Raw genomic sequence first — 72,089 nt, forward strand, 5'->3', positions numbered from 1 at the left:
AAATGAGCTCTGCCCTCTTGTATCCTGACTCATGCCTCATTTTCTACTTCAGGATTTAGGAAAGCAAATGTCTATTTCTGTGTCCATCACCAGAGCGACATCACAGCAAGTGAATTAGAGCACATGACAGAGACGCGCTATTTTTGCCTTCAAATAAAGATCTTTCTGTTGCATATGAACATTTGTCTTTCTGAGCTTGTGAGAGAAACTTCTTAGCTACAAGGAAAGGATCCCCTCTCCCAAAGGTGTATGAAAATTATGCTTTTTCTACAGCTTGCAAGCTTCCACATTAGAGTTGCCAACCATGTTGTATTAAAGAGGATACAGTCAGACTTGACTGATCAAGCTTAATTTAGCCTGATGTTTGTGTTTCTGAAACATGGTAAACAATTTTTTAGCATGTACATGCTTACTGACTTGCAAACAAGAGACATTTTTCCTTATCTGAATAAAAATGAAATCTACAAACTCATGACCTGTGTTTTATTATGATTTTTATATTCCAAAGTGTATTGCTTCATGGAGGGGCCTAAACACCACTATATATTTATATGCCCTGATAAAGAATATTTGAAGCGTTTATCGCAGATAAACACGACTGAAGCTAAAAGCCGTATTTCCCCCTCGGTTTGGTGTCCGTGTCATCATGTGGAAACAGCAATTTGTATTATGTGGGGACTGCTCTCAGCTGCAGCATCCAAGGTGCACCCACCTGAAATGTTTGTTTCCCAGAGTCTGACACTATGTGTCTAAAGCTGGATGCCCAAATCCATATTTAACAACCTGAAACCTGTAACATTATTCAAAAGCAGATGATGACATCAGTCATAGTTCTTCACTATACAAGCTCCTCTTCCACTGACCTTTATTTACCTCTCCCTCCATCTTCAGAAAGGATGGCCAACAGCACCTGAGAAAACAGATCTTCCCCCATGTTAATAAAACACCTTGGTCCATTAGGGAATTCACAGCAAACAAATAATCATCAGTAACTTATAAAAGGGAGTTGTGCATAAGCAGACACAGGTCAGGCAGCTTGTTAATTTTTCTATGGAGCTAACAGCCCACATTACTCCATCAGGTAGCATCCAGAAGGACTCAGCTCTAGCTTTTATCCTGCTGCTTTTCTTACAGCCAAGCAGGAGTACTCAAAAGAAGCCTTGAATTGTGGCTCCATTGTTGGAGTCTTGAAGTCTTAGAGACCCCAAACCAGCAATGAACACAAGCGAAGGCACATGTTTCTCTGGCCAGTGATCCAAAAACGTCCAAAAAGCCCTTTCCAACTGGAAGACCACATTAAATAAACAGTAGGGTCAGAGGTACAGTGTATGGAGAAATGCTGTTATAGTGCATGACCAGATGAGGAGGAAAACCAGAGCCATTATGATGGTTTTATGGACTTTCTGAATATATTCCTAAGTGTCACACAATTTTAACATTGCTCTGACAGGTTAATATGTGCAACTTGCCTCCAGGGGCTAAGATTAAGTAGCAACAAAGTTGAAGGGAAAAGCTTTGGCAATAAATGGTGAGAAATTTTTTGTAAGCACTCTTTCTCTATGGGAATACTTTATTTAAGTAAAAGGGAAAAAAAATGCAACATGTACCTGATTAAAATCAGACTCACAACAGGCAAACTTTAATTATTATTTTAACAATGTTACATACATTACCAATAATTTTCTGTTTTCTTTCCAAACACAACATTATTTGAACAAAACTCCAGCACCTGTGCACTCCATCTCCATGTAGCCACAACCCAACCCGTGAAGCATGTCCTACACCACTTGCAGGGGTAGTGCAGGTCAACGAGGCACGGTCATGGTCAGGAGAAGAGATATTCAGGGAGCAGGGGCTTCAGGGAGATGACATAACCAGTGAAAAGCACAAGGCATGGGTGGTCTCTGAGCTCTCCTAATGGCAGAAGGTCCATTTGCTCCAATCCCTCCAAGCTGGGCAGTGCCGGGGCTGTTCCTGAGGGATGGAGCAATGGAAAGGATGACAGGCAAGAAATGGGCAATGCCAGAGCTGGTACAGAGTAGTAGTGATGGCAAGGATGCTATGAGCAAGGACCAGGACTGAAAGGCAGGATGAGGAACACCAACAGCCCACCGTGAGAATGAGGGACAGAGTCATGCCCACTATCACCCAAGGACCACTGGAGGTGGCAGTACAGGAGCCATCCAAGAAACCGAATCCTTTAGAAAGCCATCATCATTGCTGTTGAATGCATCCACCTTTTCTGAAATATTAATGCCCAGGATAAGCCGCTTTCATCAAATGAGGAGGCATATTTTCCAGGTTCTCCCAGTCGAGCCACCTCATCTTTATTTCACTCTTTGATGTAAGGGCAGTGTGTTTTTAAGAGACATTTCTCAAAGAGGGAAAAGCAGTCATTCGGCACATGAAAGAGAGCGATGCCATGAGAATAAGGGACTGCAGAGCACAACGTGTAGCAAGAACAGAGGGAACACAAAGGCAGCAAAAATAGAATGCACCTCGGAGTGGAGAAAACAATAAAGAGCAGAAATCCATAGACAAGGACCCCGAGAAGGGGCCAGGAGACACAACAGGGGCAGCAGAGGAAGTAATAGAGAAGGACAAGAGCACTGTGAGTTACTCGTCAGCCACGGGATGATCACGCTGGCTGGGAAAAAAGCACAGCACTGCCAAAAAGAAAGCTGCCAAGCAGCTGTTGGGTTGGGGAGGGAAAGGTGGGCTCACGGGCAGTGAGGGCTTCACCCCCATGCAAAGCGCAGGGCAGCCCTTGCCCTTCACCTCAGCCCCAGGCTCGGGTGGTGGACGACGAATCTGAGCTGAAGTGCTGCCGGGAGTGTGTTTGTAATGTTGAATTGAGATGGGAAAGTAATGAAAAGCATGAGGAAAACATTTTAGTACCATTAATTAATTGGTTTCTATATTATATTTAAAGTTCTTGGATGTTTTTTTCAAAGTCAATTAACTCAGCTTTATGTTTCTAGTAAATAAAAATCTCCATTTTGAAGCAGCCCTTTTTAAGCCGAGTGGAAGAGGAAATCAGACCCCCAATTCTGACCCCTACTCTGCAAATCACCGATTTTTTTCCACAGCAAGATTAAATGCACCGTTGTTGTTCTGCCAGCCCTTAACACAAATTAATGACTTAAATTACCTTTCATCTCACCTTATAAATTCTACCTTGAAGCAGCAGAAAGCCCAAGGGCTCTCGCATAACCAGATGAAGACAAGTTCACTGCCTCGAATCCTTCCCATCTTGCTCCACTTTACATCAATTCTTTATAAGAAGAGGTCTCCAGGGCTAACAAAGAAGCTGGCCACGCAGCAGAAGGTGCCATGGGACTTTCGGAGGTAAAAGCCCATCTTGCGGTGACTCAGTACACTCCATTAGTCCTAGGAAGCGCGGGGCACATCGAACGCGGCAGATGTGCCCTCACTTGCCAGGCTTCAGACAAATGCAATCAAATCTATTTTAATCATCTATGAAATGCAAATGCGTTCCACTTGCGCACCCGCAAGATCCATTGTCTTCCTCACTGAAGCATACGATAATGCCAATTAAATGTCGTCGCTAACTTAATAGGTGTTCTGATTGCCTATGGGAAATTATCTTTACTTTTTGTATTATTAGTAGTATTATTATTTCACGTCACAAAGATTTAAAATGTTTTAGTAATTGTGTTAGGGTTTGTTTGCGTTCTCCCTTTTTTCAGCTCTGTGGTCAACACCCATCCAGACTGAGCCGTGAAACCCGTGTTTACGCTCAGAGGGACAACACTGCGTAATTCCGAGTATTAAAAATACCCTTCCCAACTTCTTCTAAATGGGCCCTACGCAGATGTGGCAGTTGCATTAATCTGCTGGCAATCTCGCTCACACACGCAGGCTCCCATACATGCACACAGCCCCTTTGTTATTCTGCTAGGAATGGCCAGGCAGCTGTAAAGACGTTTATTCTCAGACCCACATGAAAAATGTTTGCAGTATGTATGTAGCCTACAAAGTCAAGAATGATAAGCATTTAAATCAGACTGGCCATGCAAAGTCAATATTTCGATATCAGAGGAATTGATTCTTGATCTAGTGCCAGCACTGTGTACTCAATGTACTGCAGAAAAATCCTCGCCCAGCCTTCCTGCCAGCACACTGTTAGGGATGACAAGCATGCAGTTATCTGATAGAGCAGATATTTGTTCCAAAAGACGATTTTCATTTCAAAGACAAAACATGAAAAGAACTTACTTGTGGGGAAACCAAATACTGTATTCTCCTCTTGATAAATCAAGCTTTAGAGAAATAAAGCCAAAGAGAGCAGGATTCTGAAAAGAACTTCTGTAGCTCTTTTCATGCTTTTTCAGCTACTCAGCTGGCTTAACTCTGCCAACTAATAATCTTGTGTTTTCCTAAGATGTGTTGAGAAAGAGTTTATTTGCAAATAATTATTTAGTGATAAGGATGCATGTCTGTTTGCTTTTAAACAGACCCTACAAAGCTAATTAGGGGATTTATGGCAGAACACAGGGTTCTATATGGTTTATACCTTAAGCTGCTAATTATGGGATTTTCAACAGCATCTCTTTCTTTCCTTTGCAGAGGACTAAGACAGTATTACTTGACAATAAAAGCTCTGTTTCAGTGAAAAAGGTGAAATTTCTTTATGTCACAGTCTTGTCAGCTCTCCTCATCACTGGATTTACATAAAAGTAACCAAGTATGAGTAATAACAGGCAGGAGAGGGAAACATCTTCATACCCTTCGAGACCCGAGGACTAACACAATAGTCCTTTTATACTCTGCAAAGACATCTTTGCTATTTGGACGCAGACCTCCAGATACACTGTCTAATTGCAGTTAGCAAGCAGCATGCCCTTGACACAAAACAGAATAAATATAACCTGCCCTTTCAAGTGTGTCACTGTGCTCAACGCTTACTTTATGCCTTCACACTACTAACCAGACCTTATACAAAGAAACTTAACTACGCATGTACCCACAAAATTAAATAGTATCACATTTAATGCTACTTTATTTTAGGACGATGTCAAGAGCGATTGATACCCTCTGCTAGCATCCAACTACATTAACTAAGGGCCTACCTCGCTCACTGCTCTTCCTCGGGGCATAATAAATAATTACCTGCATGCTTTATTTCACTGCCAGTCTTTTATGCAAGTGCAAACATGGAGCGTCTGTCCAGGTTCTAAGAGGAGAAGTAAAGGGTAGACTGTAGAGAAAATTAATCAGAAGCATATCAGGACCTTACTGGGATGCAGCCCAATTAAATTCAATACATACATCCACCATGGAGGCCATTAATAAGCTGCTAACAATTTCTGTACGTCCCTGCTGGGCTTTATACAAAATTTTGCCCCTATAATGAACTCTGTAAGCTTTACAGGTGGGATTATTCAGAAGTGTTCAACACTGACCCAGATCTGCTCTCCTTGAAGTCAGCAGGAATTTTAACCACCAGCTTTAGGGGGGAGGTAGGGAAAGGTCAGCCTCGAATGCTTTTCAGAATCCCACCCCACCAATCTGCTTAAGCCCCGCGCAACTCTGCGGGGAGAGAAGTTTTGTTGCGTTTATCGCACAGAGTAAGGTGTCTTTGTACATGATGAACATCAGATTATGTGCTGCAGAAGCACAGAATATTTTTGCATTGTTTATCTGTCAAAAGAACCAACTTTCAAAACAATACATAAGCCTACACGAACAAACAAATCATTCCTACCCAGGGAGGGTAACTTTGTTTGCACTCACTTGGATAGCCTAGAGACCCAAAATACAGCTGTTGATCAGAACAGATCAACACAGAAAAACTTAACAGATCTTAAACAGAAAAACTATCAAAAAACAGAGTTGTATGCAAGACTAATCTGCTGAAAAAAATGCAAACTGAATTGGAAAAGGCCCTGAAATTTTGAAACCTGCTTGTGAGACTCAAACTCTCTGCCAGACTGTGGGAAGACAGAGCAAGTAACAGCAGCTCTACTAGTAGGCTGTTGATTCAGGCTTCAAATTAATTATAAATTCATAATTAATTATGAAGTGCTACCCCTTGCTCTGCTTTCCCGTGGCCTGAGGAAGAGACGGATTCTCAAAAGCTCAGAGCCAATTTCCGTTTTATTTTTAGCCAGTCAATCTCACAAAAGGTCTTACCTACAACTTGGGGACTTGCTCTTTTATATTCCATCCATGTATAGGCTAATCAGCTGGTGCAGTGATCTGTGACACTTAAATAGGAAAGATGCATATAAAAAGCAAAGGCAGAGCAGAAGGGACCCAAATACTCTGCCAGGGCCACAGCAAGGGCAAAGCAAGAAGGGTGTCCACTCTCAGCATCCCACGAACCAAGGTGCCAAAGAGGGACGAAGGACCGGTGAGCACCGGCAGCTCCCGCTGCTGTCGTGCCCCCAGGAGCGGGAGAGGTCCATGCCCGTGGACGGAGGGGGACGCGGCAGGGGTCTGTGGGGTGGGAAGCACCTGGACGCCAGGGTGTCCCGCAGGGGTGGGTGCTCGTGACCTCCTCCTTTCCCCCAGCAGCATCCACCTTGCAGCTGGGAAGTGGAGGACTCTTTTCCTGCACGGTGCAAATCTGGCGCCGGGTCCAGGACCAACAACGGGCCGGGTCCTCACACCGCAGCCCAGGCAGCACATCCCCTCGCACGCATCTGCTCCGGCCCGGCTCGACAGGGACTCGGGTACTGGCTCTGGCGGGGTCAAGACAAGGGAAGGGGAAGCAGGAGGCACAGAGGTCAGCCAGGAGAAGGCTTCAGTTGTGGCCACCTCTGGTGTGGTCCAGCTGCACAGGGTGAGCAGGTGGGGGGCAGAGGGGCGACCTGCCCCTGCCAGTCTCTGCAAAGCAGCAGTCCTCGGGCTGGCAATCCCCGCACGAGGCAGGGATCTTGGGGGTTTGGCTGCGGCTTCTCCACAGGGAGGGAAAGAGACCTCAACGGCCCATGCCGTGGTGTGTTTTTCCGCCTGAATTTACCAGCCCTGCAGCAAGACCTGGTAGCCTCTGCAGAGCTGTCATCTCCTAAAACCAAAGCCAGCCAAACTACAGGGGCTGCTCCCAAATTCTCCCAGCTGCACTGTTCGCACTGCAGTCCCAACGTCAGGGCTCAGGCCTCAGAGCCAAACTGTCACGGGTTGCTCATGGCTCTCCCAGCCTCGCACAGCCACCACACTAGCAATGGCAAAGTTCCTTTTTTTCCTCTCTGCTGAGTCTCTAGCTCTATGAGTTTAAGAGGGATCCGTATCGGTCTGCTTTTTGTATGTTTATTTATTTGTTTTTATTTATATTATAAATATATGTATTTATATTTACTTATGTTTATTTAGTCTTTCCACTAATGTACATCTCGCTAAGAAGCAGTATCTAGGAGGAAAAAGGGTGGTATATGCAGCTCAGCAGATAGAAATGATCTTTTGTTTCAGTCATTATTGAAGGATACACAGCAGAGTTTTTGCTTACAATTACAAAATCAACATACAGTATTGTAATTAACCTTAAAAACTTTCAGTGTCCAGTAAACATCGATCTCTAATCCATTATGTTTGCTCATTTCAGGACTGAGAAGCCTTAAATAAAATACCGTTCTGTGAATCAGCAGCCTTCTGGTAGATGGCAGGAAACAAAAAGTATCCAACCATGTGGTATTCCCAGCTCACCTAGCATAGATTAGGAGTAATTCTGAAGAATTACAAGGGCTTGAATAAAGTGGTTCGGGGAAGTAACACAGGGCTGAGTCTAAAGAAAGGGGCATTCATTTGCTAGGTCTGCCACCACTTTCCTGTGTAATCTCAGGCAAATCACTTGTTCTAATTTTCTAGTTAAAAAGGAATATATGGAACCTCCCATGCTTGCCTGGTCTTCAGAGTAGAAATTGTCTCTAAACATATGTATGTACGGCACTAGCCACAACACAGTCCTGGTCCTGCTTGGAGCCGGTAGCTGTTATCATAATAAAAATCAGTAAATAAATCGTGATGTGTAAGAAAGCCATTTGGCCTGAACCCAACGGCACGTGACCAGAAGATGGCAATATTCAAAACAGAGGACTGATACAAGCGTACTTATGGGTCATACATGTTGCAGTTCCCCCAGGTTACCCCCACCTCCTTCTGTCAGCGATATGAAACCTCCACAACCGGCTGAAATCACCTTCTGAGCCAGGAGTAGGAGTAGGTAATTTAGTTTCCATGGTAATGCAGTTCTGGACCATTCTTAAGCAGAAGCTGCCAAGTATGACAAATGGTAGGTGCTGATTTTTTTATGTGAACAGCTATTCACTATGAATTGAAATGAGATTGCCAAATTCACTTTCCTTGGGACTGGAGCTAGGGTCAAAAGCTATTGTTACATTCAAGCCATAGTCCAAAACTAGCACTTTAGCCACCCATCTCCAGCTGCAATATAGAATTTTTTAAGTCATAGAATAAAAACGAATGACTCAATATCAGAGTTGTCAAATAGATGAGACAGATTTACATCAAGCAATTCTAAAATGCTCTGTAGCCATGAATTAAAGGAAACATATGACAAATGACTCTTATTCATTCCCTCGTGGGGAAGAAATTCTGTTTTAAACATTGCTGACTCTTGTGCAGTTCCTATTTTATATATATATATATTTATATAAATACATATGAAACCTGCATTGGGATAAATACATGAAATGGTAAGGGCTTGAATTCAGCTGCTTTTCTTCCATGAGCCATCACTGTATAATAAACCATGGTAGGTTTTGCACTCTGCTAATCTCCCCAAACAGTATGTAATTGGTCTTGGAAAATGCTGTAATACAGCAATTAGTAACACGACAAATAAAAAAGGCCCTTTTATTTTAGCCTTGTTTTGCTTCAGAATGAAGCAGTAGGAAGACAGGTTGCCAGATCAACTGATATTTAACACCATCTCTGCCATAAAAGCAGCCCAAAAAGCAACTCAGTTTTGCCCAGGCTGGGGAAACGGGGAGGGGAGAAGGGTCCTGCCAGCCCCCCCAGCTGGAGGGAGATTAGAGGGGTGCTGCTGGGCTGCCTGCAGCGGCTGCATGGCAGCTGCCAGTGGGGGCTGGATGGGCACCCCAAAACCGTCCCAGGGACCCCAGCAGCCAGATGGCTTTGAAGAGCCATGGGGATTTAGGCGCTGGTCCATCAAGAGCTACCTGTGGCCTATTTGTGAACCAGCAGAGTCTGCATGGCAAACCCATGGAAGAAGTGGCTCCCAGAAAGGGATGGTCGTCTTCATATTGGCAGCTCTTTCCATTTGCAATGTCGTTACCTTTGACAAATACAAAGAAGGGAACAGAACATTGTAATGTTGCGGGGAAAAAAAGAGAGAAATTCCCAACTCATTCAGATCCGGAAAGAGAAGAAACACAGCTGAGAAGCATCATGACAAAACAACATTTTCTGCCTTTATAGCACCCTTCTTCACCCTGGTACTCAAAGCCTTTTATTAAAGGTTCATTAAACTACCCCGCATTTCCGTGCATTAAAAGAGTAGTTCTCCCTGACATACCCTATTCTCTGTTTCTTCTCTGTGAAATGCCCGGAATAAAGGGCACTTACCCACTGTTTGGATTTTTAGGCATTTACATGACACAGTTGACAGCAGCTGGAATTGAGCCATGGGCAGGAGAATGGACGTGTTTGGGGTGACACCACGAGTGGCTTACAGAGGCAGGAGCAGAAACCCTGGGTGCAAAAGGGGCACAGCGGCTCCTCCGACCCACCCCAGAGCAGGCGTGGGCTCAGCGCATCCAACCTGAGCCTGCCAAACCCCCTCCAGCAGTGCCTGGTCCCCCCACCACGGTCCCTCCAGCCCGCCCGGACCTTCGCAGGCTGCTGCCCGTGCCCTGCCAGCAGCTGCCCAGGCACTGGAGCGGGATGCCGAAGCAGCGCGAGCAGCGGCAGAGACACTTCAGCCCTCATTTCCGACTCTCAGAAAGCAACAGCAGGTCTCACGGGGGACCCGCATCCTAACGCGGTGGAGTGGAGACATCTGTTATGAGCTTTAATTAGTACTGATTCCCCAAAAGCGGGCTGTCACTCTCAGCCACCAGATAGCTCGCACTGAAAGGGGGGTTGCTTCGTCCTTGGAGTGCTGAGGGGATGGGTGGTGGCTTTGGGACCGCTGCAAAACCCAGGCAACTTCCTTAGGGATCGCCCTGACCAGGGGATTGCCAAAGTTTAAGGGGGATATTAATTCAGAGCAGGTTGCTACTGTTATTTAGCAATGAATCTCTGCAAAGAATGGCAAGGTTTTGGCTAGCCAGCTCAGCACCAGACACCTGCGAGGGCTGTGGAAATGGACATCTGGGAGGCAAGAAATAGTGTGGGTTACACCACTGGCAGGGAGTTTAACTAACAGATATTAAGACACGGGGCTTCCCAAATTGCACTGGGGCCACTGCTGGTCCTCATGTCTCCTGCAAAGGGTGCCTGGACCTGTTACTCACTGGCATACCGCGTAATTACTAGGCAAGCCTTCGCCCCCAGATAACTCGTAGTGATGCAGCGGGCTGTAAGATCTGTGGTTTATCTTTTTTCAAAAGTGATGACTCTGTTTTGGTTCTAATGTTATGGTTAAAAGCAGGATGTCTGTGCCCCTGCACGCCCCACTTTCAGTAGTGCAGAACAGGTAACTGGAGAAAGCACTTACAGCCCACCATGTAATCCCTTCCCTGTACACAAAGAAGGAGTATTTGGCCCCTGCTGACACATAGCACTTCAGAAAGTCAGGAGAATTTGTAAAATGGTGAGTAGACACTGGAAATCTGCTTTGCCCAGGAACCTTATTGACTATCATGAGTTTCTTCTCTATGAAAAGCTCTTACAACTTCATCCACTGTATCTCCCCTGCCTCACCCAGACAGTTCTGCAAGAAAGAGCAAGCAGTAGGAAGCTGCGTGCTGTTTTTCTTAGAGGACTTTTTCATTTAACTTAGCCACTGGGCTTTATAACACAGCCTGCCTGGGACAATGCATTAATAGTCTCATTCTACCAGTGTGACAGAATGACGAAGAGCCCAGTATGTGCTGAAATATGCACTCCCCTTGCTAAGCCTGTAATCCCAGCTTTGATTTTTTTTTTTTTTTGTTTAAGTAATCAGCACAAACCTAGTGAGAATGAATCAGAAATTGCACACTTAATTTCGTCTTCTGCTTGGCTTCCATCTTTGATCAGAGACTGAAGAAGATGGGCTGAGGGAAGCGCATGGCTTCCTCCCTCAGATGACGTTAAAAGCCAGTTTGTCATACACAGTAGCCTCCGTGGTAATTATTTTCTTGGTCATAACCACAAATTCCCTCCTGCCTTCCCTGTAATTTCATCCAGAAGGACACCAAAAGCACAGACGCACTTCTTTAATATGGGCTGCTGCTGCCATTCTACTGAAGAGCTGCTCTGTCACCTGCTGTCACCCTTCCTCCAGCTGCAAAAAGATCCTCCAGTTACGGCCCCAAAATGGGTGGCCCAGCAGTGACACCTGTAGCAGAGGGGTGTCAGCACCCTTGCCACAGCAGCATGACCACCAGCGATCTCCCCTGCCACCATCCTCCAACCTAGGAGTCAGCGTGCCCTTGCTCATTCTCCAGCCACTCACCTTGGGGATGCCGCCACCGCCGCGGCTGTAAGCACCCAGTCAAGCTCTCCCGTCCCTTTGGCAGAGCTTCAAAGAGTTGCCAGACTACAGCTGCCATTTCCCATTCTTTGATTTTTAGAAGCTGTTTGCTAACTTTTTAATGAGATTGTGATGCTGATCACACAGTCCCCACCTCCTCTGACTCTGCAGGATGCCAGCAGACGGGGGGGGGTCATAGCCCCCGTGGTGGTTAATCGGCACCTTTGTGAGACCCTGCGGCCAGCTCACAGCACCCTGATTGAGTGTGCTGGGGCTGAGGTGAACCAATTACTGTAAAAATGGGAGAGATCATGTGGAAAGAAGGGTTAAAGGCCGAACAGTGCACAGCTTTAGTGCAGAGGGGAGCAGAAAGGGTGGAAAAGGCAGACGCAGAGGACTGAGGGGTTGTAAAATCTGATCACTCTTCTGCTTCAGGGACGTTCACGTTCACGTTGCAAGGTAAGGAACTGCAACCAACACCAATCCGGGTAAGCAAGCTTGCCTTCAAAGTGCATATAAGCTTATCTCCCTGTTAAGGTCAACAGAAAATTCCCATTGATCTCATGAGGGCTTGGATTTTCAATTAATGCAAGGCTGCTAGACTTTATGTGCAATTATGCAGCATTTGTAATTATTAATTTATCTCTTCTCTGACTTCCAGTTGACTTCTGAAAGGAGATAATATATTATATCACTGCTTAAGACTGAATGTATACTTGTACTTATTTTAAAGCACCATTCTCGGTGATAAAAGCCCATGAACTGACATACCATACACTTCTGGGCCAGTTTAAGAAGCAGCATGAAAATAATGTTATTGGTTGCTTTTAAAAATGAACCGTGAGTCTGCATGCCTGAACTTAGTTACTGTACCATTTTACTTATTGTCGACTTAAAACCTTTTTCTTGTGTTAATATGTAACCATAACATGCTTTCCAAAGACAAGATGCTGAGAGTTGTTTTTTCCATTCTTCTAAAAATTTTGTTTTACAAGCAAGATTCAAATAGTCTGCACCTGCTGTTTCAAGAACCCTGAGAAGTTGCGAAACTCCCTGGTGTGTCTCAACAAGTTGCTTTTACAGCGCTGTTGAGTATTCAGAAATTAGCTGTTCATCTCTTCGTCCCATTCTCTTTTAAACCCATACTTGGAAAGTCTATTAAACTCAACTGAGTCAACATTTGTGCTTATGCATTCAGAATTACAGAAGTCACTGGGTGTTACAATGAAGTACAAACTGTTCTGACATGGAAAGCTGCATACGGAGGTACAAGTGAAGAACAGTTTTCTTCCACTCTGCAATACATTACTTGATGCCAGCTACAGAAACAATGGAGGTACAGAGGCTCCCTGGAAATCAGTGTGGCTCCAAAAGCAGGATTACTAGAAGTTTACTGGAATATGTAATATTTTCAAAGTTGAAGCATGAATATTGTCAAAGGCCGAAGAGATACTTGAGCAAGTAGCTAAGCACAAAAGCATTCCTCCCCGCAGTGGACCGGCCATGGAGGCTGGAGGTAGCCAGGAAGGGAGGTGCAGGCTTGGGACAGGAGGCAGAGGCAGAGGGAAAGGCAAGTGCTGGTGATAAGCCAAGCGATAAGCCACACCGGCAGCACATTTGGCACTGCTGATAAGTTGAGCCAAGGAGAGATGGAGATCAGAAAACAGCGTGCCAGGAGGCTGGGAGGCGATGTTCAGATACAAGACTGAGTCAGAGCAGTGTCACGGGGTGAACGCGGACAAGGTTTTGGCAGCAATGTTTTGGATCACTTCAAGGAAAAAACTGTGAGAAATGGGAAAGGCCAGGTAAAGAGTAGTCTGCAGTAGTCAAGATGAGGAGTAGGAGCATCAGCCAGGTCTTGGTCACAAGCAAGAGAAGAGGGACCACTCTCTGAGACCACTTGGAGAAAGCCCCATCAGCCTTGAGCAGTCGCCCAAGTGTACAGGGGAAGACAAGAGGGTGATAGAGCATGAAAAACTGAAAAGGAGATGGTCATTTATTCAATTCAAAACCTGGTTTCTCTGCAGCATTCCTCACACAGGTATTAAGCACTACAGAAACATGAACCACTACCTCTTTTTTATAGATGGGACCTTTGTGCATAGAAAGATGAAACAATTTCCCCAAAGTTACCCAGCAGGTCAGTGGCAGAGCTGACAAATGAACTCAAGGATCCCAAATTCCAGTCCAGTCCATGATTTGAGCCTTGTTCTCCATTTGCGATCAGTTTAATAGTGGAAAAAACTCTGCAAGTTTCTTGTAATTGTCCAAAAATCATTCATACAATCATCTTTAACTGATGAGCTTTTTTCCTATCCTTTGTCTATGCTTGTTATTTGCTAGTGATCATTTGTGTTGTGAGGAGTCAATACTACAGCATTATTCTTCTTGATATCCTGATTGGGTATCAAGTTTCTTGAAAAGCTAGTAGCTAAAACGTACGTTCCCTGAATACATCTGAATGAAATCTGTATTCTGCACAGGTGCTTTTGACCAGTAATCAGAAAGCACATATAGTTGTGAGCCTAACACTCAAAATCCAACAATTATTTGAGATGCCTATTTTGCTATGTTTAGACTATTAGGCTGAAAGATGAAGACAAAGGAAGAGGCTGTTCATGTAATGTAATGGGGAAAATGGAAAGTGGCTGGCAATCACTCTAAAATACACAGAACTTTTTCTCGTATCGTGCTGGAGTATGTAGGCTCTTGAGCAATGGCCCTACACTGTAAATAGCCTCTTTAAAAGGATGTATCTTAAAACTAATGCATTACCTATGCTGTGCAAGAAAGCAGTTATTTAGGGAAAAAAAAAAAAAACTTATCAGAACATCACACCATAAGTGAAAGAGTAGACAGGGAACTCCATTCTGCCACCTAAACACAGCTACCTCGTGCCATGTGAAATGCCCTACAGTATCCTCCATGGCACCCCAGATGCCCCTCCATGAATGCATAGCTCCTCTCATGGGTTCTTTGCTTTCCACGTGTACGATGCCTTGCCTCACATCTGGCACTTTAAGTGTCTGATCCAAAGCCCATTGATTTCATCCCAATGTCCCAAATTAGGGCCAGAATGAGCACACTCATACATTCCTTCTTTGCTTCACACTGAATTTCATGCGTACTCTGCACTCCAGCCAGCCTACAAATTACAAACTGCTGCTTGTAACATTAATATTTTGTCCACAGAATGAATGTGATCCATCTTCATTGTGTCCCCAGAAAAACTTTTGATACTTCCATTTCTTCTACAAACAAAATCAACATATAATTTATGTTTGTGAGAAAAGTGATTTTATGGTATTTCTCTTTGTTGACAGAATGATTGGAATAAAATTACATTCTGTTGACAAAAAATGTGATGAAATGTCATTTGTGAACATTATGAACAAAAGAGTTTGACAAAACGCAGTTTGCCAATGGGATGTAGTAAAGGTTTTAACAAAATGAATTCTGTCTGTCTGCTATTTGTCCTAGGAATGACATGTGAAGTTTTTCGAAATCAACCATGTCAAAATAAAAAGTAAAAATTTCACCTGTAAAAGGAGTAAACACTGCCTTTACAGAAGCCATTCCTTCTAGTGTTTTAAGCCATATTGCTCTAGGTCACCTCTGTTTTTCCAGAATTCTGTAATTTCTAATAGTTTTGGTACATATCCATCCTACACAGCACCATTAATTAACAGTCCTAGGCTTTCACAGTTTTCTGGATTTTTGGTAATTTGATCAATGAGGTAGAATTTTGTGATTTTCAGGCATACTAGATATGTTTAAAGATAACAGTGTTTGTTCTTGGAAGGCATCAAGCCTCTGACAGCAGCAAGAGTACTCAAATAATTTAATTCCTTCAGAGCCTAAGCAACAGTCTGACAGCATCTGGAAAACGTGTGCCAAGCTATTTTCTCTTTGAACTTTGATGTCTGACATCTTTACATGGACATGAGCTCATATGAGGATGGACAGAAAGGGAGGGGAATCTCTCTTTGGTGGGCTCAAGTGAATGAGCTTAGACAAGGCTGATTTACCCTCGGTGGCAGAGGGCCTTTAGGTTAAAAGAAATTTGATGGCTCTACGGGGAGTGGGATATAAAAGCACAAGGCCCAGAACAAAGGGAATAGAGTTAATTATAGGAAGAAGTCACCATCATGAAATGGTTGAGCACAAAGCAAAAAAAGAGCTGCTAAGAAAGGTTAAAGTGCAAAAGAACAAAAGCAAAGGTCAAACAAAATTATGTAAGCATCAACACATTAACAACAAATAGAAGAAAAAATTAAAATTGCAGCACAAACTGATCTGACTGCACTGCTTCCTTCCCTTCTTGCTGATCTGTCATTAGGCCCAAAGTCTATAAGCCAGACCAGCACAAGTAACTGCTCCTGGGCAGGGTGATGGTGAAGAGGACAAGCTTCGGTGTAGGGGACTGGCTGGAGGGACAGACTGGGCCAGGTTGGTCCCTGGACTCTGCCCGTGAGGCTGCCAGTGCTCTCAAGGCTCCAGCAGGTTGTGAGAGAAGTTGTCTTTCCCTCCAGACAGATGAAAATGAAAGAAAAACAGTATAAGCCCACAAACACTGAAGGAATTCAGTCTGATCTTCCACTGCACTATGAGGGATGCCGTTCCCCAGCAAAAGCACTGGTGGGATTTTGGCAGTACCCCGCAGCACATCAGCTAGCCAGGGCATGAAGCACCCTTACATCCATTAAATCCCCCTGTGGCTAAGTGCGGAGGTACAGCTACTATACAGAAAGCGTCTGGTTAGTTCCTACAATGAAGACACCCTTTCAAGCATTCACAAGTTCGAGCTTTTCAAGTCACTGGAGCTGTACACAGTCAGGACTGCAGACCTGAGTCCTGAACTTTAATGTCAGTGGGCTAAAATATCTGTGAGCTTGGGGCCACCAAAGATCTTGTCAGACTTGCTTCTGGCACTCCAAGGCTGCGTAAATGATGTTTAGCTCAACTCTGTATGGATTAAAGGTCTAGAGGAGACACATCTCTGTATGTATTGGCCAGTCCGTGTACAAATATTAACAGAAAAGCAGTGATATAAATTTACATTCATCCGTAAATGCCTCTCTCTTACAGCTAAAAATACAATTAATTGCGCTGCTTGCACTAAGGTTTTTGTTCTTTTCTCCCCTCCCTCTTCCTCCCCGCCGGTGAGGGAGAAGAAGGGAGCTGATGTGGTAAATGGTTTTTCCCCTGATTTTTCCCTTACAAAAGAATAAATGAGATGAAAAGGTAAGAAATGTTCAAATGTAATCAACACACACATACATTCTAAAGAAAATAGCAAATTAAATGCAAAGCCTATGCTAATGCATCATCCAGGTTGAGATTTTAATTGCAAAAAGTCAGGAAATGTAAAGTTATGGTTCTCGCAGTAATCATCACTCAGCCCCTTGAACACAGTTAGGATTTGTATTCCAGGCAGTGTGCAGCGTTAACTTGAACACCAGCGTATATATGTGTTCTCTGCCTTCATTACAGTTGCTGGGGGAACCATAATTTTGCATTTGCTGCTTTTGCTCAATTAATTTTTTTTTCTTATTGCTGTGCTATGAGGTTCTTGCATTTAATTTCCTGTAATATAAAAAAAAAACCAACAACCAAAACACGTAAAACAATGAAAAGAATCTGGAACTTTCCATCGCATGTTAAAATTAGGAGATAATCCATTCTGTCTGGGCATCCTAGGGCTCGTGTAGGACCCTGCAATTATTTTAGAGCACAGGTACATGAATAGTAATAGTAATAGTAGTAATAACTATTAATAATATAAATAATAATAATTATATCAACAATAAATGTTTATACCTGGAGCTTCACCTCATTGTGGAGTGCAAAAAGATGAGGGAATTGGCACGCTGTGGACAAGGGCTTATTTCAACCTAATATGATAACTGTACTTATATTACACTTCTTTGCAGTGAAGGCAATGCTGAGGTCCCAAACTGGGGGAAAGTAGTGAGTTTGTTCCCACCAAGACTGTGACAGAAGTGTTTTGCCACAGAAGCAAATTTTCTGTCCCTACAACCTGCTCGGCACTTCATTACCTCTGAGAATAATTTTGTCTGCAATCCTCCAACAACATGTCTGCGGTGGGATATACCTTCCTGGAGCTCTGCCTTGCTGACCTGCAGGAGCAGCCATAAAAGTAATTAATTCTGTGGCCTGAGAAATGAGTTGGAAAACAATGCTTAGAGTAGGTATTCTCCTACTCTGAAACAAAGGAGTTATCAGTCTCAGCTTCACCGCTGACGTGTATTTGAAGGCACACCTGCAGACAGACACTAAGTAAGCCTCACTAGCATTAATGACATGGCCATCTCCATGCTAGCAGAGCCCCGCACCATTGCGACCTGCCCTTACCCACCTCTCGTCCTCCTCTGGATGAGAGGATGGCTCCTGCAATGTGCCCGCAAGAATGCACTGGATGCTTCAAGGTCTGTTTTCCAAAGTGGCTGAAGGACATGAAGATGAATACAAGCCCACTCAGAGCCTAAATAACTGAGCAGTTGGGCAAATCCCACTAATCCCACCTTTCTGTTATAGCTCATATGCATATAAAATCTACTCCTAGGAGAAGCCATGCCCTAGAAGTCACCATTCTCATGCAAACTGTCAGGCGAATAGTTCCCTTTTTCTTAAAGCAGTGGGTGTGCAGGTCAGGCAAATCCATTAACCCCAGCTAGAACAGCCCTCAACCAGAAGCTGCATACATATAAGTCTCCTGAGACGAGAAGTTATCAGTATTGTCTCTCACTGATAAATCTTGGCATTTTCTTTATAAAATTATTCCATATTTTACAGCTTTATGTTAGCTAAAGTGCAAATGGGAAACTCAGGTGCATCCTGCCCTCTGTAAAGTCTCTTATAAATTCTCCTCTCACCATGGAAAGGGTGTTATTTGTGCCATTAGATCAGCACAGCCACAGGTGAGCCCTGGCCTCTAATTTAAAAAGAGCTATCAGACCTACATGGTCTGATCACGTGCTGTTTGTTGCAGATAAATATCTTTTTTTACCGTGCAAATACATTAAATATTTCCTAAACATAGCTTTCAATAGGACTTGATAAAAAAAGAGGGAGTCACAAATTTCTCACTGAAAAATTGCATCTCTCAAAAATGTAAGTAAATCTTTGCAGAAATTTTATATACTTTTTCCAATATCCATCCCGTCCCCTCAAAAATAACAGTTAAAACCCACCACGTTTTGCTATTCAGATCTTTCTTCCTTTCTCTTTTACCTTTTTCTATTGCAAAGAGAAGGGAAATAGAATTGCTAAGAAGGGAGAGAAAGAGTTATGGAGAAAAAATTCCAACTGATTTTTTTAAATCCAAGTTTGTTTTTTTTACTCCTTCCCTGAAATATGTTTATTTGGTTGAACTGTAAGCCCGTAAGTCAGCCTGTTCTTTGGACTTTGAATGCAAAGAGCACATCCAGCCAGAGGTAAGCAACCAAGGTACCTGGCAGAAAACAGCATCAGACAGAACAGATGGCAGCTCCTGACCATGCCAGAGAGAAGAAATGGTGTTGCCAAAAGTGCAGAGAGTTCATTCAGGTCTATCTAATGCTTTGTGCCAATTTTTCCAAAACGTAGTCAGAAGAGTGCTAATTCTCTGCAAAGTCATGTCAAGTGGCCTACAGCTGCTCCACAGCATTGTACCACTCTTTCTACTCATTTCAATTAAAAGCATGACAGTCATATACTGAAAAAAATTGACAGAGGTCCACTGATCTAAAAGATGTACAAATCGTTGCTTTTAGGGGTATGAAACATGTAAATAAGACAGTGAGCCATGGAAATAGGTCTAACATAGGTCATAAAGAGAAACACTGTTAAGCAGTCATGTAGACTTTAGACATAGTGCTACAAAGAGCTCATTTCAGTGGTAAGGAACCAGCTACAGAGGACCCAGGGCATTTCCATCACAGAAAGGAAGAAGAGCCACCTTCCAGCTCTCCATACTGAAGAAAGGGGCTGAATTAGCTGAAGCATGCCACCAAGTAGAAAATCTAGGTCATAAGTGGAGATGAGCAGGCAGAATTTTGGTATCTCCTACAGGAATCAGCTCTTATAAATACCCATGGTCATTAGACAGGACCACTAACAGCCTCAGGACTATTAAAGAGGAGATTATGGAAATCAATATTAGGTGCTACCTGGATGGAGTATGGTGTTTGCTTAGTGCTTTGTAGCTCAAAAGAAGGAGGCAGAAAAAAGAAATTAAGAGCCCAGAGGTGCGAGATGGGTGAGGAGAGGAGGCTGTATGCAGGGTGGTCACTCAGGCTGGGTGGACCCAGGTGGAGGCAAACGCCAGGGGACATGAGGCCTGTGCAACAAATGGATGGGTGAGGGCATCGACCAAGTTCTGTCTTCTCAGGACAGCAGATTTTCACCAGAAGCAACTGTCCCTCTAACAGTGACACCATGGACAACTTACCACAAGTGGTCCATAGGAAGGTTCCTGAAAAGATGAGATATATGCGTAATACAGATTTACTTACACATTGAGAAGGAGAACAATGTAGGGGACACCAACCAGCTCCTTCAGCCACACCCTTATGAAGATATTGGTCTCTCTTACTACTGGCTGTACCTATTTTTATAAAAAATAGACCGTCCAAGAGCAGGCAGTGCATACCTGTGGTAGAAGAAAGTTATTCTGAAACTTTCCTTTCCGATTTCTGCTTCAGATTTCACTTTGAAAATCTAACCATTTAAAAAGAAACAAAAGCATCTCACAGAATGATACCAAAGGACAAAGTTATTTTAGGAATACAATTTTAATCAGTGCAGTACCAGCATTTAAATCTGCTGCTGTACTGACATCAGTGGGGGAAAAAAAATCTAATTAAAAACAAGGAGTCCAGAGGGACTGGCAGTTTTGGAAATGAATCCACACCTGTGTCACCTTAATGTGGGATTACTGCAATTCACCCTCGATGCAGAAATTGTGGGGGGAGCAAGAGCTGTCAGCTGGCTTGTTAGGAAGAGTTTCACAGCTAGAGCGTGACATCTCTGCTCTGCGATGTATAATGGCTAACAACTGATTTCCATCTGACTCCCTGCATTAGGGACTCAGCAAATGAGTCACCTCGCTTTTTATTTCCACGTGAGTCCATGGTGTCCGGATTACTGAGGTGAGAAGACAAATGAAATCAATAGCTGCCCTGTTCCCAAACAGATTTACTGTTAAAACAGAGCAGCAAGGGAACGGAAAGGGTACAGCAAACAAGGGTGACCGCTCACCAGATATGGGTGATATGTGCTGTGTACACTCCCTCATCACCCAGGGCCAGGAAACCAACTCGTCTGAAGTGCACTAATATCTCGTCTGTCTGTCCCTGCCCCAGAGACAGACAACACCCCAGGCTTAGCCTCCACGTGGAGCCAGGGCCATGGGAAGGTGAGCTGCTGGGACCATCCCCTGGCTCTCCAGGCAGGGAAAAAATCCCTTCAAGAGCATCCCTAATCCTACACCAGTCCCCTGTTCCCCATCAGCTCCCAGGGAGGGAGCAGCCACCAGCCAGGCTAGAAGGATCCACGAGAATCACTTGGACCTGCAAAAGTAGCACCACACCACAGTGTAGGAAGCTCAGGAGATGGCAATCACAGCCTTTGCTACCACGTGTGCTGGTGCTTCTTAATCAGCCATGCAAATCAGGACAGCATTTGGGTGAAGTTTCAGAACTGTATTTGCCTAAAACACTGGCTTTCCACAAGACAAAAATCGCTCTGAAAGCCTGAGGACACTTGTGCTTGTCAGAAGTTTCTCATTTCTCATTGCTACATGTTGTTAGGAAAGGAATTCTTTATCCTTGGCCTCAGCCCATAACTCTGTAGTAAAAGGTTGGTGATGTTTTCCAACCTAAATCTAGTATTCATTGGTGTTTCAGAGAAATTGGGTTTCAAACTGAACCTGAAAAAAAAAAAACCCCTAAAACCCTAAAATTTCCTAAACTTTTCAAATCTTTTCTTAGACACTTCAGAATGAAACACTTCCTTATAAAAATCCTTCTGAGACATCTACCCATTTCTGAAAAGCTTGAACAAGTGAAGTAAAAAAGTTGTACTTTGGATGAAAAAAAAAAGATAATAATATTGCAAGAAAACCAATTCTTCCATCCAGTTTTTCAGCAGGGCCATCACTCAACCCTGGGCTATGGCTATATTTTCTCCAGGGCATAAAAGACCTGAGCTGTATCCACTAGAAACAAGGTGGCAAAGTAAAACCATCTCTGCGAGTGAAACGAGCCGTGACAGTAGAAGTGTAGTTTGAGCCTTAAAAACTCCTGCCAGCAGAGCTGTATCACTTTGGGTCCCCCCCAGCACGCTGCAGACTGGGAAGCGCTTTGCACCCCCCAGCACGGGCAGGTGGTGGGCTGCACTGAACACACGTCGGTGTGTGAGCAGCCGGGTGATGCAGTGCTGCAGCTGACGGGAGCAACAGCGTGTCTGCATGGGTTTTGTTTCAGCAGTGCTCCTGGGCCTGGAGGGATCTGCTGCCCAGGTAGACAGCAGTGCTCAGGCAGCAGGGGCGAGGGGTTTTCTCAGCTCACCAGCAAGTTTTCTTCTTGGAGAGATGCAAATGCCTACAAACAGAACCCAGCCAATATATTGACAAAATATTCTTGCACAGACCAGCTCAAAGTCCTCTTTCCCTGGTGGCACAATTGGAGGCATTTATGTGTCTGCAGCATCTTTGGAGAGATAATTGTAACCAGCCTCCTTGCTGCCAAGTACAATATTGCTGCAGCCAATAATAATACCCAGACAGTTTTTAACAGAGCTCATGATCACTTTAAGCATGAATCTGTCTTCACAACACCTCTGGAAGACAAAGGAAAGGTAGAGACAGCAAAGCTAAGTGAGCCCGTGGAGGTCACCGAAGCAGCCTGCAGTAAGGGCTGCAATCAAGGAGCTCCAAGCTCACCGCCATGAGCCCAACCACGCTGCCCTGTGCCCTGGGTGGGGGGGAGAGCAGGCCCACCGAACAACTACACCCTATACATAATTTGCCACAAGGAAAATCTCTACCTACGCTGATTCTAGGGATATGATGAACTAGTGCTTGACACTTTTTTTAACTCAATTTTTTTCAAGCTGACGGCCTCTTTGGAGGGTGCTTGAGTATTTAACCATCTTGTATCTAGTACTTTCATACAGGTATGTAAACCAAGGATTGGCAGGAGATGGCAATTATTAGAAGCCTTTGGCTCTTAGTGTGCGTGGAGGAGTCAAAGAGGAGAGCCGGTAGTTTTCCATCACCCACCATCCCTCTATCCAGACTGACCTCCACAGCCTGCTCCTTGGCACTGCCACGGCTGGAGCGGCTGCCAGGGGATGGCCTCCGAAGCCATCAACCGCACTCAAGGTTTCACATACAGACCTGTGCAAACAACAGGACAGGAGAACATCAGACAGGTATCCTTTCTGCACAAGTACATGATGCAACTGAAAGCTGAGGGAGGAGAAGTCTTAAGCTCTCACCAGCTTTACTTACAATTTACAGGCACCTGGCTAGCTGTTACCAATCTGGTTGTTTTTATGCTAACTTCTGCTAAATTACCCCACTGGAGCCAGCTAACACCAGAGATTTCATATGCCATTTGAACTGAGGACGCTCAAAAAGTCAGCCGGCAGAGCTGATGAAAAGCAAATCACTGAGTCAGTTTATTACCAGTGAGCTCTATTAAGTGACTGTAATGCAGTTCGTAGCCCTGGAGTAGTCACTGTCCCTCACTTATCTAATGGTAGTATTGACAAGGATCATTTACACAGCTTCCCTTAAAGGTTACCACTATTTGTCAGGAACTCTCTGTGCTCCGGACGCACATGCAGTCCTCATTCAGATCCCAGGCTTGTCCATCCTCACTGCAGAGCCGCGATCCCAGGTGGCACCGACTCCTCTCTGCGCAAGGTCACGTCGCTGCAGCCAGGTGCTGAGCATCCACATCTTCTAAACACCTGCTAGGGATTAGCAGGAGACGGCACAAACCTATCCTAAGGGCTGAACTAGCGCAGAGAAATTGGTTGTCCAACAGCAGTACCTTGGCACCAGGTATCAGTTAATCTACATAAAGCCTACCCAGCTGTTTCTCATGGTCAGTGGACATATTCCCCCAGTGATCCAGCCATATCACAGAGCTGTAGTTTTATGTCCTTGATCATTAAGTTCAACCACAGCTTCATTTTACATCTTCTATGTAAAAAAAAAAAAAAAAAAATCACTGGTCCCTCAGGCATCATCTCTGAGTTTTAACAAGCAAGAACTAGCCTCAGGATTTTAAATACATGGATCTTTCTGGCTAAAATGTCTGCTTTTCAGCCCCATTCCTTCTCTGTTTTATAATGATGACCTGAATTGTCCAAACATCGTTGCCTCTGTTTGGAGGAAGTCTCATCTCTTCAACATCCAGCTCTGTCCAGAAAATGAAGGAAAACCACAGCAACAAACCCATCCGGATGCAGATGAGAAGAAAGATGAGAAGAGCTAATGCAGTCAATGGGCACTTTAAACCCTATCTGCACTTACAATGTAAATAAACAAGTTACAGATACACTATTTGAAGCATAGATTGATCTCGGTCTTTTAAAAATAGCTTAAACTGTTTAAAAAAACAAAAAGCTGTTGATAGTCTACTTAACTTCCCACCTCACTTCTCTGATACAGCCAGAAGCTCCAAAGTGGTGTGGGCCACTTCTTGAGATAGTCTCACTGTGAGGGAGGATCAAAGGATCAGAGCAGTCCTTGGGATGTAATCCCCAGCAAAGAGGGATGAGATTAGGAGAGAGGCAGCAAGGGAAGGGCTCACACCTCTGGCTCTCTCCAGCATCTCACCATTGCTCCACACTCTTCAGTGGACATACGATTTGAGCAACTTGCTCCTCTGGCCAGAAACAGGTTGGAGGTGTTTGCTGGAGGACCTCTAAAGCCGCTGTGTAAGGGAGATTGCTCGGTCCCTCCCCAAAGCAGCTGTCATGTACCTGCTGCCGCCCAGCTCTGGGGTCTCTGGTCCAGCTCCAGGTCCACAGGTAGCCTCGAGGTGGAGCTAAACCAGGTTCGTGGTATTCAGTGTCCCCATCTAGTGGTCGAGTAAATAAAATTAACATACAACTCCGGGGCCTTTAAGAATGAACAATTTGAAAACAAAACCACTCATTTGTGGAAAACATATGGCACCATCAAAAAAAGGAAAGACATCAACGGCAGAAAAGCAGGGAAATCAAAAGCAAAGGTAAAGTCCACAATAACAACTGGTAATAATCTCCCTCAAAAATGTGTCCCCATTAAACAAATGTAAGAGAAATCTCCCAGAGGAGGCAGGCACAGGGACCTGAAACCTGGAGTCCACTCACTGTCACTGGGGTTAGGCACACAGTTGGGACAAACTGGAGAGAGGAGGCCAAGCCAGCATGGTTTTTACTCAAAAATCATGGTTATGCATGGGAGAAGGTGACCGATCCCTTTAACATTGAGAAACCATCTGCCTGAATTCACCTCACCTCCCAGACCTTGTACTAACTTTTTCAGTGCAAAAGCACCAGGTCCCCATCACAAACTCAGCACAGGCTCAGATCCCAGCTCCTCTCAGCTTTCAGCACAGAGGAGGTCAAACCTGGGCAAGCCTAGCAAGAGGCTCACTTCGACGTGGGGTTTAAAGATGTCTCCTCCCCATGGTGAGCACAGCTGCTTCTCCTGGCTCCTTAGCCCCAGCTTTTCTCCTGCCGTATGGCGCTCTGGTGCCTTTGGGGAATTTCCCTGCCTCCTGCAGGGATTCTTGGGTCACTATTCAACTCCTTCTTTAGACAGATGTCCCGAGACAAACTGGTATGTGATGTGGTAGATTTTTTACTGGAAAGATAAACTAAGCCTTCAAAATTGAAAAGCAAAGAGTCGGTATTTGTTGAAAAATTAAGCCTGTATTACTGGAGTTGAAAACACCATGAATAATTACAGTATTGTTATTCATTGTAGCATTGGTGGTCTCAGGCTAACAAGGAGGTGAAGTCTACAGAGAGAAGTGATAGTTGTTATTAGGCCAAATGGAATTAAAAAAAAAAAAAAGTGGGTTTCTTCCTCTGACAAGAAACAGCAAAATCCAAACTAAATTCCGGCCCAATTTCTCTTAGTTCGATCTAATTATATTAGTTGATTTGTCCACTTGAGAGAAAAGCATAGTTAGCACTCACTGAGCAGAAAAGCATGTTAGCAAAGGGACTGGGGGAGCAGAAGAGGAAAATGCAGGTTAGGACCCATCTAACACAGAGACTTCAACTAGTCGGTTGTAACGCCGTGAAATCTGCCTCTACAGCCGAAGCTCTGATTTTCTGTACCCATTAGGCTTCTTAGCTGTTCTTGTGAAGAGTTTTGTGTGCTGACAGGAGCTAAAAGCAGAGGATCTGAGAGCAGTTTTCAAGCTACAACCCTTCCCTGTTAGGACAGGGAAGTTGTACAACGCCAGCAGAGAGTCCGATGGAAAGGAAGAGCTTTTCCGATTGTACTGCCGAGCCACAGTGACAAACGCTGCCTGCACACAGGCAGAGCGGTGTACGGTGCTGGGGAGGGCAGGGGAGATGCCCGAGGACTGCAGAACCAGGCAGCGTTTAACGCTGCTTCCCCAGACGTGGCTTTGCAGCCACATTGAACGGGCTTAGTGAAAGGGAGTGACAAAGTAAGAGCAGATATGAAGTTTCAAGCTAGACCGGCTGAGCAGAGGAACATGCCTGCCCACCCAGGCTGTGCGGGGTGGTAATCCCTGCTCACGGGGGGATCTAAAGCCCCCCACATCTTCTGCACAGCCTTGGGGAGCAAACCAGGTCCCGAAGCCGCCCCTGCTTGCACCAGGACCCAGCAGTCCGTGATTGCTCATTCCCAACGGGTGCAGGAAGGTTATTATTTTCTCATAATTTCTCTTTTTTCTCTTCCATACCGCAAGCAGCCTGCAAGATTGTGCCAAGGAGACAGAACGCATCCCCGCAAAAAGCTGAGGAAATCCGCTCAGACTGTTACTCTAACGGGAGGCAGTCATTGCTGATTCTGCTCCCATTGAGCAGTATATAGGAATAGCCATTAAGTTCAATAGAGCAGGACCACACAATTAAAGGAGAAAAGATTACCTCCCTTTTCCATTTTCTTCTGTTAACACAGAAAAAGATAAAAAAACCCTTTTTTCTTGCTATTCCCAGCATTTGCATAAATCTGCGCTCTACTAATCAAAGTATGGACCTGTGACCCAAAAGCTTTTGGACCAGATCTTCACCTCGATTTAATAATTAATCAAACCTTCATGGCCCAGATGAGTATCTCCACCAGAATAAGAGGTCTTCAGGTCCCACAAACTGGGACAGCTGGTGCAAAGGTATCCCAGCCTCCGTCCACAGGGTAAGAGCAGGGCAGGAGATCCCACCTGCCCTTCACTGGCAGTAAAACCTCTGCTCTGTGGCAGCAACTGAGAAGCTTTTGGATGCCTGGCTCCTCCAGGACTGGGGAACTGCCTGTGTGTCCTTTAAGTACTGAAAACAGGAGTGGAGCACAGCTGAGAAACCAGCTATGGGCTTACAGTCACTATATCAACCCACATCCTTTTCCTCCTTTCTAAAAAGAGGGTACTTGCCTACTTACATCACATGGTGTTTGGGCTGTTAGTTTCAGGAACATAAACACATCCACATCCCTCTCCAAATATTCTCTACCTAATCTACTAGTACATTTATAAATTATTGCACAACAGAGCTGCTGAGACTGCCAAGTCAAACTCTCCAAAGATAGGAAAAGCAGAATTAACGCTGGTCAGTCACATGCTATTTTATTTCAAATACAATTGGTGCTTCAATCAGTGCACCTGGAAAGAGCTGGGTTATGCAGTGAATTCAAATGTTGTCCGTGGCAGGCTTCCTGCATTTGCCGCAGAAACCGAGAGGGGAACAATGCAGAAGATTAGAGAAAGAGGAAAAATACTTTCATTGCTTAAAAAGAAATGCCATTTACAGATACGATTCTCTCTGAGCATATGCCAGGAGGACCCTTTCTGATACCAGGAAAAGTTGTCAGACCAAGTTGCATGGGAAAGGTTAGTAACCCATTGCATCCTCCTAGTTTTCCATGGGTCAGACACAGTGGATATTCAGCAGTGGTTATGGGGTGCTGGGGTGCATCCACAGCAGCGAGGAGGAGTGCTCCTGGCTGTGGGTGGGGATGCCTGGACTTAATTCTCTGTTCTGTGACCCAGGGTCTCAGTGCCTCAGAAATGACAATAAACATCAGAAGGTATTTTCAGCAAGCTTGTACTTATTTTCTCAGTTGCAAAGTGGGAATAATAAGGTCACCCAAACTCACAGCAAAGCTGTGAAGATAGTAAATTAATGCCCGTAATGGTTTTGGTAACATCCGAAAAACATCCAGATAGCAAGAACCCCAGCTCTTCACGGAATGAACCAAGAGCCCTGTGGAAACCGTAACGTGCAGTCAAGCAATCCAGCCTTGAAAGCCAGAGCATCCAGGTCTGGAGCCCAGGAGGCCCCCCCGGTCACAGGCCCCGTACGGGCACGCACACGCTGCCGGCAGAGGGGCCATCTCGCACCGGCCGGATCAGCTCCCCCGGCTCCCAGCTGCTGCTGCAGCCCCTGCCGGGATGGTCGTCCCAGGCATCCAGCACCGGTGCCTGAGCCGCCCCGCCAAACGTCCCCTGGACCGGATTCAGGCTGTGGGCCAGATCTTAGGCTACGCCGAGGTACACGATGCTGCTAAATCAGGAAGCGGCTCTATATATTCATGAATGCAATATATATTAAGCGCCACCAGGCTTACAGTTCAAGACTAAAGCACCTAAACCCATCCATTCATTGTCTGCAAAGTGCTGTGAAGATGAAAAACATGAGGGTATTATTTTGGCAGACGGCGGGATCCCAAATGCAACTCTACTTTTTCCTCCTTCATGTTGAAGCTGTTAAAATTCTCTGAATATTAGATGTCCAGCCCCACTTTCAGGGTTGACTTAAATGCGGTTTCCAAAAAATGTGCTGAATATTATTCATTTCTCAGAGAATCAAAAAGCTAGAGGCCCTTTGATGGGGTCACTTGCATTTTTAAATCACATGCACACACGCTAGTTAGAAAATTTTGCCAAGTATGGTTATATATGTCAGTATCTCGGAAAAAAATGCATGATATGAATGCAAAATTCTACATGTTTATAATTTTTATTTAATATATTTTTCATGTCTTTAACCTGAATTTCTCCTACATTACACAGCACTATACCACTGGCTGAAGGAACGCAAAAATGAAGCACAGAATACCTAATAATCAAAAACTGCAAAGAACTGTTGTCTGCTACCTTCCAAAAATCAACTTCCACTACACTTATTAAAGAAAACAAGGAAATAACTTTTCCGCAGTGCTAAATATGGATCTTATCCTATATCTGGGTGCCAGAAAAAAGGATTCAGCAACTTCCTGGGGGAATGTTTATGCCTCAGTGTTTATCACCTGAGTTGGTGTTAGTGAACTAAACTTGTAGGAGCTGACGTTGAATAAACTCTGAATGAATCAGATCACTTGCTCCTGCAAACAACATACTTGGAGGTAGCAGACAAATTTGAACAAAAGTCATGATACAGGTTTATGTGTTGGAGTATATATTCAATGTGAGAGTTACGTTTCCCACTGCCAAAGCTAGATTGCTAGTGGCCACAGATCACAGCGTCCACAGTAGAGGACTTCTCATGTTCTGCAAGTCCCAGTGCAGTTTTTAGACCAGCTCAGCTCAGACCTGACTCTCCTGATCAATCAGAAGTTAAACATCCACAAGGACAATGCATAACACTACACCACCTAAGACTTTGGCACCCAGACTCCTTAGAGCAAGCGGAGAGCTTGGCACTAATTGATAACCAGGTTTATACAGGTAGGCGTAGGCAGACCTGGGCACCTCTGGCTGGGCTCTTGGCTGGCTGGATGCAAGCCAGTTGTGGTTCAGAAGCTGTTTAGCTGTGTTGTGCCTGAGCAAATATGTCCTGCCTTTCAGCCGGATGTATTGACTCAAGCACAGCAATGCACTAATATCACATATACAGCTGCCGGATCACAGCTGGCTCTCATCTGGGCAGCTCAGACCACAGGCAGAACGGATATGTCTGTCTGCACCCGTCTTCAGAGGCATCCTCCAGTTTGCACACTGGATACGGAGCCACCTAAATTATCTCAGACAAGTCAAGGAAAGATGCAAAGTTTAAGCACTTAAGAGAGTCTAGGTGATCCCACGCCAGAGGACATTATCTCCTGCTAACAGCGCTCTCAACCACAAATGCTCTTTGGCATTCAACACCTAAGACAGGCTTTTCCCACAAAATACAGCGAGAACAAGATGCTCCCTCCTCACCCACACTGCCTTTTATCCTGTAATCTCGTGATTAAAGACTCCATGTGAGAGGTGGAAGAAGTCTTTTTTGCCTGAAGGTTTTTAACACCCAGCTTCTAATATTCAGCGCAGTAGTCTAGCCATAAAGGAACTGCAGTGGGTATTCGGAGGGCTCGCTCTGTCCATCCTCTTAAAATTGCTCCACTTTTCTTGAAGCAATTAGGTATCTACTGGGGCAAAGCAAAAGAGGAGTTAAGTGGTTTCACACTCAGCTGAGGGCAGGGGCAGCTTAACAATGCAAATATTTAGCCAAAGTTGAAAAACCTAAATGAGAGATTTTGAGAACATCTGTCCCAGAATACCCCGAAGTGGAGTAATTAGGCTTTCCTGGGAGACAGACAGGCACGTCTGAGTGCCAGCCGGCAGGGAAGGGATTTGGATGCAAGTTTCTCATATCTCAGATAAGTGCTTCAGACTAATGTGCCAGTCTCCCGGTGAAGGAGTGTGGGTACGACTCGCTGCTCTCCTGCACGTGGGGAGAGGAAAGCTCTGGCAGTGCCTCGGGGGCAGGACTCACAGGCTGGAAGGAAGCAGAGAATCTCACTTGGCATCCCAGTGAAGCCCCAGCATGCATTGGGGTTCAGATCTGCAAAAATTTTAAGATCGTCTGACGCAGAGCAGAAGTCCCTCGGTGGCGTGCGTACATCCGAGCTACTGCTCCCCTTCGAGGCTGCTGCTGCCGCCCGGCATGCCAGTCCTGTCACCACCCAGCCAGGGTCCAGCAGCCCAGAGCCATCTCCTCGCCCGAACCCCCTCCATCGATGCAACACCCGGCAGGGAGGGGCCACAGCAGCTTCCAGATACAACCCGTCATGCTGGGACCACCTTGCTTTTAGTAGAGCAAGGGGGGCAACCTGCCTCCTGTGTCAGGGACCGGCTTCTGCAGCTGCCCAGCCTGGGGAGATTGCAATCCAGCACTCCCTCCCAGAGATGTGTTTTGGAGTACAGGCAGTCTCCAGCCCTCTCTGCAATGCTGGGTACATTCAGCCTGAGCACAGACAGGAGGGAGAATGTTGTTCCAGGCCAGCACTGCGGGCCATCCCTTGAGGTCCAAAAGTCTGTGTGCATGTTTACATTAAACAACATCAGATAAAGTGTGTTCCTTTTCATGTCTCCTGTGCTCTCCCTCTTTTCTCTCTAGTCTGTGAATTTTGAACCCTTTAGAATCATAGAATGGTTTGGGTTGGAAGGGACTTCAAAGATCATCTAGTTCCAACCCCCCTGCCATGGGCAGGGACACCTTCCACCAGAGCAGGTTGCTCAAAGCCCCATCCAACCTGGCCTTGAACACTGCCAGGGATGGGGCATCCACAGCCTCTCTGGGCAACCTGTTCCAGTGCCTCACCACCCTCACAGCAAAGAACTTCTTCCTTACATCTATCTAAATCTACCCTCTTTCAGTTTAAAACGCTTACCCTTCATCCTATCACTACACTCCCTGTTAAAGAGTCCCTCCCCATCTTTCCTGTAGGCCCCCTTTAAGTACTGACAGGCTGCTATAAGGTGTCCCCGGAGCCTTCTCTTCTCCAGGCTGAACAACCCCAACTCTCTCAGCCTGTCCTCCCAGGGGAGGTGCTCCAGCCCCCTGATCATCTTTGTGGCCCTCCTCTGGACCTGCTCGAGCAGGTCCATGTCCTTCTTACGTTGGGGGGCCCCAGAGCTGAACGCAGTCCTCCAGGTGGGGTCTTATCAGAGCAGAGTAGAGTAGAGGGGGACAATCACCTCCCTCGACCTGCTGGACATGCTTCTTTTGATACAGCCCAGAATGCGATCAGCTTTTTGTGTAAGTGCACTTTGCCAGGTCATATTCAGTTTTTCATCCACTGATACCCCCAAGTCCATCTCCTCAGGGCTGCTCTCAATCCACTCACCACCCAGCCTGTATTCATGCTTGGGATTGCCCTGACCCATGTGCAGGACCTTGCACTTTGTCTTGTTGAACTTCATGAAGTTCGCACGAGCCCACCTCTCAAGCCTGTCCAGGTCCCTCTGGATGGCATCCCTGCCCTCCAGAGAGTCGACTGCACCACACAGCTTGGTGTCATTGGCAAACTTGCTGAGGGTGCACTTGATCCCGCTGTCCATGTCACCGACAAAGATGTTTAAACAGCGCTGGTCCCAATACTGACCCCTGAGGAACACCACTCAGCACTGCTCTCCCTTCTGCTCAGCATCTGTCTGAGCAGCAACAGAATGCACCAAGAATAGCCCTCTAATCTCTGCCCACTTCATCTTATCCCCCTGATACCTTCAGAGGGAATGGAAGATGCCTTTACTTTCCTTTTATCGTCTGCCCAGACATTCTCATATGAGGCTGCATCTCTCTTCTGCAGCAGAAAATGTAGATAACTTGTTTTGTTTTGTTTTCCCATAGTCGACCATCATATTAATTTTATATGAGAGTTTTGTCATATGACTGTATATGTCATATTCTGCATTTTTGGTAGCATCTTCTATTCAGGTCCACAGGGTCACTCCTTGCAGTGGCTGTTTTGAATTTTTGAGTTTAAGATACTTCTCCTGCAACTTTGGAAGTTTTCATTTTAAGACACTTGTTTCCAGGGATTTGAATAATTTGCAAGGGAACAAAAGAAGCAGCCAGAAACGTGGAATTAGGCATTGACCCAGCCCTTCATTCATAATAAACCTTTAAAAAAACCAGTGATGACTCAGCACAGGCATAATTCACAAACCAGAAGGGCCTGCTTCCCAACCTTACAATTGCATTGGTAGGTACTTAATCACAGCAAATAACATAGTGGATATTTTATTTTTGAAAACATACGCTGTTATATTCATCTCTTGAAACTGCTGTAACACATGGCCTCTCATCTAAAATATCCCTGTCAGATATAATTGGCAAAAGTCATCAGATGAGGATCACGTCATATAATTAGATGTATTCTATTAGGCTGAACTGGTTACTTTAATAGTAATGCCACGATGTACGCTAAGAAGATGTTTTAAAATACAAAGAACTTCCATGACCCTCTTGAGGCAGTAACTCTGATCCTCTGTCATTTATTTGTGGCAATAATCTATTAAAAATATGTTGGGCAACTTGTTTGGGCCCTTCTAAGCCTCCTCTTCCAAACACTGCGTCGGTGCAGATCCCTACACCCACGGGCTCAGCTCAGACCTCTGCTCAAGCACCTCCACTGGCACGGGACGAGGAGGGGCTGGAGGCGAGGGGCCGTGGTCCTGCACCCCACCTCGAGTGTCACACTGGCCGTTCACAGCATCACGTAGCCGAGCCACTGCACAGGCTTGCTGGCCACGTTGTGAAATGTCTCCCCGGTTCTTGCAAGCCAAGGATCTGGTGCCCAAATCCTTTGGATGCTCGTCCACCAGATTAGCAACCAAGTTATTTTCCTCTGTGCCTCTGTGCCATTATTAGCAGTAGTACTGCTAATAAACGTAATATGGGTTTGGCTCCCATAGTGGTACTAGGTACTTTGTCTACAAGGAAGCAGCAGCCTAAATTTTACATTCAGGAAACACCATAACAAAAAAAGGCAATGGCCACATGATGAATCACTACTTCCTGATGATATTCTGGCTTTTGAATAACAGTGTGGGTGTGGGCGTCTGGTTTTTGGGTGGGTTTTTTTAAGTTAACGATCTGAAGACGCCCCTCTGTTCACCCTGTGATGCTCCTGGCTTCCTGTCAGTGTCACGTTAGAGATGAGTTTATGATGTCTTACGTGCCTCAGTTTCTCTAGCACCTGTGTTGTAATCTCAATATTAGGAACTGAATTGATATACTGGAAGGGAAAATACAGCCGTCTATGTCCAGGGTTATACATTGCCTGGCTGTATCCACACACAGGATTTTTAGCACTAAAAAGATATAAGCCACCTCTTTTGGACTCCATTTTACCAGCATAAAGGTATTATTACTCTCCTAGTTCATTCCTCAGGAAAGAGGTGCCTATTCACAAGGCTAATTATTAGAGCAAACAATCACACCCCTAACTGACCTAGTTGAACTGTTGAAAAAGCCAGGGGTGATTTCTAATGCAAATCAGTGTACCTGCATACGCAGTGGCCCTTCTGTCTGTTGCTACACGGGAGGTGTGTGTCCAAGCATGGCTGTCTTGGGGGTGGACCTGACAGCCCCCCTCTGCTACAGCTGTCTGCAGGACATCCCTGGGGCGCACCTACACATACTGCTACATTATATGCACATGACAAGGCTGGGGGAGAATTCTAAGTTTTATAACTCTCCTTCGAAGCTGAATGTATTGCCAAAGTCTGCTTATCGCTTACGTCTTGACAGCTAGACCTGTATTCAGGTGCCGAATTACTGCCTGCTGCTTGTGCTCAGGTGAGCAATAATATCACACAGGGTCAAAAATATTACATATAATGTTGTCTGGCTTCAGAGAGAAAATTATTTTCTTCTAAAGACAAAATTCCTCCCTAAGAAATCACAGATTCCTTTTCAACACAGCCTGGCTCCCTCCTCAATGCAAATAAGACTGATTCATGTCACAGCTGTAAGAATTACACAAAATTAGGATTGTCTGTTCCACAGGAAATTCTAACTCATCCTGATCTGGTTTTATTAAATCAGTAAGCAAATCTGAATTTCCAAAATGAAAATTTGGACACAGAAATAGAGAAGTGGCAGATCCCAAAATGGGTGAGCTGGAAGGTAAGATCTGCTGCACTGGCCAGCTCCTGTCTCCAGTGGCTGCAGCCACTGCTTGCGGAGGGATACATAGGAAGAACGTGGGAACTCAGAGTGATCCCCTCCCTGGTCCAGCTTCCCCTGGTCCAGCCGTCTGTGACTGAGTGACTTCCACACCTGAAAGACGTACTATATTTATTTGCTGCAGAGAGACTAATCTTCCCTTTTTCATTTAATACCTTTGAGGCCATTTATATTCTTTATCTCCATGTCATTCAGTAACAATGAATTCTACATAATTATATAGTGTGTGAAACAGATTTTCCTTGTGTTTATATTGCATTCTATTTAATAATTTCTGTAGGTGCCTCTGAAACTTTTGGACTAAGAGAATAGCATGTAATCTGCATAATTTTCTCTCTTATACCTCTAAGATTTTATAAAAATTTGCAAAATTCCCTTCATGATACTTTATCTTTTCCAAGCCAATGAGTGCCAAACTACTGCGGTTGTCTTATACTTTGGGTTTTTTTAACTTTTCCCAATTCTGCTGTATCATTTCTTGAATTGGGCTGACCAGAACTACTTCTAGTATATGAGATGGGTACGTGAATTTATATAATGGTATTATTATATTCCTCTATTCTTTTTCTAATAATTTGTAAAATACTACTTACCTTTATAATCCTTCTGAATACTAATATGAGATCGCTCTGAAAATTATCTACACTGTTTCCAAGATTTTTTTGTCTGAATGGTAATAACTGAAATAGACCATCTCATTATCCACTTAAAATTAACAGTATTTTATTTAAGTCCTGTTTTCCTCTACCCTAAACAACTGTGTATTATTTGGAAAATTTGTCACCTTGCTATTCACCTGCCCTTTCCTGATTATTTATGATTGTGTGTAACACAAATCCTAGCATAAGTTCTGTGAAAATTAAACTAATGGTAGTTTCATAAAAGCTTCTTTTCAGGATACTGAAATGTTTCACAGTTGCATCTTTCAACGATAATCAGCTTTGTGATTTTCTGAAATTGTACTTAATGTTTGTAAAATTTAACCGACCCAAACCGCTGTCTAGTTGCAGTTCAACATCAAACCGCATGTGTAAGAGAGTGCCCCGTTGCTCTGTGGTACACGTAGTTTAGCAGCCTGACCTTTCTCAGACGGAGATGCCCAGTGATACCGGGGGCTTTGTTAAAGGCTTTGCTGTTTCACGCCATGTTGTGTTTTAACCCCAGCTGGCAACTCAGCACCACACAGCCGCGCGCTCGCTCACTCCCCCCCACCCGGTGGGATGGGGGACAGAATCTGAAAAAAAAACCTTGTGGGTTGAGGTAAACACAGTTTAATAGGACAGAAAGGGAAGGGGGAGGGAAATAAATAAATAAATAAATAAATAATAATAATAATAGCATATACAAAACAAGCAATGTAGAATACAGTTGCTCACCACTTGCTGACCGATGCCCAGCCAATCCCTGAGCCGTGGTGTCCCCTGGCAAACTTCCCCCTTCTATATACTGGCCATGAGGTCATATGGTACGGAATAAGCTTTTGGCCAGTTTGGGTCAGCTGTGTCCCCTCCCAGCTTCTTGTGCACACCCAGCCTCTGCTGGCAGGGCAGCATGAGAAGCTGAGAAGTCCTTGACTTAGGATAAACACTGCTTAGCAACAACTAAAACATCAGTGTGTCATCAACATTATTCTCACCCTAAGTCCAAAACACAGCACTATACCAGCTACTAAGAAGAAAATTAGCTTTATTCCAGCCGAAACCAGGACATGCCATTTCTATTTTAAGCCAAGTCCAACCCTGTGGTTCTCACTCTGGGGCATACGCAAATACAAGCTAAAGTGAAACTAAAAGGATATAAAGCTGTGTAAAACAAAACCCACAAAAAAAGGTTTTCAGAGTCCCATACAAACAGAAACCTTTTAAATTTCACATATTATGAGACGTCTTACTCGTTAGCCCCTGACCCTCCTTTCTGCAGCAACCTGCCTGTGGAAAAAACCACCTACCTCGACACCTTCTAAAACAAGGAAACTAATTATTTCATGTATGCTTATTTGAAACTAGCATTACTTCCTGAATTCATGGGGAATTGTTTAATTTTCCAGCAACATGAATGAGCAGGAATCACAAGAAAAGTCCATGACCCCATGGCAGTGACAAGGCACTTCTGGTCCTTGTTAGCCTGCGATGCGATCAGCAGTTCCCTCACCGCCAGAAATGGAGCCTTGCCCTGTGTGCAGAAAAAACCAGAAACCCAGCCAACATCCAGTGGAGAGTTAACCGTTCCCTCACCCTTGCTCTCTCTATCGCACTCCTCCTCAGCTCTGCTCCCAGGTCAACATGTAAAAATTGAATTTCTAACGCTGGGGCAGACACTGCAACTGCAATTCCAACCATGCTGAGTGCAATGTAAAAGGTATTAAATACTTACTTTTTGATTATGATGAACTGAAGACATTTCTGGCAAGTTAACAGCTCAGCAACTATGGGAGGAGCAGTGAAATGTAATGGGGCCATAAGACGCTGCAACGTATGGCCATGCAGAGCCTTTCAACTCATGTTGATACCAGCCAATGGTTTGGACTGTTATTATTTTTATTTTGTTTTTAAATAAACCTTAATATTAACTTTAAGTTTATGTGCAAGGGATTGTTGGATGTGGTTTGTAGCAGTGATAACAACGTATAGCTGAATCACTGTAGAAGGTAACTAATTTTTTCCCAGACTCCTCTCTTCCCTTCAGTCAATGTTATTCCTTCTTCAAGAAAAGTGACGTCCTGGCCTTGCTGAAATGAATGCGAGAACTCCCTGTGGTTTCGACAGGAGCGACTTCACCTTGCCCAGGATCTGGGAGAGAGTTGGCATGAGCCCTCAGATTAAAATTCAAGAGTTCCTGGCTCTCCCTCAAAGTGCACATTATTACCCTGCTCCCCTGCCCACAGCCATCCATCAGCTCCGGACCCTGCTTATCCTGCAAGCGCTCTGTAAAGGCTTCTTTTTTTTGAAGTAAACTTCTGCCTCCTCATCCAGCCTTCACATTTGGAGTATTTGAGCACCTTTAGCAGGTTTCTGTCCAACTTTGGCAGCCTCTATTGGAAGCCGCACAGAGTTAGTCACCTGCCAAGGAGAAATTAATCACTTTGCTGCTGCCTCCCTCATGTGTAATGGCAGAAATTCAAGCTTTTGGCAACCAGCAGCAACCACGTGCCTGTTTCAGACCTCTTCAACTTTCCTCCATCACCTCTCCCACCTTCCCTCCGCTTGTAGCTAAACTCAGGTTATTATTAATTGGTGTTAGTGATGAAATATGCTTGCTTTTCCCCCTGCCCTTTCTGCCAAGAAGGATGCACTGTGATTAATATCATCTTCGGCTCTAGGCTGAATTACTGCCATTGAACTACATGGGGAGGCTGTGCCAAGGCTCCGACTTCACCGCCATGGAACATCCCGTCTCAAGCAGAGGGGAGAGTGCCCTGGGGGACTGCTCACCGCTTCCTCGCTTATTGCCAGCCCGTTTCAAAAACTAGGAGCTCACCGACAAAGTTAAGCTGTAACAGAGAGCACAACTCCAGTTGCAACTCAGCTAGCAAACAATATTCCACCGGCAAACAGAGATAAAGTACACACATTTGTGAGTTCAGTTGCAAAATAAGCTACTGGACAAGACTAGACAAATCCAGAATTTTTAGGAAAAATATTATATCTGTTTTTCAGAAAATGTTTTGTCACCATAACTGAATGAGTCCCTATTGTATGTCAGGTTTTTCTGACTGGTAGTTCACATACCCCTGTTAGGATCTCTGTGGGTTTTTTTGTTTTTTCCTAAGGGGTCTGTGAGAGTGCCTAGGAAAAGTTTCAGCTGAAAGGATTCATATTTCACCACGAAAATTTATAGGGGCATATAAAACGAAAAGGTTTGAAACTCCTTAATGTATATGCTATGTACACAAATCAACATAAACACATTACACATTTAGCATTCAAAAATTGAAATGTACTGGAACAGATGTTGCCTGTGCCATCTTAATTCAGTCTCCTTGTGTGCTTCATACAACTTTTAATTATATAATCACTTTTTTCCCCACACAAATCTGGTGGTTTAAAAATATACAAAATTAATCAACTCTGAGTTGAATTGAAGGTGTATAAGGATGCTGACTGTCATCCACAGGACAATTCCTGATTTTTGTTGAAGAAATCAGGAGGTACATAGTGAGCATCTAATGAAGTTGGATTTGTGGAACTTTGTCTTACCTTGCACAGAGAGAAGGACTGGGAGAGTTCAGGCCACCCCCACCTCAGTAGAAAAAAAATCAACTTTCCAGGTTACTTGCTGACTAGACCAAAGAACATGATGCTAATAAAAAGGAGGAAATCCAGAAAGGAGGAATAAAAGCATATTTTCAGCTCAAGATAAAGATGTTTGGAACAAAATTGATTACAACACTACGAGACCTGGAGAGAAGAAGCTCTCCAATGGCCTCTGCACCAGTGGTATGGACAGGGGCCACAGACAAAAGGGACTGAGACCACTCATAGGAGCACAAATTCACCCCCACAGTTTATCTTGTTGAAACCTGGTAACAAGTTCCTCAGAATAAGAACTTCAAAGTCAAGATTAACCTGCAATTTAGAAAGGTTTCAGTGAACACAAATGTCAGAAAGTCGCTCTGTCATTCTCCATTCCTGGGTCACAGACAACTGAGAAGCAGATGCCTCGAATGCCCCAACTGCACAAGCACAAGGAGAGGTGACGGGCAGCCTGAGCAATCACAACAGAGCGCAGGGTGCTCATTTCCTTAAGTATCTGCTCAAACTGTATAAAAAGCTGCACTGATACAGGCTTCAAACAGAGTGAAATGTGCTGGGTGTCTCTTGGTGCCAATACCAAAGTGTCCTGAAGACGTGTCAATTTTCATGCTCAGAGCAAATTGCATCCACAAAAAGAATTCTGCCTTACATCTCAGTCTGCCACAGAAAAACTGATCAGAGAATAGAAATTCGCTGTTGCTTAGGTTGCTTAACAGATTTAATTATGTGCAAATAGAATTATATGCTTGGCTCTATGGAAGTGCCAAGTTCACAAAGCTAAGAATAGCTATGCACAAAATCACCTGGAAGAGGAAATTTAAATAGAAAAATATCAATAGTAGCTGGGAAATGCTTAAGAAAATTTTCCTAGGTGCCGAAAAAGACCATAATAAATAAATTTTATTACATATAAATATATATACACTATATATATAACAATAATACACTACCCTAATAAACAAAAAATTGTGATTAAGATGTCGACCTGCTTAAAAAAGGAGATAAGCCAACCATAAGAATATGGATAATAATTTTAAAAGACTGAAAGCTGAGAGCAACAAATAAGTATCAGCTAACCGTTAAGAACTGTAGAAAGGTCAGCAGTGAGTCAGAAATACTCAAGAAGAAGTGAGATCGAGGTACATAAGGTTAAACATATGGAAATGAACTGATCCAGGTAACTTGTAGTCTCAAAGTGTTAAGAGCTAGTGGAGAAGGTCATCAGACCTTTAATATTGTTTTTCAGTAAAGCAGCTGTTAAGTTGAAGCTACCTGGAAGAGAATTGATGCTACCCCAATGACTGCAAGAACAAATGACCCAGCCTGCTGCTCTGACAGAGACCCCAGGAGCACAGCAGAAGAGCAGATAGAAGATCTGATTTTAAGGCTAATAGTAGAAGTAATCGCAAAAAACAGGGTTATGGAAAGCAGATCATATCAAACAATATTGATAACTTTTTAAAATTAGATCACAAGTTTGTTGATAAAGGCACCAGCATTGAGATAATAATCCTGAATTTCTCTAAGACATTCAGCTTTGAGTCACATAAGAAACAAGAATGAAACCAAACCCAGCTTCACACATGTTAAGTGAGAAAAGAAGTTAGTTCTTTGGTAGGTTTTAAAAGATAAATGGAAACAGAGAGACAGCAATGTTTCTACTGAGTTTTCTCTGGGGGTAGGACATAGCTCTGTGCCATTTAATATTTTAGCAAAATGAAAAAAAGGTCAAATAATTTCAGAGGAATGACACAAGTATTAGAAGAATATTGTACAATAGAGAGGTGAATTAACTGTTCCTTGGTAAAAGACTATGCAGATAAAGGTATGGATAAATAACCATTTTTGAAAGGAAAGGGAATCATCAGTGGGGTAAAAGTGAGAGGGAGCATAAGTTCAGTGAATAGTTGGTGAGAAGGAGTTCGAAAATATCTTCCCAGGGTGAGGACTTCAGATCTCAACAGAACTGGAAGAGCAGTCAGTTGGCAATTCATCCTCCGGCAACTTCTCCTTCTTCCTGGCCAAAGGAGGAGGAGGTGCTAAATAGACGAAGGCAAGAGAAAAGAAACAATTTTTCATTTGGGGTCACTGCAAGAGAAACAGAACTGCTTAGAAGTAAATATATATATTTAAAAAAAGTAAATCTACCCCCCCAGACGAGACCATTCTGGAGGGAGGTCTGGTGCCAGGCACTGGTCTGATGTAGTAGAGCCCCAGCAGGGCTCTGGCAGGCGCTCCTTGGAAAACCTACTGACTTTTGTACATGTTCAACACCCCCACAGGGAGACCCCGGCTCTGCAAACTCCTACTTGGCAAACAAGTATTTCACTTGAAAAATGCAAGAAATTTGGATGGTATAAAGACGTGCATGATTTGGGGAACAGAGAGAAGCTTAAGACAGTCTAAGCAGCTTTGGAAAGAGGTGCTAGGCTAAAGCTTAAAAAAAAAATCATTTAAAAGAAATACCATCTCTCAGAGAGAAAAAAAGAAGGGGAAGAAAAAAAAAGGCATTAAAATGTGCACAGACTGACCACAGCAATGACACAGCCATCTGTAGCATACCTTCTCCAACATGCATGAGACAAGTACAACAACTCCTTGGGATCTTAGACTATGAAAAAATCCCATCCATAAACTGGCTGTCTAAAGCAACAAGCTTGTGAAAAGTGCCCAGTGGACGTGACATAAAAAATCTTTTTAAGAGTTTGAGCAACAGAATACAGAGCTCTCAAACTGAGCAGCTACAACAGTGGGTGGAAAACACAGCTGTTCACAGATGTCCTGAAGGATGGTATTGGCACAGCCATCTTTACAACCACATAGCCAAAACTAGAAACCAGAGAGCTCTCCACTTCTCTGCAGGTGTTATTTAAAAAAAAACACAGCCCTTGCACTGACACACTCATCTAGGGAAGGAGGCTGTGCACTCAGTGAGGGCACCGAAAGGTTCATGCATTGACTGCAGCCCATGTTAACTGAAACAAACCACAAAACATTGCTGTCATTTCTGAAGGGGCCTGGCAAACCTTGCTTTACCACAAAAATATGGAGCTTATTTTTCAGCTTCAGATGTACAATTTGCAAATTGAATGCAAACCTCAGAAAGACTCAGTTGTTGCAGACACACTCTAAAGAATTAGAAATACACTGTAGAGAAAAGACAAGAGCTAGATATCAATCAGATCAAAAACAACAACTGCTGCAGGTCACGTTTAATGAGAACTGTATTTCGAGAGCTACTGCTAAAGGTACCCTGTAGACAGGGTTTAGGACTTTTGGCCCTATTTTCAGTTCAAAGAAATCATCTCATAATCTGAAAAGAAACAAAAAACAAATATTTAAAGGCATGAAGATGGTTAACTCTGAGATGCCATAGGAAGATATTGTAAAAGTATGAATGAAACTTCTTTGGAGATTAAGCAATCTAAGAAAAACAAAGAGTTACCAGGATGGAGAAGGTCAGGGGTTTTGCATTATACAAGTAAAGAAAAAGAGCAATTTACTGATAGTGTCCTTTTTGTTGGTTTTATTCCAGTGTCATGTCCTCATCCCCAGATTCATCTCTTGTGTCTTCTTCAGTCTCCTAAGCAGCTGCCCCACACCAAGGGCCTGAAGTTAACACGGAGTGAGGCATGAGGTGGGCAGGACGGGCAGGACGGGCAGGACAGGCAGGACAAGCCCTCAAGGCTCAGATCAGCTGCTTCACCGGCCACACACTGAACACATGCAGGTTCAACCACTAGCTTTGCATAAATCTCCACCAAGTCTGTTTAGTTTTCCAAAACGCTGTCATTTATGAAGTCTTCAAAAGATACCTCTTCAAATACTCCTTTTTATATCAGCAGCAAAAATTACTTTCTATTCTTTTTTACCTCCCCTCATCCTGAGAATTTGGACTGAAATCCATCTCCTGGAAAGCACCAGCTGAGAACAGCAAGCCTGAAGCACACCACCGGCATGAAGAAGGTCAGCCCAAACAGTCATACCTTGGCACAGTTCCTTCCAGCCAAAACCACCTTGTACAGTAAAATGTCCAAGCCGCTTACAAAAAAAAAGTTTCTCTTTACAAGCAGTTGCAATACAAAATCAGTGCCACAGAGGCGAGGAAACTTTAAAAAAAAAAAAAAAACAAACCAGAGATTGACTGTTGGAATTTATTTAGGTCGACACCAGTGGGACTTTCTCAGAGGGAAGGAAACTTTCTGTGCGCTAAATGTTTACCTCCTTTGCAGTAGCAGCAAATTAGGTGTTTACCCCTTCAAGCAGCAACAGGAGCCAATACACCTGTTCCTTCCAGATTGTCCCTGCTTTTTTTGGCATGCAATACCCTGAAAATGGCTCCGGTGATCTGCTGTGGGAGGGCCAGGAGGTTTGCTAAAACAGGTTGAAGCATTTGTTTCTCAAGGAAAAAGAAAATAGGCACAGGCTGCGCTGGCTAAGAGGTTATAACGCTCGTTGCTGCATTTTATTATTTCTGGTATCAGTTCCACAGAATATTGAAATTAGATTAAAAGGAAAACAGGAATGTGGGTAAAAACAAACATGTCACTTGCATTATGAAAAAGCCGTAAATCCTGTATGGCTGTACCTTTCCTCTTGGGGTAAGAGATGGCTTCAGAGAGACGTTATCTGTGGCCTGCTCCACCGCTGCCCCATGGGCCACCCACCCCCCAGTTCCCACCCCTGGGGAGGACAGGGTGCCGTGGCTTAACCCCAGCCGGCAGCTAAGCCCCACGCAGCCACTCGCTCACTCCCCCCGCGTTGGGATGGGGAAGAGAATTGGAAGAGTAAAAGTGAGAAAACTCACGGGTTGAGATAAGGACACCTTAATAGGTAAAGCAAAAGCTGCGCGCGCAAACAAAGCAAACAAGGAATTCACTCCCCACTTCCCATGGGCAGGCAGGTGTCCAGCCATCTCCAGGAAAGCAGGGCTCCATCACGTGTAACTTGGGAAGACAAACGCCATCACTCCGAACGTCCCCCCTTCCTTCTTCTTCCCCCAGATTTATATACTGAGCATGACGTCCTATGGTGTGGGATATCCCTGTGGTCAGTTGGGGTCAGCTGTCCCGGCTGTGTCCCCTCCCAACTCCTTGTGCCCCCCCAACCTGCTCCCTGGTGGGGTGGGGTGAGGAGCAGAACAGGCCTGGACTCTCTGTGAGCGCTGCTCCGCAGTAACGAAAACATCCCTGTGTTATCAACACTGTTTTCAGCACAAATCCAAAACATAGCCCCATACTAGCTACTGTGAAGAAAATTAACTCTATCCCAGCCAAAACCAGCACACAGGGGGACAGACGGGGACAGTGTGACTGTGAAGGGCAACTAAAGCCCTATCCCTGACCTGCCAAGTGCAAACCTGTGTACCCTCCCCGCATGTAAATAGCAGGGAAGGACTGAGGGGTAGATACGGCATGAGCGTGAAAGCCCCATTTTGAGCATCTGCATTTCTCTGGTGGCAACTCTCATCGGGAGTCACCAAGCCACCACAGCCTGGCAGGTAAAATTCAGTATATTTACATATACAGAAAGCCACAGCTGGATTAAACCAACTTTGACTGCAAAAATGATGGGCTGAGAGGGGAGAACAGTAAAACGTGAGGTTTTAATTCACAGTCCTGTGAAAAAATCACTTCTTTTCTCAGTATCAGTCCAAAAATGCCAGAAACAGTGCTGGGATGTGCAGGCAACCCAGCTCAATCCTAGCCAAAAAATCTGCAGAGTGAAGACACAGACTTAAAAACATAAAGGGCTTATGCAAAGGAGCCAGACTGAAAGGTGGATTGAAATTCTCTTTTGACCCAACAGTCATCACATGCCTCCTAATCCCTTTGGTGTGCAGAGTGCCTCAGCCCCCATCTGCGAGGGGAAAAACGGCGGCTCGTCCTCCAGGCACATCGGCACCCAACAAAGGTATAGCTCTAGTCCTGCAACAGCCAACACCTAGAGCAGAGAAACAGCTTATACCAGCAAAAAAAAGTTGTTTTGCTGGTAGGAATTAAACTAGTTCGCTGAACAGATTACATTATAACAACAACAAAAAGGCCTTTTGATGGTAGGACTGAACTCGCAGTAGGGATTTTGGTGTCGTAATTATACGATTGCCATGCCAGCAGAAATTTTAAAGTATAGACCAACTCCCTACGTTTTTATCTTTTCAGTTAAAAAGATTACACAGAGGCAGAAGTTATGAAACGGGTTGGCAGCAGGCGTGGGGAACTGTCTTGGCCCCTAGAAAGCACCTCGTCTTGCAATGAAGAAGTCCCACGAGGGCAATTTCCCCGAGGAATCACAGTGATACATCAGCTCCGGAGGCATGCTGGGGGACGGGAATTTGTGGTCCAAGGGGTGTGCTTGGGTTGTAAATATTTTTTTGATTAAGATTTAGGCTGGGGTTTTTTTTTAGAGTACCTATTTTGAAATGTTTGCAGCTACTGTGTTAATAAGGCTGGAGGGGTTTTAATTGTATGGAAGGGATTTTGCTACTTGCACAGTGATGAAATGGTGTGCGCATGCAGATATAATCAAATCGTAATCCTTCAGGAAAATCTGATGTTTAAATGCTCTCTATTCTAGATGTGCCAATTCAATAGCATACATGCTTTTTATATATAATGTAATGCAAGACTAAGATACTTAAGACACATTTAAAGAGGAAAAAAAGGGTGGAACTCCTTGGCAACAGCTTTAATCCCTTTGAAGGCTCCGGCATCTGCTGAGTCAGGCCCTCCCTCCCTACGTTGTAGTTTACAATCAGCCACTGAGTCAGAGAAAATTCCTGACTTCACTATTTCATGCACTACAGTAGCATATTTTTAGGGTTTGGGTTCTTTTAATTAACCCCCTTGTTTTGTTGTTGTTCATTAAAAAAATAATAAATAAATAAAATTAAAAATTAAATAAAAATAAAAAGGAAATAAAAAGAAAAAGGAAATAAAATAAGAGAGCTCTGAGTCCAGCTGTAGGAAACTTGTCCTTAGAAACACTATCCTCAAGCCACAAAATATACTTCACTCCTCCTGAAGTCCTTGGAGCCTGAGAAGGGTCCACGGGGATGCGAAGCACTTTGCAGACCAGCCATAGGATCCCCACACGAAGCATCTGGAAGCAGGATTGCATTAGCAGAGTTCTCTGCCCCACAAGATAGACCGTGCTCCCCAGCAGACTAATTAGCCAGGGTGGAGCCCCATCCTGATATAAATCCGTGCTAGCCCCGGTATCTTTCTACAGTGCTTCCCAGTGCCACGCAGACACAGAGATGTGGCCTGAAGCCAGACACCGATCCTGCCTCATTTCCTCATCCAAAAATTGATGATGCAGCCTGCCTGCCAGCAGAAACTCCCATTGTGAAACTGAGTTTGCTGATATTTGCAAAGCATTTAAAGGTGTGTCTTAGCAGGGGAAAAGCGTGTTCAAACTCCAGGTAGGTCACAGGAGTAAACCCATTTCTGATTCCAGCAGAGAAACGTCAGTGAGCAGCATTTCACACACATGGAGTCGAGCTAGGATTCCTCTTTAATCAAGTTAAGTCAGGTTTCATTCCTGGCCCTGCCAATTATTCAAATCCCATCTACCCACAAAAGCCTCCAACCCTGCTGCGGTGGAGCTGTTGACTCACGTCGCCCGGTGGGACGGTGGGTTACGCTGCACCTACCTGCAGTCATCACCTACGTGCACGGGGAGTAGCTCCGCGGGAATGCCGCCGCGCATCCTCCAGCGCGTCCCCGCGGTGCACGCCAAGCCCACGGAGAGACCCCAGAGGAGTTTCCTGGGAAGAATTAAGGCGGTGGGTCAGGCGGGAGCTGCTCCAGCCACCACGGGACACGCCACTAGAAACCTCGGGAGAGCACGGTGCAGGTACAGACACCGAGGCACTTGGGTTTCCCAAGAGGCACCACGATCACTCTTAGGCTTGCCCGACACAAGGGAATTAGCTCCAGGTAATTCTGCAGCAAAATAAGCTCTGCATCAACCCCAGTCAGGGAACTGAAAGCAAGACCACATCTCTCTGCTTCGTGAGAGCGTTGGAGGGGAAATGCTGAAGAAATGCAATGTGACTGTTCATGGAAGAATGATTTCTGTCTTTTATTCAAAATGTTTCTAAAGTTTAATATAAGCACCAACAAACTTAGCTATTAAGAACCCCTTTGCTCATCAGCAGTGTTTCTATCTCTAGGCGGAACTTGATATCTGCTTAGCAGTGCAGAGCAAATTTACAGGACAGCTTAAGGTAGGAAATAATGAATACCGCTTCAGCAACTGATAGCACATAATTGTGTGTAGCTACAGTCTGTCACAGTGAAATGCATGATAATAGGTAAGCGCTGAGGCTCAATGCTTATTTGCCTCTTATTGCTTAAATAAATAGAAAAACTAGAAATGTTCAAAAGTTGAAATAAGTTCCATTAATTAAGTCACTTCCACTTCAGTGAGATTCTCTATTATTTAAAAAAATGTGCTTTTAGCCTGTATTTCTTAAATTTAATTTTGTGTGCTTCCTTCCCATTTTTCTCCCACGTTCCTTCTGTATTTTGCTTTTTTTTCCGTGTACATCACATGATATCCAAGTTAGGGGTTTCTTCCATCACACTTTATTTTCTGCAACTTTTCAACATTTCCCCAGCTTTGGAAATGTTAAAGAATGTCAAATGAAAATGAAAAATATGTATGTTTAAAAAAAACCTCTAAATTTTAAACTTGTATTTAATACTTTCTAGTGATAGAAAAGCTTAAAGAACGAGAGCAGAATTTATAAAAGCTAATATTTTACCACCAGTTTTATATTTCAATGAAAATCCCCAAAATCTGAAAAAGCCCAGCATTTCATTTAAGGTTTTGATCTCTAAAAACACAGGTTTTGATTGAAGAAAAATCTGAAGAGAAGCATTGAACTTGCTCTGAAAACAATGATGTTTATTGCTGAGGGGATGGAAATCAAATGCAGTCATGTTTACTGAGGAGCTGACTGCAAGGGGGCAAGGTCATAATTTACACATAATTACTGGTTTGCACTATCGTTTAACCACTACTGAGATAAATATGTTTTTCTTTCTTCCCTCTTCCTGTGCAAAAGTAGTGTTCAGCACACTTCTTATGCATTAGCCGTTCTTGTGCCAATCACTGTTTTCTGTGGTTTGTGATTCAATAGTAAACATTGCTGTCAAAAACAAGGTCTGCATCTAGAGATAGCTCTGTATTTTTTGATAATATTTTCAGTTAGTAAGAATGTGCCATCAGCACATAATTACAGACATACATACTATGACAAACAAACATGGAAATGTGATTGACTACAGTAAACCAGGAATATTTTAAATATGGGGTGTGTCTGCCTTTGTATAATACGTACAGACTCCTTTGTACCAACTCACACAAAAAATATCCAGCCAAGTATTCTGGGTGAGCCTATAAATAATTCTTGTTTCCCAAGGCTGAGAAATACATGCTTCTTGGATAACCTTTGAAGAGTTTGAGTCAAGATTTTCAGACTGGCCAAGGCTTTTTCTTGCTTTGTAAGTGCCCGCTTCGAAAACGCAGGGTGTCCAGAAAGAGCTGAGGATCCCCACTCTGGGAATCAGTCCTCGGCTGAGGGAAAAGTTGGGTGCCGAGAAACAGAGGGACTCAAACTCACTAATCGTGCTAGAAGTTTGTCCTCTGCATCAAAGCTGTTTTAAAAATAGAAGGTTTTGTGTTCTCAGCATTTGGTGGTGGCATACCAAACGCTCCATCTAGAATAAAGCTATACGTATTGGTACCAGGTTTTGATGTGGCCAGTGGTGAGTTATGGCCGGCCACTTACGCAGCCACAGCTCTTCCTGGCACAGTCATAACTCACATTAACCATGCTGGTCTGTTCAGTTATTTTAGTGTATGATCCATAGTGCTGCAAGTAGTTTGAAAAATACTGACAAAATGTTTGCTGCCTCGTTGATATCTTCAGGTTTTGTTCAAACTCTTGCTTTCAAGAAAAGTGCAAGGGTGTGGGCTCCTGGGGCCGTACCCGCTCCTCCTCGGCAGTCTGTGCGGTGGTCCTGAGATCGCACCCAAAGCATGAGCTTCACCTCCAAAGCCACCTGCCCCTCCAAATTCATGGGGAAGGTAGTTTGCCCGGGCTACCCAATCTTCTTGGCTCAACAGTCAACATTTTAATCACTCCTTCACCTTGCATTTATAGAGAATTTCTAGAGACGGGGTTAGTCCCAAGCTGGAATGAAATAAATTTCCAGTCTCTCCGCAAGACAGAACGCTATTCTCTGCCTGGCTCTGAGAGGCTGATTGTGGGCGAGCCGGTGCAACCCTCCCATTCTTCTCCGGCTGCTTGTGCCAAGGGCAGAGTACTGTGGGGGTTATTCACACAGCGTGCTCCGGAGCATCTCCCTGCGCACAGGCTGGCAAGATAGGAGGACGGGTCCTTATTCAAGCATGTCCAGGCGGTCCCTCCTGTCTTCTGGGAGAAGAATCGTGCCAGAATCCACAGTCAGACAACCACCTCCATGCCGCTTATAAACAAGGTCCCCCCCTGGTTGTAAATCAGGTGTGAGGTGGGCTGCGTGCAGATGCAGCTAGCTAATGGGTCAGCTGCACATCAAAAAAAAAAAAAAAAAAAATCCTAAATCCTTGATGCTGGAAAGGCATAAGGAAAGGCTTGTGCAACCTTAATTCAGCCCTCTTCTAATCTTCAATTACAAAATCACATACTGTATTTTCCACAGGACCCTGCCTCATTCAGTTCACGGAATAGATGGTGTTCACTTAATGAGCAGCTATTCAATATTTTATTTTCTTCTCACTCAGTGTGTTGCCCTAGGCATGATTTACTACATGTAATTCAAACCTAGCTGTGCAGCCAAAATTATTAATTTCAGCGTAGCTTTTTTTCCTTTGGTACTCATCCTCACAGCACTCCTGAGTGCTACACAAACAGTAAATATTATATTTTCATAATGCCACAGTGAGGGTGTTTTCACAATACCCCAGTGTGTTTAAATGGGGAGGAGGGACGGAATTATCCTCTGTATTTCACAAGTGCGTGGAAAAGGCAGAGAGAGACATTAAAGTCCAAAGATTGAAAAATTTGGGGCACCTCCTTGACAGTTTGTGTCCTGACTTTTGAAACGTCTTCATATAATGAAGAATATTCATATACTGAATATTCGAGGCAGGATTCCCACTGAGTCAATCTGCATCCATCAGTGCTCAGGGATGGAGAAGACCTTCTAAGCTGTAGACTAGTTCCCTCCTATCACAGGCAGCTTTTTAATAATCTTATCAAATTGGACTGAATAGGAATCAGGTTTCTTGAGTTGCTATTAAAAAGCTGAGAACTCACTCCTCTGATAGTTAGAAACCATTTTCTAATTTTCAGCCTAAATTTATTCATAGCCAGATTACACTCATTTGTTCTTATGCCAACATTGTCCTTCACCTTAAATAGTTCCTCTCCCTCTCTGGCATTTGCCTCCGCTGATAAATTTAGAGCGAGCAATCACATTTTTTTCTCTCTCGGCATTTGTCTTGAGGAGCTAAATGAGCTACACTCCCTAAGCTGTCTCTCTCAAATTAAGCTGCCAGGTCCCCTGCTCATCCGAGGAACAGCTTTCCATACCTGCTCCAGCTTGTGCTTATCTGCTCCGAGCATGGCTGACCGGGCTTGTACGCAGCACCGGGCCTGCCTGCATTCACCCAGAGGAGGCTCGAGCGGTGCAACGGTAACCGGTGGTAACTAAAGGAGATCAGAATGCTTCTCTGTCTGTCCTGGAAATGGTGCGTCTTAGAATCAGCCTAGGACTTCCACAGCTACATCACACCAGTAGCACCCCGATGACTGCAGTCTACCAGCACATCCCAATTTTGCTCCTTTTCGGTTTCCAGCAGAAATTCTCAGCATTGGTTGAAAAAATGCATGCATTTTACACTACTGAATTTCACCTTGCTCCTCTCCTCCCAGTCCTCTGGATCATCACTGCCTACCTCTGCTCCAGTATCCCAGTCCCGATCAGTGATGGTGATGCTGCCCACGCCATGTCACTGGCTGACTTCACTGGCAGACTAGTGAACATTACATATGCACACATAGGTGTATATGAAGTAGCTTTTTGAATGTGCCTGCTCCTGAGATCTATTTTAAAGAACCCACCAGAAAAAAAAATCAGAGCAACTGTTAAGAAAGCACAGAGGTCAGATATGAAAGCTCAGAATATTAGACACTCTGATTTGATACCTTTTGAAAAATTCCGTACTCAGTGGCTGTCAAATGTTGGTCACTTATTTGACATAAAATAAATCATATTTTCGTTTCTGAGAAGATTACACTCATCATTAAAAGTAAGACTGCTTCAGTTATAACTTATATATGCACCTTTTGGGGATTCATGTGTTTTTCTTTAAACTGCGATTTAATGTATGCAAGGCTATTTGTAGTCATCTTTTTTCAGTAAAACATCTATCTTACATTCACATACTAAAGTACCTGGTAAATAATGACCAGACAAATTGAACGCAACTGGAGAAACATAATACAAATTTGACAGCAAAAGAGAAAGCCTAGGCAAGAAACCCAAGGAAGGAGAATGGAAGCAAGGTAGCGAGTGTGTGACACCGTGACTTAGCTGAAATAAATCATGCCCTGGTTGCACAGGCTGCTTGCTCTTCTGGCTGAAAATTCTGCATAATTCAGGCAGAACAGGGTGAAGAGGAGGACGCTCCCTACCCAGGGTCAGTGGCAGAACCACGCAGCGGGGTGCGCCGTTTGGGGACCTACCCAACAACCATCACTGCCACCAGGCCACAACCTAATAAGCCCGGTGGAGCGGCCCTAGCAGGCGGAGGCAGTCCTCACCGCACGGCTGGTGGCAGAAGACCGACAACCCTGTCACCACGGCAGACTTTGTGTCGCCATCCTCTCCACCGAGAGCCCCGGACATGCTCAGGAGGGAACAGAGGCACCACAGCGGCTTCTTACCCTTACCGTCTGGCAGTTTTCTTTGCATTGAGCTCCCTTCAATCTATTAACTTAAACATAGCACCGACTGGCAGTTGCAGTGAAATCTGACTGGCAACAAACCCGTTCAGGGACCCACGGCAGAAGACCTTGGCAACGTTGCGGTGCCATCTGTAGTCTTCCACACGAGCGGGAGGATGCAGGTCTCCTCCCAGGGGGACCAAGTGGCATGCCAGCTCCTGGGGTGACAGCTCAGGCCTTCTTAATTGTCAGTGAGAGCTGTATACCCAAGTTTATGTCCTGGAGGCTTTGAAAAACCCATGCGTAGGGCAGCAAGTGGGGAGGAAAGTGCATAAGTGTCCTAAGTGATGCCAGGGGACCCAGGGGTATATAACTGCCAGAGTTAGACCACTCTATGGATGCTCTTGGGTGGCTATTGCCTACAAAATGACCCAGAGACTGTTGTAAGCAATAGGAACTTTCCAAGCCAACAAACTATGGTGATTTCAGGATAACTTAGATAACCCTCCAAGGTGCAGGATGGCTCAGATTTAAGCTGGGACGATCCAACAAGACAGCGAATAAATGCTATGCCTCTCTGACCTTAGCAGAGCTCAGCCCAGACAGATAGAAAAAGTTGCCAAATTCCCTTTGGAGAGTCAAAACTGAAATACACGGAGACATAAAGCAAACAAGGGGAAATACATGATGTTTTCCGTGAAAGGGCTGCACTGTCACGTGTACTTGGGAAAAGAGAGAAGGCGACTTTTGCTAGCATGCAGGGGACGAAAAGCAGCAGCCGTCAGAGAGGCTTGGGTGGAGCAGAGGGCAGGTACAAGCGTGTAGGAGTCGATGAGAGAAGAGGCGTAGGAAGGAGCGGTGTAACTGCGGGGAAGAGGAGGCACGACCTGCACTGGAGCGGGGTGTTGGAGCGGGGGGACCCTCAGCTTATGGGTCCGGCACGGCTGCCCCTCTGGAGAACAGGCCTAGTCCTCGGTCACCGAGCCGAGTTAATTGCGGTACCTTTGCAAGCACGAACCGAACAGATCCAACTAGTTCCCCTAAAGGAGGCAGCTTTTGCGCGCACAGAGGTTTGCACCAGTTTCACTAGATTGGTTTTTCCAAACGTTTCAATTAAACTGCTGCTGCTGGGCTGACGAGATCTGAGGAGGCAAGGAGGGAAAACCTCTGGTCGTGTGCTGCTCCGGTGTGTCTGACAGGAGCATATTTAGTCTCTTTCCCGTGAATAACACCGATTTTCAGGGGCAGAAAAAACCAACTGTCTGATAAAGTCACACTTCCTATGGCCCTTATTCTTTCTTGGGAAGTATCTTCAGCTGTGAACACGTATATATACTCTAATGACAGTCAGCTGTCATGTCTGTAAACATACATTTACCTCCCATTAAGGGCTATTTGCCCCTTTTTGTGACCTTTCACCAGCTTTCCATACCCTGGCCATGTGGCACAGATGGTATAATCCTGTCAGGCTAAGGCAGGTGACAGTGCTGCTCAGTGTTTAGTAATCAGTGACTGTAATTAGCCAGACTGGACGCAGGCTCAGATAATAGGGCAGTCAACCAGCTGCCAGTCATGAGGCTTTTCCTGTGGACTACAGGAGATGGAAGAGAGGATGATATAAAGAGGCCGTGCATTTTTCCAGCACACTTTATACAAAACCGCTGCTAACATTATATATGGTGTTTGTTAACTAAAGAAAAAAAAAGAAAAAAATTCCTTTTTATTCCGGAGTGACCGATAAAGTGTGTTTCACATCACATGGGCATACAGCTTTCAGCTGGTTGTTAAATATGATGGAGGTGTTCGGAGAGTGTTTAGCAGCATCAAAGTTTTTTCCTATTTGGAGACTATCTTGTCATGCTTTCCTTACACAGATATGTTCACAGGCACACAAACTGTGCATGGATGAAGCGCTCCAGGTTCGTGATCCCTAAACCAACTCATTTAACGCAGAAAAGTGCTGTCACTAAGCTACTAGTTGTCTGCATTCAGAGAGCAGGATTTAGACAAAATTAAACTTAGTTGTAGTGAAAGTAAAGAAAAACCTAAATTAATTTTAATTAATGAGCTACCATTAAAAAATATGATGGGGATATTGAAACTACTGGCATTAATAAGTTATTGGAAGAATATTTTTTACCGATTTTAGCTCTTTGTAGGGAGCTAGATGATCATCCTCATTTATGATCTTGTGTTAAAGTACACATTTAGATGATATGTAAGCTGCACAGCCTGTATTTAAGAGAAGTAAGCAGTGGGCTGAACTGACCATATTTTCATGTGAGAGATGACTCACGGTCTCCTGGATGGTAGAAAATTCTCCATGCTGAGCAGATGCTCATGCTTACAGTTTGTTCGGGTGAAAGAGGTTTTATTACCAAAGAGGCAAGCAGTCATCTCTCGCAGAGGAAAGGCTGGCATTCCTTGCCTAGGAGGGCTTTTTTTTCCCCTACTTCAGTATTTCTTTCCTATTTTTAAACATGTGCCCATTATTACAAAGACAGTAATAATGAAATATATTTAATTAAAAAAACCAAATGCATACATCACAGTGAATCAACTTCTCCCCGTCTTCTATTACATATATTCCAATGGCTTTTCTCCCTCTTCCTCTCCAAAATTACGCTATTTATCTGTACAGAGCAGATACCTTAATCTTTGGGGGAAAAAAGCGGAGAATAATTTCAATTTCCATGCATTTATGAAAAGACATTCTTAAATAGGCCAGAGAAAGAGATATTGCATCTATAAATAAATTATTCCGAGGCGGGCGGTGGGATGGGGTTACACATCGCCATTGTGCGGGGAGGCTGCAAAGCCTGACCCGGGAGTGCAGCTGTTGTCTTTGTGCCGGGCACTCTGCCTCTGCCATTGTTCGCCCGATTACAACAGGCACGTCGGGGGCGCGGGGAGGGCAGGCGGGGGTGAAAGGATGGCTGTGCATTGATAACGCCTGGCACTATCACCGAGGGCAATGATAGGCTTCTCAGCTGCGGCGCTATCGGGGTGTGGGTCTTTTGAGTCATCCCCCTGCCTCCCCTCCCTGAATCAGCAGTTTCGGGAGATGTGAATGCGTTCACCTCCTGCGTGTGCCAGCTGGATCCTGCCCAGACACACACACGGGATTGTGTCAACAGATGGTGTAAAAGGGGACAAAAAGGACAGTATTTCCAAACTGAATATGTAATATCAAACAGGTGTGGAGGTAAGAAGACGGTAATGAATAAGGCACGCCACGCTGCAGAGAAGGGCGTCCGCGCGGCTCGCAGCAGAGTGGTGGGAAGGGAACTCATCGCTCTCACCGTGCTCTACCCAACAGGAGAGGAAAATGGCCACGGCCTCTCTGCCACGGCCGTTGTCCCCAGGAAGGCAGGGAGGGCCCAGCTGCTGGACAGCCCGGCCCCGAGGAGCCGGTGGAGATGGTGTCCCTGCTGCCCTTTCATCCCTCGCATCATCGCTGCCCGGTCTCCAGCAGCACCTCCCAAAGCCCTCCGCAAAGGTGCTTGGCCTCTCGGCACCCTAAAAAGCCATCCTCACCTCCTCCAGCCGGGGCGGAGGGAGGCCGGGACACCAACAGCGGCGGTGTTCCCAGCTCCTGCCACCTGCCCACCTGGGGCAGAGGGGAGAACACCCCAGTACAGCAAAACCCAAATCAATTGTACTAACCTAGGGTTGTGCCGTCATCGTGGATGCGCCGGGGATATCTGAGCTGGGGTTACTGGGCATCGGCGCGAAAGGCATCCGCGTCGCGGGAGGCATTGTGAGGCCCATACCTTGCTATGACAATGTGATTGATGTCCTTTTCCTTCTGCGGAGCTGCTGGCGCCTAGGACAGCTGTCACTCACGCAGTGCCAACGAGTCTGGCCATCTGACTTTTAGGGCTGCATAGCACACATGGTACCACGAGCCTGGCCACGGGGCAGGGATGCACCTTCCCTGCGCCTGGCAGGAGAAGCCTGGCCAGCACGCAAAACCCAACAGGACCATTCACCCCCAAAAGGTGACAAAGCAGCCGAGCTCTGCTCCAGCCATGGAGTCCATCGTGGCCAAACTGCCTGTCCATTTGTACCCCAAGATGTGCACCTCGGTTCACAAAACAGTTGGGGAAAAAAAAGCCATACTGTGCTTTCCCTGAGATAATAGCTCACCGTGACTTTGGAGATTTTCCTCTTCCTAAAGCCCATAGGACATCCTCCCATTTCTCAGCAGACTGCTGTCTCCTCTTTCCGAGCTCCTCCACAACTGCTGAAGAGAAGTACTCATCTTAAACATATTTTAACTTAATTTTTATATCTCTGTCTGGTTTCTCCATTTATTTCCAATTAGTGTGGGTCTCACTACCTGACATGGATAGGATCACACGTCACCCTCACTGTTAAGACTGCTACGAGACCAGGAGTAAGGGATTTCTGATGTCAAAGCCATGGCCACCCTCTGCAGCAGGGGTGAGAACTAAGATGTCCATTACTGTGGGAGTGGGACTGACTCACTCGGTGCTGTTTTATGGCTTTAGTTGCTGTCAGACAGCATATGGCTACTTCATAAACTTGTTTTCACATTGTTCTGTAGTAGGTACCTAACTTGTATATTCCTAAATTCTTTCTTTGGCTTATCCCAAAGTTATAGAGCATGTCTATGGTGCATGCATTGTGTACAAATCCACCTTATAGATATTCATATATTTTACTTGCAATCTGGTACGCATCTGTTATATGTAAAAGATGAGCTTCCTGCTCTCATCACTTTCAAATTATTCTCTCCAGAACTGTGTTGAGCCAAAACTGAGTATTGCTATTTCCCCATCCTCTGTGATCTGTCAGCTGCGTTCAACACAATTAACTCTTTTGTTCATCTTGCAATCTTGCCCTCACTTACCTGGCTTGGTCATTTTCTCCTTCCTCTGCCATAACTGGGTCAGTCAGAGGATCTTCCTGATTCCTCCTCCAGTTTTCCATGGAGGTGCCAGCAGGTCCTTACCATGGCCCCATTCTCTTTTTCCAGATTCACAATACCAGACTCCACCACAAGCACCTATATTGCAATCATCTTTCTCCCAACAGACCCTTGTTTAACATCTCTCTGTAATTCAGTAATCAAATTTAAGTTCCTGGAGAGCCCACCTTAATCCTCTCTTCTTCTGATGTGGCTACAAAAGATGTAAGAAGATACTAATATACAGAGGCTACCACCCAATACACTGATCAATACTGTCTCACTTTTAACTTGTATTCTCTCTCTCACACATCTGTCTCTTGTCTGACATGTGAAGGTCTCTGTTTGTACATCACAGCCAAGGCCTCTGTCCTCTATTGTCTTAATTATGGACTCAATGTGCTGCAGATATATAAATCATGGATATTTAATCAGGCTTATTGCATCCCTCATCTGCCAGCACAGAATGAAATGAAAGCTGCGGTGAGATAAAGGCTATTCCAAATGAGAGGGAGTAGCAATGCTACATGATGCTCTTGAGCATTTTCTCAAGATAAAGCACCTCTGGGGGACCTCTTCCCTCACACATACCCAGGTGCAATCCCCAACTCAGGCTAAGTAATTTATTTAAAAGTTATATTCAACATAAGACACAGGGCCCAGACTGACAAGCTGCAGGTGGTTTGTTCGCACAGAAGACGAGAAGGGAGGAAAGCTCATGAGGTGGTCCTGGGGATGCTCACAGTGCCTTTCAGAGGCAACAAAACTCCAGGGTAAGAACGTGGAGCAGGCGAGCCCAGGCTGGTGCATGGAGCAAGCAGGCTGGTTTTCTGTCCTGCCCCACTCCCCATGCCCTTTCCTTTCCAGGCCACTGTGATCCCTGGTTCCTTACCAGTCCCACCACGATGCTCCTCTTCACATCCTTCGCTCCCCAACTCCTTGCTGGTGGCATGAAGAGGGGAGGAGTGAGTCTTTCTACATTTAAACCAACCTTGATAAAAGCCCAGCCATGAAGAAGCAAGCTGCCAGCTCTATAGCTAGCGCTACCAGTTAGGGCACAGTAAACACTGCTACTGGAGTCAGTGTTTAAGTAGACATGTGGGGCAACTTGTCAGGTAATTTCCATTTGCTTAATCAGATCCTGTAATAGGCGTTAAACAGTAACGACTCCTTACAGTGCTGAGAACCTGACTTATCCATAGTTTATTTCCTAGTAGGAAATTGAGGCTGATAAAGTGAATCCACTCAGCATGGGGTATAGCTATAGAAAATCCAAATACATCTCCAACCTGGGAGGGAAAAAAATCTCATCTTGATATGAGAATATGGGTGAAGTGCAATAAGCATTTGTCGTCTAAAGGACATAGCACACTGAAGTTTTTCATCACTGTGCATTGCCAGAGCCTGCATGATTAGCACCTATTGAAATCAATTAGTTTAATCACTGTAATATCCTCCAGGTCTGGATGGGTTTGTAAGACGAGCCCCAAAACCTTGTCTCTACTGGGAAAATTACCCATTACTGACATTGGCTACACCCTAACAGATGCAGATGAATAAGTAAACACATTAAGCTGCTGAGGTAGACTAGGACAAACAGCATTCGGCACTGCTTAGTAACCACTCTGTGTTACTCATCTGCCAATGTGTTGGCTGCTATTTAACTTGTTATGTCCTGATTGGCACTTGGAGCTAAACAGCGTTCAGCCTTTGTTCCTTTTGCGAGCAAGGTATGAAGTCTGACTATCCGTGGTTTTCAAAATAGCATTTAAAAACAAAGATGAAAGAGTTACTATAATACAGCAGAGTATAAAATCAATGCTGGAATATTATTTTAACTTCAAAATGCTCCTATGAGCATTGCTGTATGGGATGGAATATAACACAGATTATAGCCAGTATTAATAAGTAAAGATGAAAGCAGATATTGTGTAAAAATCTGGGAGGGGGAGCAGAATTAAGTACTAGGTCAGACCAGCAGAACTGTCAAATGTGTTAGACTATATTCACAAGCACTCATGTGTGACATGCAGGCACAAAACATAAACATTTGTTTGGTTTGTGTAATTTTGTTTTTTAGAGTAAAAGGGGATTTTTTTAGGAGGAGGGCTTTTATCTACATGCTGGAATTTTAAATGTTTTCTATCCTGCAAGGACTGTTTGAAGCAGTTCCAGAAGAACTGCTTTTCATTAGCAAGTGCTGACTCAACAGTCTGTAGAAATGTATTGAGTTCATAAAAAAATTTAAATAAAATTATTTGGGTTTACTTCTAAAAGGTTAAATAATTTCATTCAGACTTCATCGCTTCAATCACTATATACTATGAAAGTTAATGTTTCAAATATGTTATCACTTGAAAATCAGAATAATAAAGCCAAAACAAACTGGTTTGATTTTAGTGAAGTCTTTGATAACAGTTCTTTTGATGACTTCAAGTAAAGCAATTCCCAAATGTCATTTCTCAGTAAATTTTGAAATTTCAGGGTTTTGTTTAAATTTGAGAAAAAAACCAAAAATGAAGTGTTGGCATTTCTTAAGGAACATAAATGTTGAACTTACTTAGGCAAGTGCTGATATAATCGTGCCCAGCAGCCCAGGGGTTCACTTGAAGTGAACAACTGCCTGTGCAGTTATATGTGATATAAGCTTGGACATATGTGATATAAGTTTGGACACGAAGTCTATAGGGTTTGCAGGGCAGGGCACCCAGAAGCTTTTCAGGCTGCTCTAATATCATCTGGAATCACGGTTATTGCTTTTCTGCAAAATAAGCGAGTGTACACTTACACTTTTTCCCTTTTGGGTCAGCTGTGTAAAAGGGGCTAAAAAGATATCCTGGTTACACCTACACTGATAAATAGCAGGCTCGGGCACATTCACTGGCCTTGAGGCTCCACAGTATGGCTACGTCCGTGCTCTTGGCATTTCTCACCCATCAAAAGAGAATGGTGTGAGAAACAAGCATCTATCTCTATCAGTTTTATCAGCTGGCAAGTCAAAGACATGATTTGTTTACATTTCATATCAAACCACAGTGATGTAGGCATTACTCTTTATGCACTTTCTCAAAGCCCCTGATTATCAAGTTAAGAGCAGGGGGCTAAAGTCATGTCCATGCACCACAGGCTACAAGAGAGTTTGAAGCCAGCAGTTACCTATCTCAGAGAGGTTTACTCAAGTCATTTTCTTGCCCATGCCCCCAGTTTGTTTTCTGTTTAGCCAGCCTGCAGCAATAGCCCTGAGAAGCATAGATTCTTCCTTTCATCCCTTGTTCATCCTCAGTTGTTTAGATTTAGTTCATGTCAAGCATCAACATCTGAACAGATAAGCTTATCCTGCAATCAAACTCTTCCAACTCAAGAAGCATCATCTGCTCTCAGTGAAGCTATCTAAACAGCCTAGCTCCTCCCCTGACAAATTCTTCCAGTGCTGCTACATGTCGTAGGAATGGTCATACTCAGACCAAAGGTCTACCTGGCCCAGGAGCCTGTCTCTAACAGTAATCAACAGCAGATGCCTAGGGAAGAGTATGAAAACACATAGTGATGGTTTTCCCAGAAGATGTGTTTGGATCTCCTGTGCCAGCAGTAACGTCACTATATTTAGTTTTCCACAGTGGGATTTTCTTCCATGGACTTTTTGGTGGTGTTTTTTAGCCTGTGTTATCTCTCAGCATTCATAACATACACCAGCAAGTTCCACACCTAAAGACACACTGCATAAGGAAAAACATAAGGTAGTTTTGAACTGCTTACACGCTGGGCTCATAGACACCTAGGTCTTGTTGGAAAGAGGTAAGGAACAATCAGTCTCTATTCTTTTTTCCTCAAAACCGAAGAGTCTTACAAGTAATGCTTTGTGTGAAGGCATTTCCATACTTTTCTTATTTCCTTTCTCTGAACTTTCTCCAGTTCTCCACTACCCTTTTTAAGAAGAGGGGGCACAAACTCTCTAGGGATTTATTCAGTCTCTTTTGTTCTCTATTTCTTTTCTAATAATTCCTAACATTCAATTTACATTTTTATTGCTGCTGAGCATTAAACTGATGCTTTCATATGAACCATTCATTATAATTCCAAGATCTCATTTCTAAGTGGTAACATTCAATTCAGAGCCCATCAGTCTACGTGGAGAGTTAAGATTGCTTTTTTCCAGGGTATCATTTATATTTATCTACATTGAACTGGTGACATCAAAATTTGCAACACAGTCAAAACTTCAAGTTCAGCAGTAGAATAAATATTAACAAAAAATCAAAATTGTGTTTTACTAAGAAATACTCATTTGAATCTATTTCACTGAAGAATTTCCCACCAATGACACCATGACAGTGTAGCATCAAGAGACCTCCACACATCATTTGGTACCACTTTCTTTTGAGCAATATCACTATGTCTCTTAATATTCTAATGAGTCATCATGTTATCTTAGAGAAACAATTCCTAGAGACAAGGGAATAGAAGAAAGTCCCACCTTTCATCAACAAAAAATCAAATGCATTTCAAGCTATCACAGGTGTAAAAGTTAAAATGTGATAAAATTGTGTGGTCAAGAAAAACAGTAAACAGATGAAAAAGACTTAAGTTTTTTTCATTTTAACATCCATTTTAAGTCTATTTCATGCTTTTTGAAGCATAGTTTTTAACTGGATAACAGAATTATGATGGTGAACATGGGACACTGATATATTACTGAAATAGCCTAGAGTTAATTGGTGGTTTTGTTTTGTTGTTGTTTTTTTTTTTTAAGAAATCTGGAAATACTGTCAAATGAATCATATCATCAAGACTGTACTAGTTCTTGAGAACATCTTGGTGAGAAAAGATTTAATACGTTCAGGAAAACACCAGACAGACCACAAAGATTTAATAGCAAGTAGTGTGGTGGTGAAGCCTCTGATGTTGGAGACTCCTATTTTAAGACCTGATGGTGATATTATCTCATTACCCAAATGAGTGTTCTGCCCCACAGGCTCGCAACTAGTCTAGGAAACATTGCTTACAATCTCTTTTCATGGAGTTGTTCCACCATCAGATACTGAGATCCTGACCTGAAGCACTCTGAGTTAGGAAAACAAAGCATGAAAAATACAAGCATTAGGGAAAAAACCCACTCATTTTACATAAAAAGTTGATGGCGTTTATCTACAGATATGGATAATAATTTGCCTCTGTGAGTCCTTTGTTTTCTTTTGTCATTTTTGTTTTTAATATAGTCAGACATGTGAGCAAATATATATGGATCAGGAATGTAAATACTATGGCTTATAGATGCTGTTAGAAATTATTTACCTTCCAAAACATACACAGTTTTAACAATCTTGAGGGCAAGTTCTACTCTCATCCAAGTATGCTCAACTAACTAAAAAAGAAGCCCCAAAAAGAGTTGGTGGTTGTTTTAGAAAACTCTTAATTTTCTAAGTTATATTCTTTGGAAGTACCAATTTTATTAAAGAGCGTTCAAAAAAATTAATACTTTAAAGTCATCTTGAGAATAAATAGCTCCTCTTCTACGTCCTCATAAGCTGTAAGCATTATAAGATAATATATATGCACACACCTAGTTTTCACAAAATATGTTATTTCCATATTTTCCCTGGCACGATATGATCTACTTTTAAATCACAACAAAGGAAAGATTTTTCAGATGATCATTACTTTATGTGGCATACAATACATGCAAATCATCTTACTTCCATCCAACATTCACATATTATGTCATAAGCATTGGATAGGATCTTACTCAGTACAAACACAAGAATTCATGTTTCAGGTCTTTTATTTCTAGTAAAAGGCAGATTACCTCTTAGCATGCTGTACTCCTCATTTTCATTTTATAAAAGCAAGCCTTCTTTAATCTCTCTGTCAATTTAATTATGAAGTGTGAATTGTCACATTTCTAGTACATGTTATAGTCCCTGCTCCGATAGTTTTATGATTTGCGCTTTTAATGTGCATCACTGGAAAGAGGTTGGCATGAAGACCAGTAAACCGCGGCAAAGTATTCACTCCTTGGTCTGGGACCCAGTGGTGGGCAGACACCTCCCATCTTTTTCACACAGTGGGATCTGCCTGCTAGACACCTGTCTGTCACCTGAAAGAGGAGACACATGGCTTGCTGCATTGGGGTGCAGAATAAGGATGGCATTCCTGTCCATATTGTCAGGCTAAAATCTTATTCTGGTGAGACTCTGCAGAGGAACAATCTATCATAACTGCCCCACCCCAAGAGTCCTGTCCTCTTCTGTTCAAACACCAACATGTGGAGATACGTTAAGTGATTTCTGCAACTACTTCGTTTGCCAGAAGTGTCTTTATCAGGTCAACCTGAAACTTGCTGTTGTAATATTTTCATTAACTGTTTTGTTGCTGGGAGTTTATTTAGATTGGTTTAGTGGGTAAATGTGAGAAATTTCTTGACTTCAATTTGCCCCAGCTACCTTATTTGTTCTTCGGTGGTTCCTGTTCCACCCAGCTAACCACTGCTCCTGTGGTGGGCTCATAAAGCACTATCACGACTCAGGCACATATAACATGCATTATTTATACAACTCTTCTCTGATCAGTCGGTGCCTCCCATACTCCTGTATCACTTTGGCCATCTTCCAAATTACAATACCATCACTAGAGTATATTTAAACTCATACAAAGTTCTCAGCCATTTCCTCTCAGGTTGAGAGGTTGTTCTGAGATCAGTTGAGGTTGTTTTGAGATTTCCAGTGTTGGGCAGATAATTATTGAAACTGAAACGGCTCCATGGATTTTAGTTTTTGCATTTTTTGACCCTTCCCAAAGCCGCCAAGTACACTAAGTACCAAAACCTGAGAAACAGGGGAAGCTTGGATGTGTAAAACCTCAAATACTCATTTCCACTTTGGATTTTGACAGAAGTTTCAGTCGCTTTGTATTTTGCCTGAATCACTTCAGTGTGTATGCACTACAGATGGTAAACAGGTAAAATAAAGCCCTAACTTTATTTGTAAGTCCCAGCCTTGTACTGAAGGTGCAAAAGCATGACTAGCAAGAAAGCTGGGATGATAATGCCTCAGATAAGGATATAGCATCTTACAGCTCTGGGGATGTAAAAAGGATTCTGGCCATGACATCATCAATATGTGGCAGTAAATATGAACAGCACTACTAGCTGGTGAGATGGGTGGGCAGGGTCACCAAGATACTACCATTGCCTATTCCTTGCATTTCAAGAATCCTAACAACTGTCACAGCAGCATATGCCAAGTGGCAGAAAGAAAAGGTTCTGTTAAAAGTGTATAACCAGCTCCTACAAAACAAAAGTACGTTCATCATCAGATTTCAGAGAGAGTCTTCACAGAGCCATGCAGCTCCGGGACCTAAGTGATACCGGTGCTAGTTTGTTCAAAAAGCAAACTAGGACACTCCGCCCTTCCTTCAGAAGATACCGACCTTACTTGTGGAGGCAAACTTTGTGTTGCTGTGAAGTGACAGCTTACTGGATTACTTGTTAGCTTGGCGCGATCTGCCATACAGCTGTTCAAGTTTTTCAGGAGTGAATTCCTCATGTGGCTGTGGGAAGGTTTTATGCAAGATAGGAAACAACTTGTAAAGTATTTTGGCTGAGATTCCAGATTTATGAGCGTGTCTTATGTTCTGCATGACACTATATAGAATAGGCAGAAAAGTACAGTCCTTTTTTCTATTATATATACAAGTGTACAATTAAGGAATGACAAAAACTACCTTTGCCTTTTGGGATGAAGTAAGAGAATTAATCATTTACTTCCCATGAGACAGTGTTACAGAGTTGAAGGGCACAGAAGTATTAAATGTGTTAGGCAATAATTACAAACTAAAAATGATGTTGTAGAATATGCATCCAGACATGACTTTCTTTTTTAAAACTTACCTTGGTGCAAGTTACATCTAACTAATACCAAAACATAAGATCTTTAAATCGACACATAATAAATAGAGCACTTAACTAGGTTTTATCTATTTAGATTTAAACACAACCCAAGTGCAACATTTTGGTGCTCTCGGCACCTGTGCCACAAAAATACAGTTCTTGGAACAAGATGCCCATGATTCATTGTTTCCATGTTGCATGGCAAAGTTTATACTAATGAAACAAAACCACCGCATTTTCAGATGGAGTACTCAGCCCATCTCCTAAAACTCATTATAACAGACAACGATCTACTTTTGTCCTGGCAATTAACTAACTCAAATTATTTCAGGCTTGAAGGAAATGAAAGCTTCAAAACTGTGGTGCTTCTACTTATCAAATTAAAAGAGCTGTGGTAGAACATACTTTCAACAGCTTCTGCAGTCAGCTGCCAGCAGGCTAGGGCTACAGAGGTCAAACCAACTGGTAGTCAATGCCAAAATGTAGAGCCAGCTTCTACTAAACAGCAGCAGGGTAGGAGGTAGCGTCCTGAGGAGCAGTGAGGTCAAAACCAATCCTGCCATAAGCACTGTGATGCCTGGAGCTTGCCCTCATCGTTCAACCGCATCAGTTGTACTTGGGGTGGGGAGGGTAGGAGGGCTGCATCTGTGCGATGAAATCACTGCAGCGTGTGTTTCCTTCCCTGATTTTGATCCCATTTGCACGTGGATAAGAGGACAGCCAAGCTGCAATCTCAGGGCACTCTATATGTGTCACCCAAAATGAAAAAAATTGTGCAAAACTAATTCTGAAAATAACTCAGCAAGAACACAAAGGCCACGTAGAAGCAGCTTAATGGCACAAGTTTGTGTTTTTATTGCCTTCACGTAGAGTTTACAATTTGGGTTCTATTAAAAGAGAACACACTCTTACTTTTTTCCAGTCAATGCAATTTCTACAGGAGATGAAGCATAAGCAAACAGAAAGCCTACGGTGGAGCAATTTGCCAGCTCAGTCCATGCTCCAGGAGCACTCCTGCATTCCTCAGGAGCAACAGCAACAGCAACATCCATGGGCAAGGCTCTCTCCCGACTCTGGCGGTGCCTAAGACTGCCTGCCGGGCCAACAAACGATGACCGACCACGCTTATTCATGTCAGCGCTCACCATGACCCCAGCTACAGGATATACCCTGGGCAAGAGGCCTTGGAGACCCTCGGTGAGTCTGGCGAGCCAGAGGCACAGCAGATCGCTTCCTCCGCAAGAGAAGCTGTCGCAAGCACAACACACCGGTTTTCAGATTTCTACCCCAGCTCCCCACAGGATGATGAATGCACCAACTCTCGCTCTGTAAGGCATTTCGTGGCCTGGGACCAAGATTGATATATTTCCAGAGAAAGGACCACGCTCGACAATCACACAATGAAGGCTACACAGGAAAATTAAAACTCACTGTGGGGAGAAGAGTTTTAGGGCTTTCCTGAGGACCAGTCCTGAAGATCTAATAAAAATTAGAAGAGTGCTTGACCCCCTTTTATCCCAAATACAAAGCATATTTCTTCATTTACTTACACGTTTGCGTATCACAATACATGTTATTGGAAAAAACTCATCAAAACAAACCCACATTATTCTAATAAGCACATTTCTTCCTCTGTTGAGTGGATGAAAAAGAAAAAAAGACTGATGAGTAGTCATGCTTTGCTTATTACCCTCACGATAAGGTTTTCAGATACAGTGGTGGTAAACCTATTTTGAATAGCAAGCTTTTGCTTGCTTCTATTATTCTACAATTTCTGTGGGAGATTTCTTGTCACCTTGGAAATTAGACACTTGGTTCTAAGAAGAAAAATTAGCTTTACTCAGAGGTCTAAGTAACTCAGATATATAGCATGCAGCATCTAAAACAGAAGTCTAATATCAACAAACTCAGAAGTAGATTTTATGACTGTTAAATATACATGTTGCAACAGATTAGATTTACTGTTTTGCTCATATTGCGTTAGCCATTTATAACATTTGGGCACTGAGCAACATAAACTTATTTTATGGTTCTTTCATCCTTTCTCAAAAGGATTCCAGGCTCCTAGACAGGAAAATGCAACACAAGGTTTTCTGGGATATAGGCACTGCACATACAAAGGTATTACTTCTGATGGAGAACACTCTTTTAAGGTCTTTTCATGATCCATTAATTTATGAATTACACGGCAGATTAAGGATTGTAAAGGGCTTAATATCGGTTATATGTTGATCTTTTTCCCTTGAAGCAGCTTTTATCCAAAAAGAAAGTAGGACTAAAAATAACATGTTCTCTCAGATTGACTCTGACAGGTCTGATAGAATTTAACTGTTTTATTCTTTACTTATCAAAAGGTGGGCAGTTGGTCCTATCCCAATCTGTAAACAGGAGTATGCACAGAAAAAAAGCAAACCAGCAAAGACTAATTCTTAGGCATGCTTCATTCACAGGATAGTTACAAAAAGCAATGCAGTTGCTGTGGAATAAAATTTACAGTAAGGAATGAATTATGCAAATAAATGCTGCATAAAGATTAAGATAAAAAACAACTTGGTAAAACTTTTCAACAATGTACTGGCAAACTGACTTCATAGGAGCCAGATTTCCAGCAAAAAGTCCTACCTCCACCTTGTCAGTCCTAATGCAATTCAGGTAAACCAGAAGTAAGTTATTACTGACAGGTTATTTAGAGGTCGCTGAGAAATTATTCTCAAGGTCTGTCTTATTTGAAAAGAGTGTTGGTGCTCTTGCTCATGGCTCGGAGAAGAGACCAAATAGCAATAAGCATAATTATGGAAGTATTCTCACCCTCTAAATGCTTCTCCCCCCAAGGACTGAAGTATAGGGAAATTTCCACTGCCATCGTAAGTCAGCTTTATGGCTAATACTGCAACGTTTAGAGCTGTTATTTATTTCTCTTTTCTCTCCTCTCCCTTTTCTTACAGCAAGAAAAAAAACCCAACAGCCCTCAAAACTGAGAGGGAGAATCTGCCAGTAAGCTAAAGAAGTGATGATAAAATTCTGACCTCAGGAGTTTTTGGATCCAAGCAGCAGCTGTGAACATTGCTGCTAAACAGAATTTGGCCGGGTGCTTGCAGTACAATATTTCAAGAAATCCAGATTAGCTGCAATTAAGAGATCTGTTTATTGCTAACAGGGTGTGGCAACATGTAAGAAACTCACAGTATCCTGAGAGGGAGTTTCTTAACTTCCTTCTCATTACATTCAATGGTTTCTGTTTCACAATGAAAAAGTGTGAAAAAATGCTGACAATATTTACATTTAAATATCTCTCGCAAATTTTACTGGTCTTCAGTATCAGCTGAGATAAAGCTAATGTAAACTTTAATATGACCACAATCATTCTTAATTCTGAAAGAGCAGAACCCTCTTTTTCTTCCGCACGTTACCCCAGAGGCATTACCTGATGATGTGTAGTTAGATCTTGGTTTCTTGAACTTCCCGCAACATTTTCAGGCATTACAATTGATGGTAATGTTCTTGCCATAAGCATAATTGTCATCAAGAGATGAGATATCCATTTAACATTTGTGTAATAATTCTTTTATCTCTTTTAATAAAACTTATGAAACAAAGAGCAAGGTTTTGTTCAGAATCAAACCCAAACATAGCTGTCTGTTCCATAGTGTTGTGGTTTGGCTCTCCAAAGGGACTTCTTTACACGTCAGTAAATCTGTGACAGTTGAGAAAAGTAAAAAAGAAGATTCATTATGAAGGTAAAATTGTCTGAAGTCCAAAAAATCATGTAATTTTTTTGAAACAAGCACACACATGAAATTCTAGGGATAAATGGGAAAAAGTTGCCGAAGCACATCTGAAAACATTTCAAATGGAAATCGTGTATTCCAAGCTACCTCTGAAAATATCCAGTCATCAGTATACAAGCGAGCCAAATGCAGTTCACTAAAGGTCTTATTTTACTGGCATATAGGATAGACTCATTTCTTATATACAAGTTTTTAGTGTGCAATCACCTATTTAAAACTGATCTAGCTAAATTATTTCAAAATTCTAATTTGGAGATCAGTCACAAGATCAACTTACTACTACTTAATAACTTCTTAGTCTTCAGCTCAGCATAGTAACAGACTGTGTGCACATTCTTAGACTACAAGCAAACATGAGGAAAAAAAATAATCTTTTAAACCTCTGCGAAATGGAGTTGTTTGATCTGATGATTTCTGCCTTGTGTTGGTGATGGGCTACTGGGTTGCACACAGATTCATCTCCACTGACATGCGGTAACCCATTAAGCCACTGTAACTCAATTTCATGTCTGACTACATAGACAGAATTGAACTGATAGAGTTTGAGCAAAGTTTCACATTGTCAAGGTGGCTACAGTCTTCCTAAAGTAATAGATACTTTTCCAAAAGGGAGAACGTATTGAGCATTTCTCTGCTCAAAGGCTTCATATACACATAAATGTTACACTGCCCATTTTAACAATACCAAGATAGTTAAAATGGTACATCTGGGGTTTTGTACTGCAGTTATGCTGATCTTAGAGCCGTACTGGCATAGTTACTTCTATACAGAAGGACTACTTCTTCATTATTAAGGATCTTCAGCCCTCTGTAATTATATCCACGTTTACAAGCTGTAGCAGCTGTCAAATAGTTGGACCAGCACAAAAAAACCCACCCCCATTTGTTAATTAAGCGAGGTCATTTTGGAACAATCAGTGATAGTTTTCACACAGCATGTAATCTCGATTTCTCAGCCATAGCCTGATACACTTAGAAGTCTCTTTATGTGTAGGGAAGGCGTAGATGAGAAGCTGTTTCTCTTGCAGGCAGCAGGCAGAATCATGTGGTTATGAATGCAGGAAAAACATGTGGAAGGTAGCAGAGAAAAGAAGCTAGCAGACTTTGTCTGAACTCCAAAATGCACAGATGAGTCATCTCCACAGAGGGCATCATGATGATACAAACTATCTCTACCAGAAAGTGCTGACCTACCATGGGAAACAAGAAATGTCTCGTACTTGATTGCTGAAATTCTAGTTGTTTCATGAATTGCATATTGATAGCTTAGGTTTTTGCCTGCATTGACAGAGCTGGCATGTTTTTGCTGTTCTAAAACTAAATCCAAATAGTTACTTTGATTAAAGACCTGAAATAGTCAATAATTTGTTGAAAATGTGGGAAAAGCAGATTCATGCTGCTTCTATCTACTTTCAGAATAACATCTAGTGTTTGTGTTGTTTGAAGGCACGCATCTGTGTTTGAAGACTGAAGACCTGCATGCTGCTGGCATAACATGTAGGATTTTTAAAGCAGTGCAGTAGTCTCTCACGTCATTGGCTCTAGTGCCAACGCTAATCGCTTGTGAAATAATCCAATGCAACAGACATCGAGGCCATCAATATTTTTCCCATTACCACAATGTAGAGGCCATTTGGGTAATGACCACCCCCCCAGAAGACCAATGACAGATTCCTGTGCCATCACACTTTGACCAGAAGCCTCATGTGCACTGTACATCATTTTGTGCTCTGATTTGCAGCGGGATCAGGCTTATTAGTCCACTGCAGTCTCTACAAGGAGGAGAGGAAAAGTTCAGATGGAGACAATGACAGAAAATCCAGTAGGTGCTTTAGGCAAAAGAGAAGAACCAGCTGGAGATTCAGAGTCAAGCAAAGAGAAAGGGGTAGGGTGGTCACCACCACCCACAGACTGCACATGTGCTGATGCAAAGCTGCATCAAATGTTTCTACAAAAAAGTGCACTTTCCTTTCTCCTCCCAGGACATCTGTTAGACAATGATGTCTTATATAAGTGAGGGAAGACCAGGAGAAATGACTAGGTAGACCTATGGGTCTGAAGATACTCTGGCAGCAAAACAGTGCAACAGGCAGCAGAAACAGCATCAGTCATGATAAGCAAGGGCCAACAGTGATTTAGTACACTCTCTTGCGAAGGAGTGGTGTGACGTTTAGATTGGGGGTTGAAGAAGTAGAAGCACATCTCTGAACATCTAGTGATGAGGAATTCCTCTGAAGTTCTTCACATCTCCAAAGAGGCCAGGAAGGAATTGTCCAATAGCAACTAAGACCCATGACAGACTAAAACACAGCTTCATTCGACTCACACTCAGGAACTGTCCTTCAACAGGATTTTACAGTTTAAATTTCAAATAGGGTGCAACATGGGAGCTGGCCATATCAGCCACTTAAAACATACCTTCGTAACTTCTGTCAAATGGTGGAAAAGGGGAGAGCTGGGGGGAGCAGGCTGTTCATCTAGTCCGGATGAATCATCTAAGCAGATAATTTAGTCTCTGTGATATTTAAATCATGGCCTATTTATTTTAAATTCCAATAAAGGGCTAATTAGTGCTAATTACAGTAGCAGGGATAGTGATGTGGCCATTCACACACAAAGAAGTTGGCAGAGACCAAACTCCACTTACACATAGGTCAGCAAAAAGAAAAGAGCTCGCTGCACTTTGTCACATCTCATTTGGGTTGCCTTCAAAATGCTGAGCTAGAGGCAAAAGATACCATGGTTCATTTCCAATTCCCCGTCTAATCCTCTCACCCTTAATTTATTTTAAAAGTTTAATCAGAAGTTCATAAAGCTCAGATATAAATTTTTAAATAAAAAAAATGAAGCACCTGCAGGTAAGCTTTTTAGGAACTCATGGTTGGCCCAAGTTTCATTATGAATAGGGACTTTAGCAGTTCACTTTTCTGCAAATGCTACTGTGATAAAATGTAACTTTCATTCCCTCACTGTTGCTTCAGGGATGTGTCATTTACGGAAAATAAATAGAAGACTTCTATCGCAAAGAAACCATGCTCCATTCAGGGTCAATGAAAATCTGCACCTCGCTCTGGAGTTTCTGGCAGCATAGTAATAACTTTTCTGCAGAAATTGTCACTAACTGCTATAAGCCTTGGTACTAATAATGAAGTACTTGTAGATAATTCTTAGTATACAAATAATGTAATATTTGCAGAAGAAGAAACCTGACTAAGTTTGGGCTTTTCAATTTACTGCTGGATGATGAAATTGATGATATTAATAGTTCTTTAAAGAAGCCAGCCAGCTTGGGAATGCGGATTGCTATAATGTTCTTGGATTTCCAGAAGTCAAAGTGTTTTGACAAGATCTCTCTCTAAAGGCTCTTAAAGAAACTAAGTTATCAGAAGGATGAAAATTCTTTAGTAGATTAATGATGTGTTGGAGCCTAGCAATAAATTGTTTTCACCATGGGAGAGAAGCGATCACATATCTGCACTTGAACTTGTTCTCTCC

This window comes from Haliaeetus leucocephalus, unplaced genomic scaffold, assembly GCF_000737465.1.
Source record: "Haliaeetus leucocephalus isolate CR32 unplaced genomic scaffold, Haliaeetus_leucocephalus-4.0 Scaffold545, whole genome shotgun sequence".
Taxonomy (NCBI): domain Eukaryota; kingdom Metazoa; phylum Chordata; class Aves; order Accipitriformes; family Accipitridae; genus Haliaeetus; species Haliaeetus leucocephalus.